At 38.8% G+C, this 72,089-nt stretch overlaps 1 protein-coding gene across 2 annotated transcripts; it reads right to left on the reverse strand.

Moving 5' to 3' along the window:
• Positions 1–11,599: 11,599 nt before the first annotated feature.
• On the reverse strand, positions 11,600–40,294 carry ZMAT3 (zinc finger matrin-type 3). 2 transcript variants are annotated; one of them, XM_039254340.1, is made up of 6 exons: positions 40,113–40,294; positions 36,294–36,620; positions 20,993–21,112; positions 18,486–18,652; positions 18,266–18,366; positions 11,600–14,734 (listed from the first exon to the last, which is right to left on the reverse strand). In XM_039254340.1, the coding sequence occupies exons 2-6, from the start codon at positions 36,561–36,563 to the stop codon at positions 14,526–14,528; spliced, it is 867 nt and encodes a 288-aa protein (XP_039110271.1). In that variant the 5' UTR covers positions 36,564–36,620; positions 40,113–40,294; the 3' UTR covers positions 11,600–14,525. The 2 variants fall into 2 exon arrangements, with proteins under 2 accessions (XP_039110271.1, XP_039110270.1); XM_039254339.1 differs by having other exon boundaries at positions 11,600–14,737.
• Positions 40,295–72,089: the final 31,795 nt, after the last annotated feature.

Here is a 72,089-nt window from a genome sequence, read left to right on the forward strand (position 1 = left end):
TCCTTCTTCTTTGGAGGTAAGCCACTGTCCCTGTGCCCCTGATGCCATTCTCATCCTCTCCCACAAGAGCCGCCGCACCCCCCCCCCCATGAATATCTTCTTCCCTTGTGTGCAAATCTCTAGCTCCCTCTCCTTAGCCTTTAAATGTTTGTGTGCGGAGGAGTTGGGGAAGGGTCCACAGAGAAGCTAAACTGAAGCTGGCCTTGAAGACCAAGTAAGAATTTGCTTATGAAAAGGAGAGTAGCAAGAGATTAGTGGGGGGGTGGGGGGGGCAGCAAGGCTGGGCTCTAAAGCGAAGGAAACAGCTCTAGCTAAGACCCTTGATAGTGCATGGACTGCTTAAGGAGTTGTTCAGGGTGCTCATGCTGTTGAACACGTGGATGACTTCCTCAAGGTGTCTCTGAGGCAAGGTCACCACCTCAAAAGCCTGCAGAACCAGGAAAGGGAAATGAATGAGTCAAGTAAGCGGGTTAGGAAAATCAGGAATGGAGGAGGTCTTGGCCTCAGTTCTCACCTGAAGGCAGAGGCTGAGACAGAGGCCTAAGTACAGGGACTATTTCAGGAGGGGTGCCCAAGGACTGAGCATGAGGAGTCAGGAGGAGGAAAACAAGAAGAGAAAGCCAATATTATTGTGGAAAATAGAAACTCTTGTCCACTGGGGACTCTTCAGGAACTATATAGAATTACTATGTAGAACACACTTCAGAATTACCCTCCTGAGACATAAAAGTGGGGGTGCACTTATCAACTGGCTCTTAATCCTCTTTCCTCAAAAGCTGCCCATAAGGCATTAACCCCTTCATACCTACATGCTTGCACCTGTATCACAGAGATGAGTGACTTCCTGCCTGCCTCGCAGCCCGCAGTAGAAGAGATGTTGTGTGTCTTATTTAACCATGTGTTATGCTCACTGTGCCTGTATTCCCCCAGGATACAGCTTAAAATCATACTCTAGGGAATTAAAACAAATAACCAAAGTTGGAGTTCATTGCTGTGGCAGAATTATTTTAAAAGATATGTCCTGTTTTAGACGGACAAAACTGAAGGGCCAAAGCCTTTCCTGGGGATGAGAGACATGCCTCTGTGTTTGCTTCCCGACTCCCTTTCCTCCAGTGCCAGAGGCTCACCCCATCAGCAGCCTGGGTGATTTTCATTTGCTGAGTGGGAGGCTCTTCTTCCTCTGTTCCCTTCTTCCGCCCCTGCAGGCACACTGATGAATTTTCTGTGTGGAAAATAGGCAAATAGGAACTCTCTGATTGCTGACAGGATAACATCCAGCCAATGGGTCTGTGTTTCCAGCGGGGGCCTTAGGAAATATTCATCGCGTTGTGCAGATGGGTCCTGCCAGAATGCCTATTGCCTAATGTTGCTGTGCATTTCATCAACATACCCTCCTACCAAGTCTGTCTTAGTGGACCGAAGAAAGGGAATGAGCAGCTTCTTATTTCTTTGCGTGTGGTCGCTGTTTTATCACTTGGTAGCTGGCAAGCTTTTGTCTCTGGGCTCAAGGACTTTGCAAAGCCACTACTGGTTAGGAAAACTACGGCCTGTGCTGGATTTCAGGAGAGACCTGTATTCTCCCTCCCAACTGCCCTAGTGCAGGTGGCTGCTGCTTCAGAACTCATGGGCTGATGGGCTGAAGAACGAAAGCCAAGCATGTGAGGAAGGGGTATATTTCCAAAGAAAATCTTGCCATCACGCAATTTTGCCTAAAAATCTTCACTGGTTCCCCAGTGCCAATAATTTCAATTCTATTATAGAATTAAATCAAAGCCTTCTTAAAGCAGAAGCCACAAATCAGCAGCGTAGCACTGAATTTGTCTTGCAGATATGTTTTGTTTGGCCCCAATGTGTTTTAGGAAAATTAGAATTTCCAGGAGACCAAGGTAAAGGGCCTTAATTTAAAAATTTGGAGTTCTGTCCATATTGGTTGGCATTTCTGTTTGAGGTTAAATAAATATTACAAGCAGAGGGCATAGAAATTCCTCTCCATAAATTATAAAACATCATATTTAGAAATACGGAGGAAAAAATGTTTGGAAGGATACGTATTGTGCTAATATCAGTTACCTCTCGGAAGGAAAAAGTGGGATTGGGGAAATGGGGAGTTTAAGGAGTATTTCCCCTCTTCAAAAGTGTTGAATATCAGATAGTGAAAACATATGTAGGCCCACTTATGTGGTTGAACATGAATTTAAGTCATGGAAATAAAGAATTTCCTATCTCTGAGAAAGTTCCTTTAGGTCACATAAATACACTTTGTATTTATGTATTATCTGATACACAGTTAGTGCCTTACAAGTATTTAAGTAAATTAAACTCTGTTGACTAAAAACTAATTGTACTGAAAACAGGACAAAGCATTTGCTCAAGTGTTTTGATATTTGCTGGATTAGAAATTCCATTATAAGGGGCACCGGGGTGGCTCAGTCGGTTAATCATTGGACTTCCACTCAGGTCATGATCTCGCAGTTAGTGGGTTGAGCCACTAACCACTGTCAGCAGTTAGTGCTGACAGCTCAGAGCCTGGAGCCTGCTTCATATTCTGTGTCTCCCTTTCTCACTGTCCCTGCACCACTCATGCTCTGTCTCTCTCTAAAATAAAAATAAACATTAAAAAGTTTAAGAAATTCCATTATAGTATCTACGTGCCTGCCCATTATGGATGAAACTTTCCTTCCTGGAGTGGCATCCCAGCAAAAACCAAGTCACAATACAACGCAGCCATAGTTGTTTTGGTCCAAGCAGTCATTCTAAATCTTGGCTACGTATTAGAATCACCTAAGGAGCTTTTAAAATTCTCTGGAGAACTGGGCACACCTTGAGTAATTAAATCAGGGTCTCTGGGGTACGACCCAGGCGTAAGGTTGGTTTTGTGGGGTTTTTAACTTCCTAGATGATTCCAGTGTGCTGCTAAGTTTGAGACCAACTGCTCCAACTTCAATATGCCTATGATAGACACCTTACACAAAGGAAGACCTTACTAAAGATAAGGTCTAATCCAATGGATCTGGAGTAGGGCCTGGGATGGTGCATTTTTTAGGGTTTATTTATTCTTGAAAGAGTGACAGAGAAGGAGTGTGAGCAGGGGAGGACAGAGAGAGAGGGAAACAGAGAATCCGAAGTAGGCTCCAGGCTTTGAGCTGTCAACACAGAGCCTGACATGGGGCTCAAACCCACATAGTGCAAGATCAAGACCTGAGCCAAACTTGGACGCTTAACCAACTGAGCCACCGAGGTGTCCCTGGGATGGTGCATTTCAAATGAGCTCCAAGGTGATGTTGCTAGGATTTGGTTTCTAAGAGTCTGTCATATATATACCTGTAAAGATATATAAAAGGCATTCACTGTAGGGACGACTGGGTGGCTCAATCAGTTAAGCATCCTACTCTTCTTTTTTTTTTAATATTTTTATTTATTTCTAGGAGAGAGAGAGAGAGCGTGAGCAGGGGAGGGTCAGAGAGAGAGGGAGTCACAGACTGAAACAGGCTCCAGGCTCTGAGCTGGCAGTCAGCACAGAGCCCGACGTGGGGCTCGAACTCACAAACCGCGAGATCATGACCTAAGCGAAAGTCGGACGCTTAACCGACTAAGCCACCCAGGTGCCCCAAGCATCCTACTCTTGATTTCAGCTCAGACAGGTCATGATCGTGGGGTTCATGGGTTCGTGCCTTGCATTGGACTCCTTGCTGACAGCACAGGGCCTGATTGGAATTCTCTGCCTCTATCTCTGCCCCTCCCCTGCTCATGTTCTCTCTCTCTCAAAATAAATAAACTTAAAAAAAAATTCACTCCAGTATTGTTTGTAATAAAGAAATACTGAAAGCAACTTAAGCGTCCCATCAACAGAAGGATGAATTAATTGCAGTATATGTAGATAATAGAACACTATAGAGCACTTAAAATGGATAAACTATGGCTACATGTATCATCATGGATAAATCTCGAGATGTTGAGAAAAAAAGAAAAATACAAAGGTATTTGCACATTTTGATGCCATTTACGTTAATTTTGAAAGCATAAACAACACTGTACTCTTTATGGGTACATATAGTATTAATATAAAGATATACATGAAAATAATAAATACCAGATTCAAGATTGTGCTTTATCTGGGGAGGGACAAAGATTAGAACTGGGGAGAGGTGCACAGTGGGCTTCAGCTGAAGCTTTATTCTCCTAAAAATCAGAGAATATAGCAAAATGCTAGGATTTGATGGTGCTGGGGAGCTCGATGATGAGTACCTGAATGTCCATTTCATTATCTTCTCTACCTTGCATCTATGAAATAATTTCTAATTTTTAAGTTTTTAATTAGCATATACCCATGTTCAGAGCAACATTATTCACAATAGCCTAAAGGTGAAGAAGCTCAAAAAGCCATAGACAGGTGAATATACAAAATGTGGCAAATGCATACACTGGAATATCACTCAGCCTGAAAAGGAAGAAAATGTTAACATATGCTACCACATGAACCTTGACAATATTATGCTAAATAAAATAAACCAGTCACAAAAGGACCAATAGTATGTGATCCAACTAGTATGAGCTACCTAGAATAGTCATGTCATAGAGAAAGAGACTAAAATGGCGGTTGCCATGGGGCTGGAGAGAGGGAGACGTGGGTGTTATTGTTTAATGGGTTATGGAGCTGTGGTGTGAGAATATTTTAAAAAGTTCTGGAAATAGTTGGTGGTGACAATGTATAATAGTGTGAATGTACTCAATGCCACCGAATGGTAGGCTTGAAAATGGTTAAAAATGATAAATTTTATGTTATGTACATTTTACCCCAACATTTTTTAAAGTTTCTAATTTAAAAAATCAAGGAGGGTCACTCAAAGAAGGACCATAAAAGACATTTTGGAAATCAGGCGAGGGAATTCCACATAGTCAAAAAGAGTAAGATCCACATGTGCTGGTAAAGAATGATTGCCAAGGCACACCGATCACCAGAAAAATAAAAATGTGTATGGAAGGCCATCATTCATGTTGCATAGAAGATCTCTGGAAAATACCTAAGAAACTGGTAACCGCCATTTGCTTCTCAGCCGTTTGTTTTTCAGAGGAAAACATGGCAATATGAGTTCATGGGTGAGTTCAGGCCTTATCTATTCAAAAACCTCAACCGATTTTTAAAGAAGATTAATTCTCTAAGTTATCCATGCTACTAAGAGGAATGAAAATAAATAACTGGAAATCACACTTAATACCCCAATTCTGAGTAACTAAAGAGTCTGGGGGCACACAGGTGACAGAATCGGCACCGATTACCCTAGCATGCACTTTTTCTAAATGTTTGAAGTATTTAACAAGGGACTTAAAAATATGTCTACTTCTATATTGCCAGCTTATTGAAGCAGAAAACATTACACTTTCCCCAAAATAAATTATGCGTGGGAAAATTTTTTGTATTTTACAGTTTAGTTTTGTATTGTCAGCACCAATTCCACATATATGGTAACATTTGCTCCTATATATAATTTTAACAATCTTTGATAAGAGATTATTCTAGTTCTCTCCTTCCAATTTGAGGCTCTCATTGATCATTATTTCTATTTAATTTCCATCTTTGTTGTTTACATACCCAAAACTGCATGAATAACAGATTCTTTTCAAGCAATAGATATTTTCAAAAATCATACAAACACACATGTGCATTGTGATTCCCAATCCACCATTTTCCCCATGCTGCATACTTTAGCAGCTCAGGCTGTAAAAAGAATAAACTCCTTGTTATCTCCTAAGTCATGATGTCTGTCCTTACTTTATTTAGGGAATATAAACTCTTCTCCTCTGCTAGGTGGTTTTTAGCCAAAGGTTCTGCTTCCAAGGTAGTGTACCAACCACGTTTAACTGTAAGATTTAGAGAGCCCACAGGGTGGCACTAGATACCTTTGGTCAAAGTCCATAACCCAGTAAGTTATTTCTTAAAAACAGGGATAGAGAAGAGCCTCTGGCATTAGCAAAGATTAAAAATTAAAGCTAGTATGAAAGACATCTTGCTCCTGTCTGGAGGGATGGCTGCCAGCCAAAGTATATCTGAAGCTCTAATTACATACTTAAAGACAACCAAAGTACCAAGCAGATGTTATAGACTCCTATGAGGAAACGTATTTCTTCCAGTGGCAAATATCCATGTTCCTTTGAACATACTTCATTACAACATACATACAACATACTTTTGTACACGTCCTCCTTGTACACTTTTTTCTCTCCATCCATGGATCTCCATAGCTTTCCTCTTACACACATGTATACAGCTGCATCTACACACCATGGAGTGTACTTTCAGGTGCTTTTTTTTTTCTTTTTTTTTTTTTTGGCAAAGCTTCATAATCACATCCCTACTAAATATTTACAGTTCACAACTGTTGCCTGTCTTCATCTTTTTGTAAGGTTTCCACTTTTCAACAGTTTATGAATATCCCACAAGCAGGAATAAAACTTGGTGGATTGAGTTTCAACTGAGATGATGAAAATCTTAAAACTCATCCCAAAATTATCTATTTTTGATCTCTTTACAATTTTATATTAATTTATAACAGACTGGGAAATTTCATTGCTAGTCCTTTACATACAGGCAATTGTAAAGGATAACACCCAGAATTGATCTTGAATAGACTTTCAGCAAATAAGCTTCAGAATTGCCTGAGGAAAGAAAAGCTGAAAAAGCTCTAATGGTTAAAGACTCTCTTTTTTGATGCCCATTATCATAGGTTTCTTTTAAGCTAAAAATCTCTTAAAGATGATTTAATAAAATGTGCTGCCTTGAGTATTTTTACAACACACAGACAGATTCAATGTGATTTATTCACTTCATTCAGAAACATTTTTTTCTGCAGACACAGAATTTTTCCCACGACAGTAAGTGTATGTGTCTTGCATCCTGATTAAACAAACCATGACAGCACCTTCCAGGCCTATAATCTACTTTTGAAAATGAGCATTTAAATTCAAAAGCACATTGCATACAGTAAACCAGAGTACTTAAATGACCATAGCCCAAGAATATATTGTATATATAAGCTAATTATAAGGGCACATTATATGTGAAACACCCAAAAGATTGATGGGTAGATGCCTTTTCATATTGTTTATTTTCAGAAGCAGTGATTATGGTCCCGCTAAGCCCAAAGTTGCTTAGAATTTGAAGGGAAGATAAATTTTAAAATACATCAATAAAACTGAGAACTTGCTCCAGGCTCAGCTAACTCCAGTGATGTATGGAAGAAGGCGTGTGAGCAGCTAGGTCAATTCTACCACAAGCCCAAGTGCTGACAGTACTCTGCATGAGTTCCAGAAGTCTGGCAGATCATGTGCAGACTGTTGAACGGGGAACCTTCAGCCACTGACCGTCAGCATTGAAAATAACGCCTCAGTGCTGACAATGTGCTTTTCCCTGTGATCTCCAACTCATCACCAAACAATTTGCAGACAAGACTCAGAAAATGTTTTATTAAATTGAACACAAAATGCCTGTTATAATAATGTCAAGCTTTTATCAGAAATCAGTACATAAGGGAGGATACACAGCCAAAATGAGCCACCAACATAAGCAGTGTAAATTTTAAATAACCTTTGGATTTCTATATTCAATATGCTAAAGAAAATAAAACCAAAAGAGCAATTTCAATTTCACAATTCACAGTTGTGTAAAACCACAGTTGACTGGTTTTAATCCTGCGACACTTTTGCCATTTTAGAGCCCCAGAGTACACAGATTTCCAAATCAGTGACTGGCACTTAGCCCCAACAGTATACACAGATGTTAAACCCCTATATGACATTTAGGAAAAATCTTAGGAAACAACCCCAATTGCATACAGTTCTGGTTGGCGCTTTTTAGCTATATCCTTTACTAGATCTTGTTCTAGTGAAATAGCAAAAGCAATTTTAAAAGTTGGCCATGCCATTAAGTGAAGGGTTCTAAAGTCTCCCTTGGTTTTTTATAATTTTATTCTCTAATTTTAAAACAATAACTACACTAAAATGCAACCTTAACAGTGAAAGAAAAATCAGTTTTGCTTCTGGATCTAGAGCATACATCCAAGAGAGGCAACTTATTGCCCTAGCAGATACATGGAATGCTTTAGAGCAGAATCAGACATGCTCTAGTAAGGCATTTCAAAGCAGACATACCATACCCAAACTAAATTATGGTCAGCCGAGGATACCACAAGGTGAAGGCGAATTAACACAGAATCAACAAGAAAGTCTTACAAAATGACATACTGATTTACAAAACCACAGAAAGGTGCTCAAGTACCGAAAGAAGGCAAAACAATGACCAGCCGCTCCAAAAGAGTTTTGTTCCCATAAATGCCAGATTTGCAGAGTAGAAATAGACGCTCTATATGCTTTGCCCAAGGATATCACTCATCCTGACACATGGGGTTACTTTTCCTTAAAAAAATATATCATGTAGAGAATATACATTGAATCAGTGATATCGAACATTTATTTTCACTAGTGAGGGGGTCACTTAAGCACTTACATAGAGAAAGTTAGGAGGGAGTCGTGAAGGTTATTTAAATGCAAAAAGAAATCTGATAAAACCTGCATTATTAGTTGGTATTCAACAGTGAAATGAGGTTTTTAGCAATTACATTGGCTTAATGAGGAAATGACCATGAAAAAAAAATCTTTTAAGTCCGAAGAATAGTGAAATGCCTAAAAATGAAAGTCTAACAAGTAAAAGTACATACTTTCATTTTAAGGTCCCCAAAGGAATGTTCAGTTATTTTGGAAGCCATGATTCTTATCATACAAGCACGAGAATATGAATCAGGAATAGTCAAGTTTCAATTCTGACTTATTGGTTCCGTCTTTATGGCCTGGAGCAAGTCACTTAAATTCTTCAGATTTTATCCACAAAAAAATTGGCATAAAAATAAAGGCATATGTCAAAAAAAATTTTTTCTAGACAGTACTAGAGTAAAGCTAAAGATGCTTACTAAGGCTTACAATTTCAGTAACTCATGTACAGTACAATCATTTTTGATCCTGCTACTTATGGCTAGAGGAAGCATGGACAATTACAATTCTCCAGGAATTCAAAGGCTCTAAATAAGTTAATGGTTTCAACTTTCCAAACTACAAAATCTGTTCTTCTCGCATTGTTTAAAACTGCTAGTCATCTATGGGTTTGACTCTTTCCTCCTCTCTACATTCTGGTAGAGCAGGTAAAAGTAATGACAGAGATGTGGTATCATGGAGAAAAGCAGCAATAGATTGAAGTGAGGTATACACTGATTTAATAACCTCCAATTGGTAATTTACAGTTTTTTAAAGAAGCTGCATAGTTCAGCAAAAACACATCATAGAAGACAGGCAAAGAAAAAAAATTCTTATCGTGGAATTTAAAAATGTATGACAACTAAGCATTTAAAGTGACCAAGTCCAGAAAACTTCAGGTTGCAAAGGAGCTGTCCTCCCTCATGCTAAGCACATATAAAAACATAAACCAGAAAGCTAAAGTCCGCAAGAGAATAAAAATGCATGTTATTTGGTTCAGGTTATCAACCTAATACACTGCTTTTTTAAAAATATTAATATTTAAATAATAAACTCTAGTTTATGACACCTATGCTGAAGTGTTTAGGGGAAATGTACTGTCTGAAGTTTACACTGAAATACAGGTTTTAAAAAACTCCATGGATGGATGGATAGAGGGATGGACGGACATGTGGTCATACAAGCCTAGTAAAATGGTGGTGGTAGAACTTACTGGTGCATATATTGTAAAATTTTTTCAACTGTAATGTATGTTTAAAATTTTTCATAATAACATGTTAAGGAAAATGTTAATATTTCTACAATAAAATTAATTTAGCAGTGTGTTTTAAAGACTCAAAGTACCCAGGCAATTTACAATTTTAAATTCATTTAAGTAGGGAATTTGTGTTGTAAAAGGCCTCAACCCTGATTTATGAAGATCTTTTACCATAGAGATGAATTAACACAGTAAGTATTACGGGCAACATAAGTCTCTTCACACATCTCATTTGCAAGTAAATAATTGTCACCTCTCTCCAGGATAGAGATATTGGGAAAAGACCACTGGAATAAAGTTTTTCCAAACAACAGTGTCAAGCCCTTCTCAACCCACCACATTACCATTCACTAAATATAAATACAACACAGATTAAGGTGAAAAATAATCTATGACTATTGCCAGCCTGGGATAACTGATTTATTTTCAGGGTGTATGGTTCCTGATCAATAATGTTAACAATTTTACTCAATATCAAATTGAAATTGCACTAAGCAAAAAAAAAAAAAAAAAGAAAGACATAGAACACAATTCACATGGACCTTTGCTATTCCAAGCTTTTCTGTTTTATGAATTGTGATTAATGGCAATAATGCTATCATCTCTTCTCTCTGTGAAATGCTAAAACTTGCTAAAGGCACTCATATTCTGGGCTTAACGGAGACAGGGTTACATGGGACCGTAAGCCAGTATATTTTTTTGGTAGCTACCCAGAAAGGGAGTTTACAAATGATCCTCCCATTTATAATGGGAAGAAAAGGTCAAACAGCTATCAGTAGAAACGTCGTATGAGAAGCTATTTACATAGCTATTTGTCCATTCGGCTAGATTAATAGTAATAACTGTTATGTATGAAACTCCTGAACAATGATTTGGCTGGTTTAAAAAAAAAAAGAAAAAGAAAAAGAAAGGTTTGCAAGGTGGAATATTTTTCAAGCATTTGTTCAAAAGCCTGCATTAAACCTTTGCCTATATTGACAAAATATTTCTATTTCTAAGGAAGCTTTATTGTCTTAGTATATACCTCACCAAGTTCTTCAGAGAGCACTTCCAGCCTACATCCTGATATTAAGGAAACAAAATAGGTTCCAAATATACCATCTCTAGGCCTCTCTGTAGAGGATACTCCACATAGCAGGTACACGTCTCCCCTGACACAAGTAAGGCTCTTTTTTTTACACAGGTCACTAGACAGTCCTCAAATTGTCGTTGCTCATGGTCCCAGCCAATTCAGGAGTGAAGGAATCCTAAATCCCACCGCTAATCCTTAGAATCTATCTACAGAGGAAGATTTAACCCTATATATACATATGTTTATATATAAACATGAAATATATATTTCTCCTTTTATCTTCTTTGAAAGTGTAGATAGGTAGCTATAAGCAAGCATTATCAGTTCTATAGAACAGCCTTGTAAAATAAGGTAGAAGACTTCATGCTTCCCTTCAGCTTGTTTAAGTCAGAGGAACATAAGGATGATCTCAGACAGTCATGGTTCTGCATTCAATCTCAGGGTTTCAAAAATCCTAAATGGTTTTCTAAGTTTATCAACTAATTATAAGGGGAAACAATGAAAGAGCTGGAGAAGTCACTTTTTCTAAATGAATGGTATAAAATATTATTCATCTTGCAGAATCCAGTGCAATAAGAGACAAGCAGACAAATGTAATAAAAACACATGCACATATTTACAAGTTGCAGTACATAATATACAAAGACAAGACCAACAGAGTATTTTTCTGTTCGGTGTGGCGTCAAAAGGATTACATGGCAACTCAATTTTATAGCTTAACTTTTTGAAAAAAACACTTCAAAGGCATATGCAATCCAATCTTTTAATTGGAACATGGAATTTTTCCTTTACAACTTCTTACCCTCAATATTTTAAGAAGGGTTTCTAATTGTTATCTTCTAACATTGACTTTGAATGACAACTTACACAAAGATATTCACAGAGAAAAGAGACTGATGTTATGAGTTCTTGCAGATGATTACTGAAATCTACTTGTTTGACTAAAGGTTTTCCATTGTTTAGGCCTCTGTCCATCCTTGTACAGAGCATATAAAAAGATACTATCATGACTCTTGGGGAGCACGGGGTGCGAATTCTAAAGCACATTACAGAGCGGGACTGGACTTCACAAAATGAAACCAATGGAGATCACATATCACTGCAGCAGGAACAACAGCCTTTTTCAACAGGGAGAAAAATACTGTCTACAGGGAATGCATGAATATGAGAAACTGTACCATGCAGAGATGTATTTATTTAGGTATTTCCTTTCTGACAACCTCTGTCACCCTTTATTTCACCTATGGAACAGAGGAAAATATTGCAAGGTAACAAGCCCAAAACAACCCACTGTCATAGAGATTTGTGATTTTTTTTTTTTTTTGGATGTGTATGTAACCTCTATAAATGATCATGGAAGTTATCAACTTCCTACAGTTTGGAAATTAAGGAGCAAACTGAGTTATTGTAGGCAATATGGTATCTAAAGTGTCATATAAAACAAACACATAGCTCTTTTTTAGTGCAAAAAAACAGAGCAAGTAAGAAATAACACTATAAATCTAACTTTTTCTTTAAAGAAAATGCATTTATGCATTCATAACATCCATTAAGGGCACTGGGAGACTGGAAACCTGAATATGCAAGGCCAGGAAAAACATCAAGGCCTTTAAGTCCACTGCTTTTTGTATAAATGCAATGAGATTGTTAAATGGGGAGAGTGGAGAAAATCCTTCCTTTAATTTTATTTGTAAAGGATAAATGGAAAGTAGATGAATGCCACTTTTACAAACTGTAAATTCTTAACAATCCTTTACCGTTATCTGAAATAAGGATCGAATGAAATCTTCTCCATGGTATCACATAAATATGTGTGTGTGTGTGTGTGTGTGTGTGTGTGTGTAGACACACACAAAGACATAAAGAGAAAGAGGGAAAACTGAGATTTTTAAATAATTATAGAATCAAGTGGCCAGCACTATTATATTAAAATCTACCAAAAAATTATACTTAGCAGCAAAATGAGTAACCTACTGACCAATAAAATAAGCTCTAAATTGCCCTAAACTAACCAATTATATAAAAGAATTATACTATGAGTCACAGATCTAGATAGAATCTCAATAATGTTATTTCATTCTTCTGTTTTGGAGAGAAAAACATTACTAAATAATTCTATTTTTCAAAAAACCACCACGTCAATAGAAGGGCAGCTTGATACTGAACTAGAGGTTAATCCCAAAACTATATTTTAAATAAGGATCCAGATTGCTCAAAAATTGTTCATAAGTATTAACGGAGAGTAATGATGATGATACTTTCCTTCTCCTCACCTCTTTGCTTACAGAGTTCTCAAGGAAAAAAGGAGTTTCATTTTTAATTAGTAATACAAGCAATCAAATGTGAATTGACCATAGTGCAAAGATACTACTCAATATAAACTTCCTGGTGAGTTTGGCCTTTCAAAAGAAGTATGGATGAGCACCAGTCTTATCCATGTAAATATAGTAAGTACATAAAATACAACTAATGAAAGTTCACAGGGCACTCCATTAGTTAATCTAGTCATAAACTAGAGCTTCTTAGTTTAAAAACAAAAAAACAAATAATAATACTGTTGTAATTATCAGATACCAAAGCCATCCATAATGTATTTCTATTATCTTTAAGGAAGCTGAATTATAAAGAAAGAAATCAAATTTCATGTATTTTACTACTGCAAATGATGATACTAAAATTTGATGAACTTGTTTTAAATTCCTCTCTATTTATGAAAGTATTTTTTCAGGACAGCCAACGAACTGGCAAGGCAGGAAAGAACGTAAATAAAATGTAAGGATCAGTTTATAAAAAAAGCTTGCCAAAACAAATATCATAAGATCAAGACCATCATACAAGTACATGTTATTATCAGTGAATAACTCTAAAACCATCTGAAAAATATTTTTGTAAAAAATAGCATATCTATCTTACACTCACTGGATATTGGAATGGGGGGCCTGGAAAGCCCACAATATGGCTGGGGCATGAAAATGAGCTTATTTTACAAGCTAATTCAACTGGGGCAGGGAAGGAAGGGGGGAAAAAGGAAAAAGGTGGCATTTAAATGAGTGAAATCCACAACTGGAAATGAAATTTCACCATCCGGAAGTCTACAAGCACATTGGAAGTGTATGAATCCAAGAAAATCTGCACTGCAATAATGGGAAGACATGATGAGGGAAAAACATGTCCTGGGAAAGGCCCTAATGTAGTTTATAATAGTATATCCTACTGGCAAGGCATTGCGTTGAGGTGGTTCCAAAGAAGCCTTGGGAAACCAAAATCTCTGCTTACCTGCTTTTACCGTTATCTGAAGGAAGAACTCAAGAAAATTCTTAACAGTACATAAAACTAAAATTGCAATAGAAGGTGAAATTCTCAAATAGTTAAAGCTCTAAGTGATCAGGCTACTCATTGACCAGAATTTGGTCAAAATAAAAAGTTATTTCTCATGGGGTAGGTAGGTCACATGCTCTAAGTAGTTCAACAAACTGACCTGAAAACGCATCATGACCTAAGAAGCACATTCTTTACCTTCCCCAATTTTGACATCTCATGGTACCAATGCAGGTTACATGTATTAACATTAAGCAGAGGAATGTACTTATATCAAAAGGACCACAAAAGCAGGGCATGTTGACAGAAGGCAAAACAACAGGCAGGCAAAGCTGCTCTATCTGAATGTAACAGCCACTATACATATCCCAGATTCTCCATCTCGTTCCTGTACCGCTGTTCAGACACCTTGCTTTTATGTTGCTTGCTCTCTAAATGCTGCCGGAATTCCATCTCTTCGCCAGCCCCGACATTACACATGGAGCAGTAAAACTGGCCACTTGGAGTAACACACATGGCCAGATCACGTGGGATTCTCTGCCGAGAGCGGGGATTGAAGTAAGGACCTGCTAGAGCAAGAGATAAAAGCAGCGTATTCACTTCAAAATATTTACTCAATAAATGATGACAGTCTGATTGATATCACTGTAATTTGTCACTCTAAGTTCAAATTATAAAATTCACGGACTCCCAGCTTTAAAAGAATGCAAAATTCCCAGATTTTTTTAAATTACAATTTTATACAGGTACAATCTAAAAAGCTGAAATCATTCTTCCAACTACTGTCAGGAAGGTTACTGTACAGCCAAATCCAAGCTCTCAATGGCAATGTCTCTAAAAAGTAAATAAAATTTTAAAAAACTGTTTAACATCCAAACATTATATAAAAAGTTTTATAATTATGCTAACTCTTTAATCCAAAACTTCTAAGAATTACCCCAACAAAATACTGAGAATTTTTGCATAGAGATTTGTCAACAAGGACATTATTCCTGATCAGTGTTCATATAAGTTTTTATGGGAGGATGTGGGGAAAGGCGAGATCAAATACATGATTTGAACAATTATGGTAATGAATGCAATGGAAAACCATGCAGTTGCTGTAAGTAATGAAAACTCTTTGATTACATGGAAGTGTAATTAAAAATGCTATTAAGTGAAACAAGAATATCACAAAATATAATCACATTTCTATTTAAAATAAGTATATAGAGAGATGGGAATGACATATACAAAAACGGTGGTGGAATAATTTTTTTCTTCTTTTTACATAATTGACTTTTCTTAACAATGTTAAATTGAATTTATTAGCCTGTGCATTCAAAAAAAGGTCATCTAGGGGCTCCTGGGTGGCTCAGTCAGTTGAGCGTCTGACTCGATTAGGCTCAGGTCATGATCCCAAGGTCATGGGATTAAGGCCTGCATCAGGCTCTCCACTGAGCGTGAAGTGTGCTTGGGATTCTCTCTCTCTGCTCCCCTCCTCACCTTACACTCAGAATCTCTCTCTCTCAAAAAAAAGTTAATCTATAATTATCTGAACAGATTCTTCTTTAGCTCTTAAAATACGCAATGTGACATATTTATAGGTAAACCAAATTATAACTAATGTATTTTTGGTTGGGGAGTTTTTGTTGTTTTTGGTTTTTTTTAGTTTATTTTTGAGAGAGAGACAGAGCGCCAGTGGGTGAGGGGCAGAGAGAGGGAAATACAGAAGCCGAAGCAGGCTCCAGGCTCTGAGCTGTCAGCACAGAGCTCAATGTGGGGCTCGAAGCCACAAACCATGAGATCATGACCTGAGTCAAAGTTGGATGCTTAACCAGTTGTGCCTCCCAGGCGCCCCTTGGGGGGGTGGGATTGTTTGTTTTTGTTGAAATATACCTGACACACTGTGTTACATTAGTTTCAGGTGTACAACATAGTGATTTGACAATTCTTTACATTATGCTATGCCCACCACCAGTGTAGCTACCATCTGTCACCATACAACACTATTACAGTACCATTGAAATTATAGTACAAATATGACTATATTTCCTGTGCTGTGCCTATTATCCTCTGACTTATTCATTCCATGACTGGAAGGCTGAATCTCCCACTCCCCTTCACCATTTTGCCCAAGCCGCCCTCCCTGCCCCTACCAACTATTTGTTCTCTATATTTACTTAGCGTAATACCATCTAGGTCCATCTATGTTGTTGCAAATAGCAAGATCTCATCCTTTTTTATGACTAATATTCCATAAAGTGTGTGTGTGTGCATGCAAATGTGTGTACACACCACAGCTTTATCCATTTATATACCAATGGATACTTGGGTTGCCTTCATATCTTGGCTATTGTAAGTAATGCTGCAATAAACAGAGGGGTGTAATATCCTTTCAAAAAAAGTGTTTTGGGGGGTGCCTGGGTGGCACAGTCAGTTAAGTGTCCAACTTTATTTCAGGTCATGATCTCATGGCTCATGAGTTCAAGCCCCACATCATGCTCTGTGCTGACAACTCAAAGCCTGGAGCCTGCTTCAGATTCTGTCTCCGTCTCTCTCTGCCCCTCCCCCATTCGCACTCTGTCTCTCAAAAATAAACATTAAAAAAATAGTGTTTTTGTTTTCTTTGGGTAAATACTCAGTTATGTAACTGGGTTCTTAAGTGGGACCACTGCTTATTAATTTTCTTCTTTGCTTTTCTATTGTAAGAAATACTTAAGACTTTCTCAAGATATTATTTTCACTGCATCCTACAAAGTGTAATCTATTTTTATTAGTGTTTGATTTTATGAATTTTTAATTTTCATTATGATTTCTTCTTTGATCCATGACTTATTTAGAAGTATTTTTAAATTTCCAAATGGAAATTTAGTCGCATTTTTTTAAATGCATTTTTTGCTACTGACCTCTCACTTAATTGTATTCTGGCTAGCGAACATAGTCTAAACTGCCATCTGTCCTAAAGTTTATTTTATCTATTTTTAAAATTTTTTAAAATATTTATGAGAGAGAGAGACACACAGAGTACAAGCAAGGGAGGGGCAGAGAGAGAGGAAGACACAAAATCTAAAGCAGGCTCCAGCCTCTGAGCCATCAACACAGAGCCTGACGCAGGGTGTGAACTCACGCAGGGTGTGAACTCACGAGCTGTGAGATCATGACCTGAGCCAACGTTGGATGCTTAACCAATGGAGCCACCCAGGAACCCTACTGATATTTACCTAATCTCAGTACAGCTATCTCAACTTCCTTTCAGCTAAATTTTTTATCTAATCTTATAATACTTATCTTTAAACCGGGACTTCAGTAAATTTACACTTACTATAATTACTGACATATATTTGAACTTTTATTAATCATATTACATTGTGCTTTCTATATGTCCCTTTTTTTTCTATGCTTCTCTTGCCTTTCCAACTAACCTTTTTTGGTTTTAGTTTGATTTACTGTCACATGAATTACCTCTGCTGATATGTGTGGAGGCTGTGACGGGGAGAGAATGAAGGACTATTCAGTCCAACTCTCCCTACTGGAGATAATCAGAAAATGCAGACAGCATTCCTCTAAAGTGGCAGTTCTGAACTGAAGGTGTGTATGAGAATCACCGAGGAAGCATTTTCCAACCACACTTATGTCTGGGTCCCACTCTGAATTTACCGATTAAAAATCTCTAAGTCATGGTTCAGGCATGTGTATTTTGTAAAAACTCCCCCAATAAATCTGATTCACCAGCCTCCTTAAAAGCCATTGCTATAATGTTTTTTTATTTTCCCCAACAAATGGAGATTTAACACTGTACAACTTTAAACCAAACAGCCCATTTTTATAATGCATTTTACATTTCTACCTGGCAAACACCAGAAGTATAAAGGCCTATGATCACAGACCTTAAAAAATAAACTATAATTTAAAATCAAAATAAATAATATAATTCATCAAAAAAATAAATAAATAGGACATGAAATAAATGCCAGCTTGAAAAGCCACTAGACAAATTGAACAAAACAATTAGCTAACCGCAAATTCTCAGGGCTATCTATTCCCATTAAAGGAAATAAAACTAATGAAGACCATCTGCAGAATGTAGCCAAGGCATGTGGAAATCCACAGGATACCTGAATTATTCTGTACTGCATACATATTCCTCCGATTAGGCATCATCTTATACTCATTCCCTTCTTTCCGGGTCCGCCGCTGACCCGCCTCTGAGGATTCCCTGGAGAAAAGAAATTGTAAAGGAGTGAGACTTCTCAACAAGGATCGCTTTCAACTCTTTCTCTAAAGACAGTCAGTCTTACACAACACTTTGGCCTCAGAGAAAGTGGCAATACCTACGAGAATGAGTTACTCTGAGCTTCCGCCAACCGCAGCCTCTTGGCATGATTCTTCCCTTGATAGTGAGCCTGAGCCACAGCCGGAGAGCTAAAGGAGGCATCACAGAGCTTACAGTAATCGTTCTCCGTGGCCAGGATCACTCTCCCTCCTGGCTTAAAGGAGCCCATCTGACATCAAAGACACAAGAGACAAAGTTAAAAAATAAAAATGCTAGAGTTGATTCCCTTCTTCCCCTCAAAGGTCCCTCTAAGTGTTGAAAGATAACCAAAGGTTACAGTTTGACCACAAGCATTTGGCTTTGTAAGGAAAGGACATAATTCATTCCAGAAAAAAAGCAACAACAAAAACAGGGAGAAAAAGAAAAAAAATGCTGAGAGATAATTGTGGTTTTGTATTACAATCACCTATGTATCAGACTGGTTAATGGTTTGTTGCTATCTCCATGGAGAAAATTTTTAAAAGAAGTATAGAAGAGTCAGGGCAGCACAAGTAAGGCCTAAAATCACATTATCAGAAAGATAAAGTCCATTCAGAATCCATCAACAAGCATTCAATGAATGCCTATTGCTTTTAGGGCTTGCTTCCTAATGCAGAAGGGATATATAGACATATATTTACAAATGAGCCCTTCTCCCCAAAGACTTTAAAAATTAGCTACAGATATAGCTAGGGAAAAACAACCAACAGATTCAGACAACTGTATTCAGCAGAGAAACCTAACACAGTACCTGGAAGATAGTATCTATTCAATAAACACTGTTGGGTTAACAAAAAAAAGACAAACTAGATTTTGGCTAGAGGAAAATAAAATACATAATAAGGAGTCTGGAAGGCAGTGTATCATGGACCAGCTGAAGGAAACAGTATTGCTTCACCTAGACAGAAAGATTTTCTGGGGACAGGATAGCTGTCTCCAAAAATCACAAAGGGCTATGCTGTGAAAGAAGGCTACAGCTATTTGATCAGGAGTGGGGGACCCAGCTGAAAACGGCCCCTAGATGGAGTGACCCTCATATTCCAGAGGAGCCTTGAGGAGTAAGGGCTCTGAAAACTGCTCAGCCTGAAAATCTGTCTGGGTATTTTCCTGTCTTCTGATTCTGTTTTACCTTCTCTCATTTACCCCACAAACTTGTGAGGATGGAGGTAATAGCTAGTATTGCTATCCACATTAGAAATACTGGAAAACTGATATCCAGACAGGTAAAATTATGCCATGGTGGTTAGGAGTAGGGGTCCAAGGTCAAAAGAAATTCTTGCTCCACCACTTGACAAAACAGGTAATGCCATGGACAAGTTACTTAGCTTACTTGAGCTTCTAATAAATGTCTAGGTGAGACAAATGTCGCTGGCCCACAGGTTACACGCCCAGTAACAAGGCCAATACCTGCAAGTTCTTGGAAGCACTAAATGCAATTGGGCTCCAGGACTAGAATGAGGCAAGATAAGCATTTGTCACGGGCATGAAATTTAAGGGCGCATCAACAAACTCAGCAATCAAGGTAAGTAATATTTTAATTGAACATTTTTACAAATCAAACCTAATACAAAAAATATCAACGTAAACAAAATATCAAAACTTTAAACAAAGAAAGGATCAGGAACAATGAAAGACCAACTCATACTGTAGCCTGAGGCAAAAGGAAAATCAGTAATACCTGCCCCGTCTTTAAGTTGTTGACATTTTGTTTACTACTAATTTTTTCACATTAATTTTGGATTTCTACAATATGACATTAAAATATTTAGCTTGATAACTGAATGTGTTGGCTTCCTCTTAATTCTGTGCCTCAGTCAAGTACATCCCTCAGCTCACCTTGGTCCCAGCCCTGAATGAAGTAACGCATGAAAAGTGCTTAGCAGAGTGCCTGGCATAGTGAATGCTCGATGAGAGTTATTATTATTTATGACCATGTATTCTTCTACGGACGAAGACAGATGAAGGAATACAATTTATATTTCAGAGGCTATTAAAGTACACGATTATCTTGCCTCAAACACATGCTTTATCTACCAAACAGTAAAAGGACTTGGCTCTCAAGTGTGTGTCATTACACTAAAGTCCAGAAAAAGTGTATATAGGCTCTCACCATAGAGGTAAGAAAGGGGTAATCTGAAAAAAACTGACCTTGCTAGAAGGCAAAATACGAAGTCAATGGGATTAACTGTAATAAAGATACAAGTGTTTAAGTACCTCTCTTTTCATTCAGAGCTTAGCCTAGATGTTCAGAGTCATTTAACCCAGAATTTTGAGAAATGCTTAGAGAAAGGTACGTGTAGCAATATGTTTCTTCATCTCATGCATCATAACCAAAGCCAACGAGAAATCTCTAGGGTCACGTATGTTGGCGAGCTTTACATCCAGCACTACAGTTCAAGGACTTCCAAGTACCAAGGAGAACCTTTGGGGAGTACATGCCCAACTGTACGCTGATGGGCTCACGGAGGACAAATTTCATTCATGACCACTTGTGCACAGGACAGCATCCACCCTGACATGCGCGTCTCACCTGTGGAGGGACAGAGGTGGCTGGGGCGGCCACGGGTTCTACCACACTGCTCATTCTGGCAGGAGGAGGACAGCTGTTTGCTGCATAGTAATTTCGGAGCTTCTTACCATGATTCTTACCCTATAAAGAAAATGAAATGAGTAATCCCCATGAAGAAAATTGGTCAAATTGAGTTAATGTACTCTCTAACAACGCAGAAAAAAGGGGGAAACCCCACGCAATGTTACCTACATTTTATTCTTTCAGACATATGCAACAGTGGGGTAAACAGACTACTAGATCTTAAAGTCAAAGAGTCTACTCTTTGGTTCCAATAGAATGATTTTTCCAGGAAAGATGAGGGAACAAAACCGAAAAATATGAATTCCCTATTATTTCTGGAGAAGAATCACATTTTCCAGGGATCTATGTCCTCCCCCAACTTGTTGCCATTAATATGCCACTGCCTAAATATGATTTTTATTATACTGTGATCTAATCTACTTTATAAGTCAGTAATGAAATGGATAATCTAGTTATTTTTACAAAAATAGCACTTACAGAGAATTTTTTTTACTTGCAAAGGACTCTCCTGTGCATTAGCTCATTTTTTGCTCACAAAAACTCCTGTAAGAAGAATTTGTTAATATTCCCCACATATGGCAGCTGAGGAAACCAATCCAGAGAGGGAGGAGGACTTGCCCCCGGCACCTTCAGTGGGGGGGTAAGAAGTGGGGCCATAGCTTGGGGCAGGTCCTCTGAATCGAAACCAAGGAAGGCCCTTTTGACTATATCATGATGGCCTCAGGAGGCACCGTGAACCTTTACTAAAATGCATCTGCCTCTCTCAGCGTGTTTTAAGCTGTTATTCACATGACTGTATTCCCTGAACTGACAGAAACTGATGGGAAGGGTCAGTGGTCAGAAGGCATTCTAAATAAGGATGAAACAATGGGTTACTCTTCAAACCGCACTGTACACTTCAAGCTTATAGGCAGTCATTCACCATCTACTATAGGCGAAGCCCTAGAAATAAAAAGACCTCGCACACACTCAAGAGGAAGGGACAGATATGTGAGCAGGTAATTAAAGTAAGTACATACATTCTACCTTCTGACCACTGGAAAGCCCAGAGGTGCTCTTCATAGTCACGGTAACCTCCAGAGAGTCAAATCCAGTGGTCATATCTGTGGCTTCACCACATTCTAACTCTAGTCAGCATCACACCATTGTTACTCCCTTCTACCATCTTCTGTGACTCCCTCTTACCTCCCCACTTATTTTCTAAACTCTGCAATGTCCAAACCTCCACCATTGGCCTTCTCCATCTACATTATTTTACCCTGTCTCATAGCTTTAAAACAACCAACAAGTTAGTAGCTCCCAAATTATCTAACTCCATCTCTATTTTAGACTGAGTGACTGTGTTCCACCAAAATTCATATGTGGACATCTAATCTGGAGGTGGAGCCTTTGGGAGGTGATTAATCACTGTCCTTATAATAAGAAGCCCAAGAGCTCCCTCACCCTCATTCTGCCACATGAGGATCCAAGGAGAAGTTGGCTGTCTGTAACATGGAAGAGGTCCTTGCCACAACCCAACCATGCTAATACCGTGGTCTCAGACTTTCAAAGCCTCCAGAACTATGAGAAATAAAACTCATTCGGGGCGCCTGGGTGGCTTAGTCATTTAAGCGTCCGACTTTCGCTTAGGTCATGATCTCGCAGTTCGTGGGTTCGAGCCCCGCATCGGGCTCTGTGCTGACTGCCAGTTCAGAGCCTGGAGCCTGTTTCAGAGTCTGTGACTCCCTCTCTCTCTGACCCTCCCCTGCTCGCTCGCACTCTCTCTCTCTCTTTCTCTCTCTCTCTCCTAGAAATAAATAAAAAAAAAAAAAAGAAATAAAACTCATTCTAGCTCCAGGGACTTTGTACTTGCTGTTTCTTTTGACTGGAATGTTCTTCTTTCAGTTCTCTGCATGGCTAGCTCCTTCTTATCTTTCAGATCTTAACTCAAATGGCATCTCACTGAATGCCATTCTCCCCTACTCTGCACACACATACACTCTCTAACATGTTACCTCACTGTCTGGTTTATCCTAGTTCCACTCAGCATGATCTGAAATGACATTGTTTGTGTAATTGGTTTTTTATCTCTTTTTTACTTTCTGGAATGTAGACTCCTTAAAAATAAGGACCTGTCTTGTTTACTCTCTATCCCCAATGTCTAGAACAGCTTCTAGGCACCTGTCTGGTTCAGTCAGTAGAACACGCAACTCTTCATCTCGGGTTCATGAGTTTAAGCCTCACATCAAGGTGCAGAGATTACTTAAAAATAGAATAATAAATAAATAAATCTAGAACAGTTTCTAGCAATAGTAGGCAATCAGTAAAGATTTATTGGATAAATAAACCAATGGAGATAACAAATTACCAGGAGAATACAGAAAAGGAATTTCTTAACTCTGCCTGAATGTGTCAGAGAAGGCTTCCGTGAAAAGGGGACCATCAAGTCATCTTTTAAAATGAGCAAAAGTTTACCAGGCAGGTGAGGAATGAGGGGAAAGAAAATAGTGAACAGAAGAAATACTATAAGCAAAACCCAGCCTGCTGTATTGAGGAGCCAAAGGAGAGATGGTCTTCTGAATCCTCTATAGAAGAGTAGGAGTTGAGATATATAGTGGGCTTAATGGTGAAACAGATCTTGGACTTCAAAGGCAGCAGGAGCCCCTGAAGGACTCTAAGCAAAGTAGTTACATGACTGCATTGCATTTGATAAAAATTAACCTGGAATTAGCATGGGGGATAAATCAGAGTGGATCAGAGCTGGAGTTGGGTAGATAGAAGAAAGCTAAGGACAAAACCCTAAGACAATATAATGTAAGAGTATGGTAAGAATGAGGATCAAGAAAATGAGATTGAGAATGTCTGGCGCATCAAATAAAATGAAAACCAGACAAGTATGGTATTATGGAAGCTAGAATAAGGTGTTTCCAAAGAAGTTAGATACATTATGACCCAGGAACTATACTTCTAGGTATCACCAAACAGAAACATACGTCTAAGGAGATATCTAGAAGAGTATTCCTAGGGGGCACCTGGGTGGCTCAGTCAGTTGGGCGTCCAACTTCAGCTCAGGTCATGATCTCACCGTTTGTGAACTGGAGCCCCAAGCTGGGCTCTGTGCTGACAGCTCAGAGCCTGGAGCCTGTTTCAGCTTCTGTGTCTCCCTCTCTCTCTGCGCCTCCCCCTCTCTCACTCTGTCTCTCAAAAATAAATAAACATTAAAAAAAAATTTTAAGAGTGTTCCTAGAAGGGCTGTTAGTAACACTGAAAAGTAAAAATAATTGAAGTGTCCATCTACAGGATAACACATAAATCATAGTCTGTTCCTGCAATGAAACACTATACAGGAGTAAAAAAAAAAACATTCCAGAGCCATGCAAGGCAATATGAACTATTCTAACAAAAAAGCTGAATGAAAAGAACAAGTTGCAAAAGACGATATGGAAGAATAATTTTTTAATATGGGAGTTAAAAACATGAAAAGCCACTACATTTTACCCACAAAAACAGTATGTAGCAAAAATACAAAAAAAAAAAGAGTAATGGAACAATAAATATCAATTCAGTACAGTAGTTACACCTAGGTGCACAGGAGAGGATACAATTGGGAAGGGATACATGGGGGTTTCAACTGTATAGTTTTCACTCTTTCAGCTTGATGGCAAATATACAGGTTCATTATATTATTTTTGTGCCTTTTTATGTCTTAAGTATTTCATAAAAGTTTAAAACAACACTACAGCAACAAAAAAGAGTTGTTCACCAGGTCAGATGCTACTGTGGGGTTGAGTAATGTCTGGACAGAGAAGTAATGCTTGGATCTAAAATCAGAGGTCAAGAGTAACTTTGTTAGAACCATTTCAGTAGAGAGGTTATGAGGTGACATAGAGTGGCTTGGGGGGAGAATGGGAGATGTGAAAACAGAAATAATTAGTATAGGCAAATATTTAAAAGAGCTCTGTGACAGAAAGTAGACAAATAGGGTAGAGAGTGAGAAGGGGAAGTGGGTCAAGGGAAGATTGGTTTTAAACCTGGGTTTTACTTAGGCTCGTTTGCATGACAAATAGAAGGAAGTCTGTAAGCCCTGAAGAACAGATGGTGCAGGAGCTAAAGCCTGTTCCTGAAGAGGAAGAAGAGGATGAGGCACATAGTACTACAGGAAGGGCCAACATCAGACACTATTCACAATTTTCAAACAATTATACACCTGTAACAAAATGATAATAATAGCAACTAACATTTTTTTAGCATTTATATGATAAGCGGTGTTCTAAATACTTCATAAATGTTATCTCATGTAAACTTCATGAAATCTCCATCAAGTAGGTATAGTTTTTATTCCCATTTTACACAAGGAAATGGAACTCAGGAGAGTTAAAACCTTGCCCAAGAGTTTCCAGACAGCTAGGCAGCAGGTACCTGGGCATGTGTGTCCCCATCTACTCTCTATAAACAATACAGAACAGTAAGAAAAACAAATAAAACTACACAAAAGCCATGCCCTCCACATAACCAAAAGGCACAGAATGCCCAGACTTCAACATAACTTTAAGTAAAAATAGGAAAAACGTGAAATCCCAGTGAGCAATCACTCACACTTCTGCCACAGTCATTCACAGTAAGCAAGAGTCTTTCTGCAGGAAAGAGAGAAGAGGGAGCAGCAAGCATGAAATTGCTCCCAAACTACCACCAAGAAAAATAAACTCACCCTAAATTTGTAAACCCTAAAACATGATCTAGGGGAGCAGAGCACTCACTACTGAACAGGGCTTAAATGTACACATGATCTGAAGTGGCAAAGTGGCTTCTGGAGGAGAAAAAGACAAAAAGGAAGGAAGAAGGCAACTTTTGGCAATGGGAGGTAAAGGGGGGGGGACAAAACAGGAAAAGCTAGCATCCTACAAGACAAAACAACAACAACAAAATTAGAGGACATAAAACCACACACACCCACAGAAACAAACTGAATAACGGAACTTTGCTACAGTTACAGAACAGATTGCCACTGAATGAAGACTCTCATAAACCACCCAAAATCTTCAAATGAATAGATGAAAACCAGTCAGTTCTTTATTTTTGAAAAGTAATCAATTCTATACAAAGTTATTACCAAAGAAATCAACATATCTCAGCAAATGTCTCCTCGCCCCCCCCAAAAAAAAAATGAAACAGAAGAAAACCATTAAGGCAACACTCCAAACTAAATTAAATATATTCACACAAGAATTTGGAAATATGAAAAATCACCTTCAATCAGGAATCCAAGAGGTACAAGGAAAAATGGACAAAACAGTAAGAAATGAGAAGGGTCATTAAACTCAGGGGGAAAAAAAGGAATTTTATCAAAAATGAGAAGGAAATGCATGCCAAAAGAAAACAGACACAAATGAAAATATAGAAAGAGACACTGAAGAAAGACAGAAAAATAGTCAAGAAAATAAAACAGTATAAAGAAAAATATCTTAAAGGGGCAGAGAGGAAGCAATGGAAATAGAGGACAAGAAGGAATACTTTACGTAAAACTGGAGTCCCTGAAAGACAAAAAACAAAACAAATAGAACTAATATTTGAAATTATAACCCAAGAAAATTGTCCAAAAGTAAATGAAGACCTGAATCTACATATTGATAAGGCACATGAGGTTTCTGGGAAAACCAACCTAGAACAATAAGATCTGAAGTATATTTTTTACAAGGTATGAGACTTCAAAGAAAAGGGAAAACAGCCTCGAGCTTTCCAGGCAAAAAGACCAAATAACTTACAAATACATAGGACTTAACTTGGCATCAACAATATATAAAAGAAGGCAGTAGTTGAGAATCTTTTTTTTTTTTTTCAACTTAATGAGAATTTCAACCAAGGATTTTATATATAGCCAACTGTCGCTGTATCAAAGGTCAGGACTAAAGAAAAACATTTTAAACATATACAACCTTGGGAATTCAGTACTTCTAAGTCCTGCTTGACGAATCTGTTGGAGCTTCATTCAACCAAAAATTGGCTGGGAAAACTTCAGCAAAAGGGCTGATGATAAGTATTTCCATAGATATAATTCTAGATCAAAGACTAAATAAAAGGTGGAGAAGAGGATGAAAGATTAATGTTCAAATATTACAGGACACAATGGAAATCATTTAACAAAAGAACAGAAAAAGGAAGAGGAAAGTAGAATAAACTCACTGATTCTGCAAGAGACATTTTAGCTGGAATACCATTAAAAACTGACAAACCACATAGGCACCTGGGTGGTTCAGTCGGTTAAGTGTCCAACTTCAGCTCAGGTCATGATCTCGCGGTTCATGAGTTGGAGCCCTGCATCGGGCTCTGTGCTGATAGCCCCTGTGTCTCCCCCTCTCTCTGCCCCTCCCCCTCCCCCCTCTGCCCCTTCCCTGCTTCCCTCTCCCCTCTCTCTGCCCCTTCCCTTCACATGTATGTTCTCTCTCTTTCTCTCTCTCTCTCTCTCTCTCTCTCTCAAAAATAAAGAAACATTAGGGTGTCTCATTGGAGCACCCGGGTGGCTCAGTTGGTTTGAGCATCCAACTTCAGCTCAAGTCATGATCTCATGGTTCATGGGTTGAAGTCCCATGTTGGGCTCTGTGCTGACAGCTCAGAGCCTGGAGCCTGCTTCAGATTCTGTGTCTTCCTCTCTCTCTCTGCCCCTTCCTTGCTCACAGTCTCTCTCTCTCTCAAAAAATAAACATTAAATTCTTTTAATAAATAAACATTAAAAACAAAAATTTTTTTAACTGACAAACCAGATAATAACACATTAAATAAGTGAACAGGGTAGTAAGATCATTTAAAATGTATAAATAATAGGGTAATGAGAACGGACAATATATGGTAGGATGTGACACTTTCGTAAGTATACATTTTTTGTGTAGTTTCGACTTTTAGAACTGTATTAACATTTCACAAATTTAAAAAAAGAATCAAAGTCAACAGGGATTGAGGAGAACTAGAAATACAAATAGAAACAAACAAACCTAACTGTATATAATAAATGAATAACATAACCATACTGAATGGAGGGGAGGGAAAAAACATTCACATAGTTTTAAAGTATCTCCCCCAGGATACTTATTAAACACAAAAAGAAAAATAGTAACTTTATAAAACAAGAACCTTAGCAGGCAGTGTCTTTGTAACCCAAGTAACATTGTAAAACAATATTTTGACTATATATCATGCTAATGACAAAAAACACAATACACAAATACTATTCTCTGGTTAGTAGGTTTGTTTTTCATGGGGATGTACTTTATCAATCCCCAAACTATATATACTGAGAGAGAAAGTGTGTGTGTGTGTGTGCGCGCGCGCGCGCATTGTGCTTAATGAGTGCCTACGTTTTTTACTATCATAGAAAGAAGTTAAACATTAAGAAAAGCTGGAAAGCTAGAATGAACACTGTCATACTGTACCCAAATTGGAAGTTTCAGTCTGAACTCCATTTTCAACATATGTGCACGTAAGTACACATAAATATGTGTATATATAAATATGTATAACTAGCTTCGTCACTGAGATGATCTAGAAACACTAACTTCCCACTAGCAAAGAGCATACCTTACACTCAGATTTTGGCTTCTAAACACCATTCTCCAATAAAAGGAACCTGGCTCCTTGAAGAAGTGGCTGCCATAGGGAACATAAAAGAAAATCCTAGAATCTTTTGTATTCAGGAATTAAGGAAATTCCATGACAAAAATTAGAGGGATGTGTCAAAAGGACACAGCCACCAGCTTGAAGATTCTCATACTTTTCAAATCTGGGACAATATAAACATCAGGATAAATAATGATAGTAATCCATTATATCCTTAGAATAAAATAAGAATCCATCATCTATGGTGATTGAATGAAAGCAGAAACTTCTTTCTTAAAGTAAAATTCCAACCGATAAATGTAGAAAGAATAATTAAAACAGAAAAATCACCTTTTGCAAACACCACAGTAATGATGAGTGCAGGGAAGAATCATCAAAGGATGTTAAAACTACTCAGTGAAAATACCATAAGAAATGAAATACTCACAGAGGCTCAAAGTATCTCCCCATATGATACTTATTAAACACAAGAAGAAAAACAGTAACTTTATAAAGAAGAACCCTGGCAGACACCACCTTAATCAGTGATCAAAGTCAACAGCACCATTGATGCAAAATATTCACATCATCTCCTTCCCAACATGATGCACTGGGAATGATGTAACATCATATTCTTGTCAAAAAAAACCCCACATAATCTGAATTTAATAATGAGAAAAATCCACCAAACCCAAATTGGGATAGTCTACAAACAACTCTTCAAAAATTGCAAGATTGTAAAAGGCAAAGAAAAAACTCAACCTGTCTAGATTAAAGGAGACATAACAACCCCAGGCAAAATTTCATCCTGAATTGGATCCTGGAACCAGAAAAAGGACACCATCAGACAATTGGTGAAATGTAGTCTATAGATTAGATAATATGTTGTTATCAGTGCTAATTTTCTGATTTTGATAGAGAAGAATTTTATCAAGGAAACAGTATCAAACTATGTATACTATAGTTACATAAACATTCACATTTGGGGAACCTGGATGAGGTACATGCAGGAATTTTTTGGTAGTGTTTTGGGAACTGGTTAGAAGTTAAAAGTTATTCAAACTGAAAAGTTAATAAAATAGGATATAACTTGCCCACAAGTAAATGGCAGAGCTGGGGGTCAATCCTGAGCCACCAGGCTCCACTGTACCCTAGGAAAACTTAACAGTATTAATGACCATCTCAGGTACTAGGAACTATTCTAAATGTCTTACACATACTATTACTAGGGACATCATCATCTCCTTCTTCATGAGGCACAGAGGAGTTGGGATATATTTCCAATGTCATGCATCTAGTAACTAGTGAGACTACAATTTGAAGACTAGTCTGACCCCGAAGTCCATGATTTCATGTTCTTAACTAATAGCCTATAAAACAGATGCTAGCAAAGGAAACAGAAATCAAAAAGACCCTTAAAATTTAAAGACAAAAATGTCAATATGAAAAATTCAATATAGAGTTAGAATTCAATACCTCTTAGAAATAAAGGAATGATTAAAGAGAGAAGAGATAAGCAATATAAAGAATCAAACCAGCTAGTTCAGGCAAGGGGTAACAAAATTACCAGGAAAAGAGACAGAGAAAATACAGAGAAGAATTTTATCAAGGAAACAGTATCAAAGACAATTCCCCAGAGCTCAAGGGAAACAGGATTATGCAAACTCAAAGGGAACTACTAGCGCTCACCAAGGCCAATGAAAAAAGATGCACAACTAAACACATTCATCACTGTGAAATTTCAGATATCAGGGATCAAAAGGAGAGCCTAAAAGCTTCCAGGGGGAAAAAAAAAATCCCAAAATTAAAGTAGGTCATCTACAACGGAATAAGAATCAGAGTAAGATTTCTCTTCAGCAATACTAGATTACAAAAACTAAAAACACACACATACACACACAATGAGGTACAGCCTTTAATGTTCTTAGGAAAAAAATATTTCAACATGAAAATGTCACATATGAAAACATAATACAAATATTTTTAGATATACAAGGGCTCAGGAAAATGTATTTCTTATAACTCCCTCATTTTAAAGAGAGGTATATTGTAACATACATTTATATTTATTCTTTCTTCCTTCAAGTAATGTGAAGAGGTATTCCAATAAAACAAGATTGAATGATAGAAAGAAAACATGTATATTTAGAAAAGAGTAGCCCAAGCCAGAGAGCAATGAAGAGAAATCCAAAATTAACAGCTGTGCAGCAAACCCAGAAGGCAACTGGTTGCAAACGGAACAGGAAGATGGAGGGATCTAGGATAAAGTGCAGATTCCACACAGTGGAAAGTGTAACTGACTGTTTGGAGGGGGAAATGAGGATACGATAAAGACATATTATGTAAGAAAAAGAAGGCACAAGAAGAAAAGCACTGAAGTACTCTGGGACATACAATAAGCTACACAATGAAGTCATGATCCAAATGTGAAACTAGTCCAAATTAGAACAGGAAATCAGTGGGTCTAATAAAGATATATAAAATGGACTGTAAGCAATAAAAAGAAATGTTGAGAAGGTAGCAATTGTTATAAATGCCTAAGACTCTTCTCCCTAGGTTTTTAAAGTGTCAGAAACTCAAGGAAAAACAAAAGGTTATTTCTAAGTTACAATCCACATATGAAACAAACTTAAAAGGGGCATGATTTTGAGCAGTTGCTGCCATTCAAGAAAGGGTCATCCATTTAAACTTCTCTTTTGAGTAGCATGGGATCATGACATTGGAAACAGAGAAGAAAATAGCTCTGCTGTGGACAATATTTCCCTACTCAAAGTAATGCAAAAGCTGAATGTCAATCTTCAACAATTGGCATCAACCTCACAGAGTGCAGAAAATTTAATTTGATTATTGAATAAGCAAAAATGTGATCAACCTTAACAGTGTCAAAGCAAAACTATTGCCAACCCAAGATGAGAGGTTGGAAGAGAGATTGGAGAAGAAAAGGAAGGTAATTACTGCTTTTCATTTTATGCCCTTTGTTCTATATGCATTATTTTGTGTCAAAATTTCTTTAAATGTTTTGTGGAACCTGTTACTAGTGGCAAATGCTACAAAAGATCAAGTGAGAAAGAGCCAGATTTGACCTGTACGATCACAGGTGACCTTGGAAAGGACCGTTTCAGTAGCATATTGGAATGGAAACCAGAATGCAGTGGTGGGCTGGGGAATGAATAGAAAATGAAGACCAGGAGAGGACGATTATACCTGTAAGAACTCTTAGGAGAGAGGAGAAAAGTTGCCCAAAAAAAGGTATTAAAAGCACAGGGAAGGTTGCTGTTGCTATTTTTATTTACATAGAAAAACCTGAGGAGGTTTTTAATTTGATAGAAGAAAAGAAGTGATGACAGGTGATGAAATCCAGTTAGGGCAAGGAATCAGCCTTGTACAGAAGAAGGATTATGTACTCTTCTGAAACAAGAAGAAATGAGGTTTGGGTGGCGGGGGGGGGGGGGGGGGGTGTTCTAGGATGGGGAGGCAGAAAGCTGGTGAGGCACAGCCACCAGCTGGATCATGGAGAACTTCTATCCTCTAGTAAATGCATTTTGACTAATCTCAGTCCACTGCAAGTTCATATGGAAAACAACCAGATGGAGAATTTTGAAAAACATAAAAATTAGCTGAGATTATAGTCACTGATCATGTCATCCAAACTGGTAACCAATGTTAAAATATAAATGCCAAACAGTACTCTACACTTTTGGATAACATGAGTTGCATTCTCTGCATTATCAATCAAGATACTACAATCAGCATCACAATTATAGAACTACTTTTTTTTACCTGCATTGTCTCCCTTTCAAATTAATCTAATTAATAAGTACATTGTTACTTGGCTAGTAAATATTACAAATAGAAATCTATGTTTATGACAAACTTTAGAAACGTACTTTGAGTAACTGAACAGTTATTTTCCAAATGGACATGCAAATCAGCAAATATACTGGTTGATTTTATTTTAAAATGTGGATGCCCTAGCAAAATTTATCCATTTTTGGTTTTAGCTTGTTTTATTTCTGTTAATGACCTTCTATCCAAAGTAGTTCCTCCTCTGGGCATGTCTGCTGCTAAAACAGTATTGTGTTACGCCATGCCAGGCTTGCCCTAAGTGACCTGAAGCCTACAGGCAGATTTTAATAAAATGAAGATGTGTTTTTTCCTCCAAAGGTTTTATTTTAAATTAAGATATAACTGAAGCTATAATTTCGGGACTGTACAAATAGGTAATCTCATTAAAAATAAAACAACTCAGGATATTGTGAAGCAGACAGACTGGGTTAAAAAGCCCTGGGAATAAAACTAAATCTGTGGTGACCACAGACACACATGGGTCATTGCTAAAGCAGCCCCAACTTAGAAACATCAGGATGTCAGGGAAAGAAAGTCTTGAGTTTAAAGGGAAGTATTTATCGAGCAGCTTCCATTGTGTGTCCTGGATTTCTGGAACATGATACAGTTAGACTCGAGCGTGACACTGCCCACACCACACTGAAGGTTGTTTATAATACCCTGGGCAATTTGAAACTTTGCGATTTCAACAATGGCACCAACTGACTAAAACACTTTGAGTAAAGTAATCACCGTGATTTATCGCTTCACACAAATGTCTTTCTAGCTTATAAACAGGCTACCACTGACCCCTTTTATCTCACATATAAGTGAATTTGTGGTCTTGGTATCACTCTGTATTAAAAATTATAAAGTAGGTTTTCAGAAATAAACTTTCCATCACCTCATCAACCACTTTGTTTTATGAGTCTACTTACAATCGTTGTACCTATCCCTGGCTCCTGATAAGCCTTACTCACTGGTCTTAACCTGGTCTCCAGTAGCTCTTTTTTAAAATTTTTTTAATGTTTATGTTTGAAAGACAGAGACAGTGTGAGCAGGGGAGGAGCAGAAGGAGAGGGGGACAGAGGCTCTGTGCTGATGGCAGAGATAGCGATGCGGGGCTAGAACTCACCAACTGACCCGAACCGTGAGATCATGACCCGAGCTGAAATTGGATGCTCAACAGACTGAGCCACCCAGGCGCCCCTTCAGTAGCCTTTCTGAATCACTGCTTACTGATGTGCTGTCTATTAGCCTTTGATGCATCTTTCAGGCTGACATTTCTGTTTCCCTTCTGTGGTAGTTTCACCCACCTCTAAGTTATGTCCATGTTCTAATTGTTTATTATTCTGATCTACTCTTTAATCCACACTCTCTCATCTCAACATCTATCTTGTTAAAATCCAAATTTTACTTCTAAAATTAGCTTTCTTCAGAGTGCCTGGGTGGCTCAGTCCATTGAGTGTCTGACTCTTGATTTCGCTCAGATCACAATCTCACAGTTCATGAGACTGAGCTCCATATCAGACTCTGCGCTGACAGCATAGAGCCTGCTTGGGATTCTCTCTCTCCCTCTCTCTCTCAAAATACATAAACTTAAAATAAATAAATAGATAGATAGATAGATAAAATTAACTTTCTTCTATACTATCCTAGTGAAATTGCTCCATACTTTCACACACTCAGAACACTAACTGCTTTGCCTTGTTTCTCTGTAAAGGGAAAACAAAAACAAAAACAAAACTCCCTCTTTAACAATAACATTGATTTCATTCAAATCTTTGCTTCTAAGCTCTTAGAAACAAACTGTTAAAAAAAACTAAACTTTTAATTTTCTATTAGGTTCTACTTTCTTAATACCCACTTGTTTCTTCTTTATCTTTACCCTAGTTCTTGGCTCCTTAAATTATCTACTATGACAGGGTGTCTTTCTCCAGCTTTTCCACTTAAGAAGTCTGATTATAGAGACATTTACCTAAATTTCACTTCCCTATTCTCATATTTTCTATCATGAAGAGAGCTGAAATTAAGTATAATTACTAATCTTTTCAACTAAAAAGTTCAAAGCACACATGTAGAATCAAAGGGAAAAAAATAAATGCAGATTCTGTTTCTTATCTAGGTGAAGCCTTATAATCCAATGATCTTCTTCAAATTGAATTCTCTCTATGCATAACCACAAGTACCCATCACTGTCTATAGAGACATAAAGTAATATTAAGAGGAAAACAAAGGCAGGAGGTAAAGATATAATCCACACACACACACTAAAATTACACACTGCCCAAGAGTTTTACCTCCTAAAAGCAAACAACTCTACTTTAAAGGGTGCACACACGTAGGTGTTCTCTCAAGTTAATGACTTAAAAATCAAAACTTTAGAACTTAAGCTTGATTTTTCAAATGAGTCTTAGGCTATAAAACTGGACATTCCACAGGAATAAATAAAGAGGAAAGCTAGCACTGAGTCTTGGGTTTGAGAAGCACCATCCTAACTGACTCCCCTCAAACAGTAAAGTAGGCAAAGAAAGACCCTGTATCAAACACTGTGGTGGAGAGTGGTACATGGAGAGACTGGGGGTGGGGTTGGGGAAGGGGAGAATATGTAAAAATAAAACCAGAAAGTGCCTTTATGCACCAATGAGGACATGTGCCAAGATCTGAGATATAATTAACTCAACCCTCTGCACCTGAGGGCAAAACAAACCCAAACAAAGGGAACTCCAGGGAAGCAACATATTCTATCTTCCACCAAATCCATGGGAAAACAATACACCACCAAAATATTTCTGGTATACAATCACAAAGTGACACAGCCATTGATCAGCCTTTAGGATCAAATAAGTCTTCAGGATCAAAATAAAACAAAAAAGATTGATACCTAGAGTAAATAAAAACCTTAAGTTAGAGACAGTTACAGTGGCACGATGGAAGCAATACTTGTGTAAGTCATCTTTCTATCTTATGTCTTATTATTGCAGCTACTCGTCCAGAGAATAAACAGTCAAATCAATGCTGACCCAGAAGACATCCTTTCATTCAGTGGCATTTGGCCTCAATTGCTTCTCAGGTCGCCTTTCTCCAAAAAAGGAAATTACATAATTGTATACGGATAGCAATCTAGAATAAAAAGAAATACCATACCCTCTCTTTCTAGCCAAAAGTTAGCTTTCTCTTTGTTCTTAGTAATAATACCCTTTAAAATTGTCCTTTCTACTAGTTATTCTACAGGGAGGTGAAAGCTTTAAATCTTAGAAATGATTATCAGTTCACACTAATGAGCTAAAAGAAATCACAGTATGCTTCCTATGAAGGCTAAGACTCAATATTTCAATGTTTTATTCTAACAACAGAAAAATACATGTTTCCCTTAGCAGTGACAGGTTATATAAGAAGAGTCAGAGGTCAAAGAGAAAAAGTGGAAGATTCATAGAGATTACTATGCACTGATGCAAATTATTAGCTGGAAGAGAATATTAATAAGGTTAATTCTTCTAAACAATTTGACACTGAATTGAATTTGGTACATTATGTTTCAAATACCTATTCACCTGAGGATCACAGGTTGGTCCACAAGCACAGGTGATGTGCATTTGCCTACAGCTAGTAAGCTATCAAATGCCGCACAGTTTGGTTGAGATCCCATTCTGTGAAAAGTGATGCTCTCTTTTAACGTAGGAACATTATGCTTTTAATCAAACAAACTAATATCTAGTTGTTCACTTGATTATTCCATCTTGATTATTCCAGGCACAATTGGTCATATCTGGGGAGACGACTCTGAAACAGGCAAAGCCCTAAAACCTTCTCTCACTAAATTTCCGGTTTTCTTTTCTTTCCTTACCTGATAATGAGCCTGGGCTTGCTGCGCTGAGTTCAAGGTGACATTGCAGAGTTTGCAATACAGGGGCTTACATAGCTCCTCCAGGGCAGAATCTTGCTCTCCTCCCTTAGGTAACTCCTCTTCCCCTGCCAGAGGCAAGGAAGCCTCCTGCCCAAAAGGCTTCTGTGGCGGAAGCTGCAAGGTTCCTGTAGACCTGGTGGCCACTGACATAGGAGGAGAGGATGAGGGCCGCTTAGGCAGAGGAAGCCCGGCGTGTTGCAAGAGGATCATTGGGTAGGAAAGCCTTGGGCATAGTCCAATGGGCGATGAGAAGTCAGGTCTTCAAATCTGAAGCAAGAGCAAAAAAAAAAAAAAAAAAAAAAAAAAAGCTCACTTAAAAATGTGACCTCAGCTATATGACATGTAAATGACCATACCACCTGACCCCTTCCTCTACTCCTCCAAACCACCTTTGGGATTTCTTTTGCCTCATCTAGCAGACCTCACCTGTCTGTTAATCCACACTGACATTATGCTCTTCCACTGAAAACAGCTTTATAGATTTCGCTTTATTTTGCTTGGCACAGCTCCAACCGCGGTCCCTCTGGCCCATGAACATTAATAGCATTGCATCCATGGCTAATTAAATCTAAAAGTCACATGGCTGAAATGGACATCAAAGGTCACCTAGTCCAGACCCCTTCCCTCAGGCACACTTACACTTAATACTCTTGACGAAAATTATGCATAGACAAAAACACCACAGGCTAAGAACCTTAGCAAATGTCTCCTTTCCATCCAAACTAGTCTTTCCATCCAGATGATGTCAAAAAAGCAAAATAAAGACTATCATGTCTCAGAACCCTTAAAACACTCCTAGAACTAGCTAACCTATCAAGGAAGTCTAGGAGTAACTCAGTTACAGTGTAACGAAAATAAATAAAAGAGTTCCTTCCCATCAAACAGTAATAGTTAAATAGGTAAGTCAATGGTTCTTAGCAGAAGCTGTAGACAGCGTGTAGGCCACATGCAGCTTCAGATGTCCTCTGTTTGGAATATACAGTGTTTTGTTTTGCTTTCACTTTTTAAATTCAATTGCTCATCAGCATTGAAAAATCAAGAGATCCCTGGCTTCTCCTGATAAAAGGATGATCTGGCAACACTTGGCACCTGGTCCTATATGGACAATTAGCTAGTTAGGGCTGAGAGGCACTGTCCCCAGTAGCCAGGCTTGCCTTCCTCAGGCCACCTCCTTCCCCACTTAGCCTGCTATCTGTATCTGTGCTACCTGCCAGCTCCCTGTAGGCCCTTAAGCTTAGGACTCCACTTTGTGTGGCCTTATATTCATGAGTCGCCTAAAAAATCAGAATATTTTCTCTTCCTCTAGCCATAAATTACCTGCATAAAATAATGGATCAAGTAAATGTCCTATGCGGTAATGGATCACACTACCATTGGCCCAATTTAATTACAGTTTCTCATCGGTCTTTCAGCAATTTCCTTTCTCCTTTTTATTAAGTAACTGATAATCTCTATTCCATTTCGCTCAGAAAAATTCCAATATGTTCCAATACTTCTTTAATTTTATACATGACTTCTCCAGCCTCCCACCCAGCTGGTGTTTTCTAACCCTGAGTGTCTCAAAATGAACCACAGTACACGCTCAGAGTTCCCATAATTCTAATTAACCCAAATTAAAATCTTTATTCCAAAACACACAATTCCTTCCACTCTCTCAACACTATGAAAACCTCTTTTCTTGGTCAATAAAATTGGCTATTTTAAACTGCTGAAATTTTCCGGGAGCAACAGAAATGTGTACATTTTCTGATGATAATAGATTTACTAAAATTAACCAAAATCTTAAAAAGTTAAACATCTCTTTTACCACAATTAGTAAGTATACCCATGGAAAGTGCAATCAAGTAATAACTTTTATGCCAAATTCAGGGTCTGGGGGCAGCAGAGGATATCAGTGCAATGGCGAAATAACAGAGCTACGGGCAAAGTACAAAAATTATTAGTCATAATATTCAACAATACTTCTCATTCATCACAATGTTTAAAGAACAATATTATTTTATTATTAAGCAGAAGTATACTGTCCATATCTCTAGGAACACAAAGAAAAGCAATACAGATTCAGAAGTTTTAAAAAGTCAGATTCTCTATAATCATATTATTCCTCTCAATTAAATCAAGCAAGACAGGCATGGGTATTTTAAAAAGGAAAACTAAGAAGACAAAAGCCACTTTTTCAAAAAGTTAACTACCTAATTATAATAATTCACAAAATTAAAAGACTATACATTCCAACTGTACACATACCGCGACCAAACTGCCACAAACAAGCTGCCAGTTCAAAACGGAAAATGGAGGAGAGCGTTGAAACACTGAATAAAGGAAATCAACAATACAAACAAAATCAAATACTACTGACTGCCTAGACATGCCTGGACTTGTTTTATGAAAGCTCACTCCCACTTGAGGAAATTCCACCATGCATCCCCCCCAGTGTTGCCTACAGGTTTCCATCAAAATAAAGGCCAGTCTCAGAGCACAAAGGTCCAAGGGGACCCTCCCAGAGGTGATAAAATCCTGTGCATTACGGAAAAAATTCTCGCCAAGTACAGACTTACCTGTTATCACATTTTATCTTTACAATTTTTAATGAATAGCTAGATATTCCAAAATTATTTCTTGTAATACTTAATCAAAATGATAATGCAACTCCCAAAAAGGATATGTGCATGACAACTACATCAAGTATTACCATATTGGGGGGGGGGGGGAACACCTAGCATAAAATTTAAATCTAAAAGAAATAAATCCAAGTCTTTAGTAAAAGCATGAGTGGTAGGTAGAACATAGAGAAACCCAAAGCATACGCGACTTGGATCCGTTCAACAGTAGTTGAAGAAACTAACTTGATGGCTAATGTAAATAAAATATTCCTCAGATCTTAAAAATCGTTCAGTTTGATGTATTAAGTGGAATGAATGAAGGACTTATGGTAGCTAACGTCCTGGTTTGGAAGGGGTTGAGGGGACAATAAAGAAAGTCAAAGCTTCATGGTGTCGCCTGTTTAAAGAAAAGGAATGATCATGGCATAGTTTTCATGATCGGACTGGGGCCTACTTTTCACATACTGTATTAAAGACAATCACTTTCTCAGATGGAGAAACCTACAGAAAACTGTAAAGGAACAGGTTATTGGCACCTCAGCAAACTAGGGAAATCTGTACAGTAATTGAGAATTCTGGAAATGAGGGGAAAACGGTGAGCATTACTCAGAGGTCATCAGAACGCAGCGAGAAGCAATGATGAGAGAGAGAAATAGAAAAATAATCAGCTGAGGCAAGGTCTATCATACAAGGAAGATTCAGAAGAATGCAGGGATCTGGGGGAGAAGAGGCCTTGGTGAATTGGCGAATGTTTTCCAGTCTCAGCTAAGACGGTTCCTAATGCAAGGGAACCATTTACACATCTGAATCGAAGCTCCATACACTTCAGCATCGCCCACGTATACCTTACATTCCTAATGTGTGCCTGCATACACACGAGCGCGCACACACTCACGCACCTCGATCCCGTAAGGATGCCATCACGAAAGATGGAATCCCCACCGGGCGGGGGCAAGCGCGAGGGCCACGGCAGCAACACGCCTAGATCACCCAAAAGGTACACGTGAAATGCTCAAAAACAAACAGATAAATATCAGCGGCGCAAGCCTGTCACGTGGAGGGCAGGTGGAAAGCCCGCACCCGAAAGGAACCGCTACTCGCCGTCGCTCCGGAGCTCGTCCTAAATGCCCCGCGACTCGCGATCGCCGGCACTTACCGGAACCCTCGGGAAGAGCCAGGAGTCTGGGCGCCGCGTCCACCCGGGGCGCCCGCCGCCGTCTGCCCCGCGCACCCGGCTCGGCCCGGCTCAACTCCGCCTCCCTCGGAGCAACTTTCTCGGCTGGCCCCCGCCAAGCCCCCTCCGCAGCTGAAGGCTGACTGTCAAAACTCAGTCCAGCCGGACCCACTGGGAAACAGCTGCAGGAAGTGACTGCGGAACCGGGAGGCGGCGGAGGAGGAGACTGAAGGCGCCGGCCCGGCGTCGCCACTGCGCATGTGCCAGGCGGGGCAGCCCGGCGGCGGCCGCGGGGTCGGCGGCGGCGGCCGCGGCGGCCGCTCTTGGTGTCTCAACATCCCCGACTGGGCAGAGGCGCGCTGGGCAGGTGCGGGCACTGCGTGCGCAGGAGCCCGGCAGGGGGGATGGGAAACAAGCACCGGGCCGAAAGCGGGTGCCTCACCCAGCGGGCAGGTCCTAAGAGCTGTTCGTCACAAACACCCTGGAAAGTTGATCCAGAGCAGAAGCTTTGGGCAGAGCTTTCGCCAACTTTCATCTCATGTCGCTGAGATCCAAACCTTTTCATTCCAGCCGCGCCCTCGGTCCGCTGGTTGCCGCCTGAGGTCCTGCCAGATTGTCCAGGATGCTTTGAAGCGCTGTGACAGAACCTTTACACCGCGCCTCTCCCCAGGATGGAAGAAGAGCGCGGCGCGGCTGGCGGTTCAGAGGTGTCCAGTCAGACAAGAGCGCGTGTGCGCTCCGATGCGCGCACACACACACACACACACACACACACACACCCTCTCTTCTATGCTACCATGGGCAAGAGATATAGAAGACTTTCTCCTGACCTCTGGATCCCTATCTGCAGAGTAGAAAAGACCAGGAAGAAGTTATCTAATGCTAAAATGTCACATCATCACACAGGCAACTTTGACACCTGTTAGCTTGACTTAGAGAGATGAGCTGAGGAATTTCCAGCTCCAAACGTCTATTAATTGGTAAATTATTCCATAAGAAGATTTGCAGGGCCAGGGTGGCAAAACATGCATCAATTTTTTATTTTCACCATTTTTAAGTGTACAGTTCAGTGTCATTAAGTATATTCACACATTCGTGCTTATTTTTTAAGCATTAATTAAAATGTCAAGGAGATCTAAGTATAGCAAGATACGTCCTCATTGTAGGCAACTACCAAGGAAATTAAGGCTGCTTCTTTGACTGAAACATGCCATCCAATACCACCACCAACAAACCAGATTGACTGTTTTCCAGAAATGACTCCGTAAATACAATGACCGTTTAGCAATCATATCACACAGCTAGTATACACAAGCCATTGGGGGAGAGTAATCTATCATGCCTAGATAGAAAACAGAATTTTTCTGAATTGATCCTCCAACTGTTTATGTACACATACTTTATGTGTCAAAATTTTACAGGGACACGTTGTTTTTAAAATAATAAATGCTGCTGAAATCTACTTTCCAGCCCTTTTTCTGCATGCTCCTTAGTCGTGTCACAGTCCACTCTCTAGCTAGGACTGCAACTGGGCTTCTGCTAATCTTTCTGGCCTGACCCTCCCACCAGTCTCCTGAATAATGAACAAAATAAAGCCGCTCACATTTACTTGTTTACTTGTGGATGGGCCCCATCCATGGCACTTAGCATCCTGTTCCCGTAATTTAGCTCTATCTACATCTTGAGTATCCCTGCATTTATAAATCCTACCTATCCTTAAGAGCCTCTTCGTCAATGAGCTCCATAGCACTTTCTCTGCACACCTTGCTGACACACTTAATATTTATTGCCTCATATTATAGTTACTTAAAGAAGTGACTAATCTCACCTATAAATCCCTTAAGAATAGAAAGGATAGGTATCTTGGAGTTTTCAAGTGGTATATCTCCTTCTTGCATGCAGTTTTGTATGTCAAGACAAAAATCTGAAATATTAACTGAGGTGTCTCATCCTCCAGCTCTGTACACACACATGCATTTCCACATCCTCTACCGCTGGTCTCGAACTCTTCCCATACAGCCAGGGCACTTCCTTCCCTGCCTCAGGAAGAAAGAAGAAGCAAATTTTAGATGTTTGTTTAGTAGATTTCAAGCTCATGATGTGACAATAGTCATATAAGTCAAAGGTTTGGGCTTGCAATAGCTGTACTTCATGAGTTTTAGCTTCTCAAGAGCTGAAAGAAAAAGGGACATTAGGCCATGATGTATTCGTTTTGCTGTAAATGCAGACAACTTCCAAATCCCAATGGCTAATTGCCACAAAGGTTTGTTTCTTGTTTGTATTAATAACATGCTGTGGATCGACCCTGAGTCTTCTTGCTCCAGGTCCCAGGCTGAAGAAGCAGCCCCTATTTGGGACTTGACAATTCTCATGGCATATGGGAAGAGCCAGAAAGGTGGTGGAAATACATAAGGCCTCTTAAAGCCGCTTCTTCAATGTGTCATGATATGTCCAGTCAAATCCTATTGGCCAAAACCTTTCATAGAGTCAAAGCCCAAGACAGTGGAGAAGAAATCTATAACTTCTATAGGCAAATCACATGTGAATGGTCATGGAGTATAATCTTACAGGGCAGTGATTGGTGGTGGTTTAATTATAAACAATAATGCAATCTGTCACAAACAAAGAAGAGCCAACTTTCTCATCCTTGAGGTACTGGTGTGTATCTCCAAGAAGGGACTTGTGTCTCCTCTTCACAGTCAAGATTAGCCTGAAAGAAACTATGGAGTTAAAAAATAACAGAACCCCTAGATATGTTTCTAAGATCTGAAGACAGAAAAGATCTGAGTTCTATTGCTAGGACAGGGATAAGGAAAGCAAACAGGATCCTGGGGTTTTTCTTTAATAAGCCAACAGAGAGTAGCATGTTAGCATGAAGTATTTGGGTATGAAGAGTGAGAGAAAAGTCCTCAAACTTGTTCTTTAGTATCTATGGCAATAAAGGCCCTTCAAAGAGGCTGAGGGAACTATAAAGGGTTGAATGGCCTAAAGGTCAAGATTAAGGACAGAGCTGAGTGCATAGATCAGTGATCCAAAAGCAATGGAAATGTGGACATCAGTTTCTGAGGTCAAAGGCTAGGGTGTTTGCATCTGAAATCAGATATCTCCCCTTACCCCCCTACCTCTGCACCCCCACCCCAAAGAATTTAGTGGCTACCCTGAGAAGAACAAGGGGAGTCAAATCATTTAAAAGTGATTAAATTTTAACCAGAAATTATTTGGGGACAGATGAGATTTGTGGGTAACAGAAGTACAGGTGGAATTGGCCAAATTAAGTTTTCTGGCCTCAGAAATCTAAGCCAGGAGTCTTCATGTTATACCCAAAATCAGAAAAAAGAGATTCCTCTCTATGGACTGATGCAATCTGTCAGGGTCAGACCCTCTTTGGAATATAAACTTCCATCATCCTTTGAGACCACATCCTTTACTCTCATGCCCAGGCCATGACACATTACATCTTCCAGATCTACTTCCTTCTTTAAATCATCAGAGAAAGCTTCCAAAATTATTGTCTCTGACACTAACCTCTACTTTTCAACACAATCCATCCTATGTAATCAAAGCAGTACAACAAAACTCAAATCAAGCAAAATAATCTCTCAGGAATTTTAATAACACTTTAACATTTTTTACTTAAAAATAAAACGTGAAGAAATAGTGGGAAAATGGCAACATCACTGGAATGAGTTTTTAACCTCCCTAAATTTCCCTGATTAAAAAAGTAGACAAAGTAGCAGCCCAAAAGTTTTTAGACAACTGCTACCATAAAGTACCCCCACCACCCCAAAACGTAAGTAACATTGGTGGAGACAAACCACCAATAGCTACAGAGCTGCATGGTATCAGCAAGAGAAAGCAGGGACACCAGACAGACTAGGAACACCAATCTAGCTGACAAGGATGCACCAGAAAGCTCTGTGGGCCATTTCGAGGACAGCAGCTGAAATGAAGAAGAGTCATGCACGGTGTGAGAGCAGGTGCATGCAATGGGTACGTGATGAGTTCGGAAGGGACTGGAGCACATCAGGGCCCATAAACTCTCAGAGCTAACTCACCCTAACTCCATTCCTCAACTGAGTAGAAAGTGCTGGGAATAGAATCCAAATGCTGCAGGTGACAGAAATAGGAGAAAGGAGATCCAGAATTGAAGAGGGGAAAGTCAGGAGACCTCAGAAAGTAAGCCAGCTCTGGTGACCGCTACATGAGGAAAAGGGAAGAGTGATCTCTGAAGTTGGACATTGAAAAGGTATCTTAAACCACCCATCCTCCAGCTCCTGATCAAACCTGTAGATTGAACTGCCAGCTAGCAAGACATGACAGAGGGCAGAGAAACATGTTAAACTGCACTATGGTGATGCACTCAGTAAAATCCAGACATAGAACAAATGACCTGATTTCTTCAAGATTAAATTACACAGTGAAATGGGGACAGGTAAAGAAGGCAGGGGGTGGGGGCTGGCTAAAAGTCTTTAACCTGCAGATTAACATCTCCCTCCAGGAGGAAGAAATCTCTATAGAACTAGGAGCATCAGAGGGCAAGGGAAGACTGATACTCCAGCTCAAGCGGTCAGGAAGAGAGAGCAAATTCTTCTTCCTCCATCTTTTTCTTCTATTCAATCCTCAATAGAGTGAGTAATGCCTACCCACATTGGGGAAGGCAATTCACTTTACTCAGTCTACTGATTCCAATGCTGACCAGGAACACCCTCAGAAACACCCTAAAGTAATGTCTACTAGATACAGAGACATCTCATGATCCAGTCAAGTTGACACATAAAATAAACAATCACAGGGTGCCTGGGTGGCTCAGTCAATTGAACGTCCAACTTCAGCTAAGGTCATGATATCATGGTTTGTGAGTTCTAGCCCCATGTTGGGCTCTGAGCTGGCAGCACAGCTAGAGCCTGCTTCAGATTCTGTTTCTCCCTCTCTCTCTGCCCCTTCCCCACTCATACTCTGTCTGTCTCTGTCTCTCAAAAAATGGATAAATGTTTAAAAAAATTAAAAAGTAAATAATCACATTATGTAAGATAAAGAATGCTATTTTAAGCTACTAAATTTGGTTAATTTGTTAAGCAAAGATAACTAATATAAACCTCCTCCATTAAAAAAATTTAACTACATATATTACTTCAATAAAAATAAAAATACATGTCTCACTAAATTCTACTCCTGAAATCATTATTACACTATATGTTAACTAACTTGGATTTAAATTAAACTTTAAAAATAAATAAATAATAAAACAGAATTTACTTCAACCAGAGTGGGCCAAATGTCCACCCTGAATCCAACATCTCTGGCCAGAAAGAGGGGATATTGCTGGAAGTACTAGTCACTTCAACTGTCAATTGGTGATGATTATAGTGAAGACATTAGTGCCAAAGGAAAGAACTGGAAGAAACCTAGGTAATTGTGTCAGTAGTGACACCCATTTTCTAAGTGACTGTGGGTAAGTCACTTAATAGCTTTGAGTATCATCTTCCTTATATACATAACAAATGCTTTGGATTAGATATCTGAGCTCATATCCAAACATCAAATTTTATGAGTCTATACATGTATGTGATAAAAATGTAGAATTCCTTTCAGTTTATCTGTTAGCTTTTTTTTTTTTTTAAGAGAGAGAGCATGCGCAGGGGAGAGGGTCAGAAAGAGAGGGAGAGAGAGAGAGAATCCTAAGCAGGTTCCATACTCAGATTAGAGCCCAACACAGAGCTCAATCCCACAACCCCAGGATCATGACCTGAGCCAAAATCAAGAGTTGGAGGTTCAACCAGCTGAGCCACCCAGGTGTCCCTATCTGTTAGCTTTTTTAAAAATCTATCAAATAGCACCATCTTCCATTAGTATTTTTCAAGCTATTGAAGAATGGCAGGCACACCTGATGATGTCCCAGTGAACCATTCCAGTACGAGTGTTCTTTAATATCAGTCAGTGTGGCTCACAAGTTGCATCTGAAAGGAGAGTGCACTCAAAGTTGATGGTACTATTTGTGGTTTGCTATAACTGTCAGATTAATTCTTACTTTCAAGTAGGACAACTCCACCCTCCCTTTGCTTAACAAGCAGGGGTCTGGAAAACAATCACCACAAGTAAGAAAAACATATCCATAGTATGAATAGTAAAAAGCCTGCTATAGATGAATCTAGGGGAAGGGAAGGGAAAATAAGATAAAAAGAGAGAGGGAGGCAAACCTGTAAGAGACTCTTCAATACAGAGAACAAACTAGGGTTGCTGGAGGAGTATTGGATGGGGGGTTGGGCTAAATGGGTGATAGGCATGAAGGAGGGCACTTGTGATGAGCACTGGGTGCTATATCTAAGTGATGAATCACAAAAATCTACTTCTTAAATCATTACTCCCTTAAATGTTAACTGACTTGGATTTAAATAAAATTCAGAAATTAAAAAAAAGTTGACTAGCTTCCAAGAAGGTTGCTATTACACTAGAGGATTTTATAACCTCATTCATGTATTTATTTAGCAAATATCAATCAAAGTCTGCTATGTTTCAGACACTGTTCCAAGTGCTGGGGACACAGCAGAGAAGAAGGCAAACAAGATCCCTCAGTTCTTGGTGCTTATACACTAATTAAAAAGATAAACAATAAATGTCTAATAAAGTCAGGGATAAAATAATATCAAAAAGCCATGGTGCTATGAAGAAAATGTGGCTTTAAATAAGTGACTAGAGAATGCCTAACAGAAGAAATCTGAGAGAGGAGTCAATAGGGAAGATATTTCTAAGAAGGTGAAGGTTGAACATAGACCTAGATAAGGAGCTGCCGCTTGAAGATTTAAAAGAAAAGCATTCATCTGAAGGCAAGAACTCTGAGGCAGGAATTAGCATGATGTGGTAGAGAAATAGAAAAAGTTCAATACGAATTAAAAGGAGAATAAAAGAGGGGCACCTGAGTGGCTCAGTCAGCTGAGCATTTGACTCTTTTTTTTTTTTTAATGTTTTATTTATTTCTAGGAGAGAGAGAGACAGCATGAGCAGGGGAGGGTCAGAGAGAGAGGGAGTCACAGACTGAAACAGGCTCCAGGCTCCGAGCTGGCAGTCAGCACAGAGCCCGACGTGGGGCCCGAACCCACGAACCGTGAGGTCATGACCTAAGCGAAAGTCGGACACTTAACCGACTAAGCCACCCAGGCGCCCCTTGAGCATTTGACTCTTGATTTTAGCTCTTGGCTTCCTGAGTTTGAACCCCATGTCACGGCTGCACTGGTAGCATGGAGCCTGCCTAGGATTCTCCCTCTCCCTCCCTCTCTGCCCCTCCCCCATGTGCTGTCTCCTGTCTCTCTCAAAATAAATAAACTTAAAAAAGATTAAATAAAAAAATAAAAGGAGAGTGACAGAAAATGACTTTGAAAAAGAGTCAGGGCCAGATATTGGAAACCACAGAAAGAATTTGAGTTTTATTTTAAGTACAATGAGAAGGTTCAATTCTTTTGAACAGAGACTCACATGACCTGATTCTTGTTTTATGATCACTTTATTAATTGTGTGAAAAATGGTCTAGGAGTGCCTGGCTACCTCAGTTGGTAGAGCATGTGACTCTTGATCTCAGGGTTGTAGCTCAAGCCCCACACTGGGCGTAGAGATAAGTTAAAAAATAAAAAAATTTAAGGGGCACCTGGGTGCCTCAGTCAGTTGAGCATCTGACTTCGGCTCAAGTTATGATCTCATGGTTTGTGGGTTTGAGCTCCTTGTTGGGCTTTGCGCTGATAGTGCAGAGCCTGCTTCAGATTCTTTGTCTTCCTCTCTCTCTGCTCCTCTGCCCGCTTTTAAAAATAGATACAACATTAAAAAATCAAAATTAACAAACATTAAAAAATGTTTAATGTATTACTTTTTTAGAGACAGAGAAAGACAGAGTGCAAGAAGGGGAGGAGCAGAGAGAGAGGGGGAGACACAGAATCTGAAGCAAGCTCCAGGCTTTGAGCTGTCAGCACAGAGCTCTATGAAGGGTTTAAACTCATGAGCCATGAGATCATGACCTGAGCCGAAGTCAGATGTTTAGTTGACTGAGCCACCCAGGAACCCCACAAAAAAAAAATTTTTAATAGCCTGCCACATTAGATTGATTACAGAAATAGGATATTAGTTTAACATTAGAAAACCAATTATGTAATTAAACCTGTTAGCAAATTAAAAGACAAAATCCATGATAATTTCAATGAAATTGAAAAGCATTTGATTAAAAGTGCAAGCTCTATTTATGATTTTAAAAATTAGGGGTGCCTGGGTGGCTTGGTCGGTTAAGCATCCGACTTTTGCTTAGGTCATGATCTTGCGGTTCGTGGGTTCGAGCCCTGCGTCGGGCTCTGTGCTGACTGCCAGCTCAGAGCCTGGAGCCTATTTCAGAGTCTGTGACTCCCTCTCTCTCTGACCCTCCCCTGCTCACACTGTCTCTCTCTCTCTCTCTCTCTCCTAGAAATAAATAAAAATATTTAAAAAAAAATATATATATATATATATAAATTAGCACTTCCACTTTCTAGTCTGGCATGTAAGAAGCTTGGAAGTCACCATTTCATACTAACAAAAAACAGAAGAAACTGTAAACTCAACAACTCTCCTCTGAGAGTTGAAGATAAATGTGGTCAAGGGTAAATCAGTGTCCCTAAAGTTAGGCAGACCAACAAGAGAATACAGAGAATCACAACCCAGTGGACAAAAACCCGTAATCAGAAACCTCCTTGGGAACTAACTAGTGACTGGAGTGGGCAAAGCTTAATTGTAATTGACAAATTACTGGAGGTTCAATATAGACCATTCTGAGAGTTAAAAACTCCAGGCGGACCTAGTTACAGGGTGGGGCAGAGGGGCACATTTTTGTATGTTTTAGCTCCTAGAGTTTCACCAGGTTCTTAAAGTGAGTATCAGAGAAAAATCCCCTTGCACTTCCAGCAACGGAAAGGAAAAAAGAACTGTTTTGAAATATGCAGGAGCATCATGTTCTTCTTAACAAAATCTGCCCTCAGGAGAAACTATTTAAGTAGAGACTAACCTGCTAGGGTCTTAAGAAAGCCTAACTGGCCTGGGAGAAGAAAGTTACCCAACTCCAGCTGACTCTAGCCAACTTGTCCCACCTAAGGAGTGCAAGGAAGTGAGCGGGACTAAGAAGTATGTGTGAAGTTCACAGTCAAGAGGCACAGGCCCACTAAAAGGCTAAGACCTACTCATAGGACTGTAGAAACTTCCCCCGCACACACACATCTACCACCACGTTTCTAAAGGCCTATTTATAGCAGTTCCTTCTGCTCAGTATATCATGTCCAGATACCAGAGGAAAAAATAACAAGGCATACTAAAAGGCAAAAAACACAATTTGAAGAGAAAGAGCAGGCATCAGAACCAGACTCAGATATGACAGGATGTTGGGATTATCAGACTGGGAATTTAGAACAACCATGATAAGAATGCTAAGGGCTCTAATGGATGAAGTAGATAGCATGCAAGAATGCAACAACAGTTGGACAATATAAGCAGAGAGATGGAAATTCTAAGAACCAAAAAGAAATGCTAGAGATCAAAAACACCGTAACAGAAAAGAAGAATGCCTTTATGTGTTTATTAGTTAACTGGACATACCAAAGAAAAGACTGTCTGAGCTTGAGAGTATCTCAACTTAAACCTCCAAAACTAAAATGCAAAGAGAAAAAAGATTGAGGAAAAAAAAAATGGAACAGAATGTCCAAGAATTGTGGAACAACTACAGAAGATGTAACATTCTCATAAAATAATGCAGATCTAATAAGTCTCATCCAACCCAATGAGAAACTTGAAGGCAGAGATTACCCAACAGAAGTAGTCAGGAAAAAAAATCAGACCTCAGTACCCCCACGTACCTAGTCATAGGATAAAGAGTGCGTCTCTGTCTCAAATGCTGCATTAGATTCTAAAGGTGCTACAGTGGAGGCTGTCGGCTAACCGCACACCTCACAAATGAATGACAGCTTCTTCCTTGGGAGATCTAAGTGGCACACTTCCAAGGCTGCCACAGTCCATGCCTTGCACCAAAATAGATCCACTATTTCACACTCATTTAGGAAGCAGCCTCTCTTCTTTTGCTAAGTGAGAAGATTAGTAGAAGGAGGTTAGTAGGAAAAACTATAGCCCCATTCTTGTAAATGATCTTTAGACCATGATGGGCACTCACCCTCTAACTTCCTCCATTCTCCCTCACCCTCAGCTGTCATCCCTGCAGGTCTTCACAGCTTACCATTGTGTGATCTACCACCTTCATTACTGAGGGGTCTGAGCCCCAGGCAACCGTTTGTGTTTCAGGCTGTGGTTACTGTACTTATCCAGTCATAGATCCAATTTGGCAAGAGAGAACCAAGAACCACCCAAATGGATCACTTGAGTTCCACATTGTTCTTCCTACATTGTTCCCCATGATATAACAGTATCCTACTGATCAGGTACAATTACCCCTGCCAAGATGATGACTTCTCTTCTCACCTGCAGATTCCTAGGTGAAAGATGTCTAAATTACATAGGCAACAGCCATATCTTGCAGTTCCATGAGATTATAGCTGTGTCCCCTGGAAAATGCACCCCTTTTAGGAACCAGGGCCTCTATCCCACAGTGGCAAGGGGATTTCAGGGACAGGAAGTGCGATTTCCTCCAATGGATTATTATGAATAATGATAAGTGAGGCTTAGTCCTATCTCAATCCCTTGGCCCTCAATTCCTGGTCCCATGTATACTTCTTATTGGGAACACAGTGTCCAATGGAGGTCTCTAAATCATATGTACATTCAGCATCGGGCAAGATGATGTTTCAGTCTCACAAAATACTGCATTTTGAACATTGAGTGTCTATTCCCATGAGGACCTTCCAGAATGAAAGAAGCCCCATATAGTCAACTTGCCACCAATTGGTTGGTTGGCCCATCAAGGAATAAAATGGTATCACGAGCTCAGCATTGGTTGTTCTCTGTTGCTTGGCAGTTTGGATATTCAAAGGCAATAACATCTAACAGCTTTGGTAAGTAGAGTTATCAGGCCCGTAAGAAGACTCCATCTCTCTGCTGCAATGATAATTTCATTTGTGTCATCATGCCAGTTTCAAATGACTGATGAGAAATGTTGGCCAGCACACCCAACTATATTCAGGGCTTCTAAAGTGAATGCTTTCTTGCGGGTGTAATTCAAAAATTTTCAAACTTCATAACTACCCTCATTACATCCATCCACATCTCTCTACTCCTGACTTTCTTTTCTCTGAACTTCCAGTGTTTTTTCTTTCCAGGATAGTGTACCATCCCAGTCACCACTACCCATGAGCCTGTGCATATTCTTTCCTTGGATAGAACAGTATTTTCAAGGGACACCTGGGGGGCTCAGTTGGTTAAGAATCCAACTCTTGATTTTGGCTCAGGTCATGATCTCACAGTCAAGAGATCAAGCCCCATGTCCAGTTCTATACTGGGTGCAGAGCCTGCTTAAAATTCTCTCTTCCTCTCCCTCTGCCCCACCCTTGGTCGTACTGACTCTCATAAATAAATAAATAAATAAATAGTCCCGTCAGGCATTGTCTCCTTCTTTGTACTGAGGGATGTAAGATGCAGCCATTTGTCTTTACTTTGATGAAGTTTCTTGGGATGCCCCTGACAATTAGGTCCCTAAAATTTTTACTACTGTGAATCACAATAGGGATCCCGGAGTGTATATGTGTTATGAAGACCTTCAGCATGTTCACCACTTCTAAGTCATCCTGGTCAATCAGCCTAATGCCACTGATGCAACAGCTGAATGTGAAGTTATGTGGGATGCTAGATGATTTGAATTTCTATTGACTACATTACAACAGGGAACAGAAGAATTAATTAGTATAGCCCTGAGCCCTGAAGTAATGTTTTGTTAGATATTTCATATGAACACAAATGTTCACAATCCTCTTTCCTCACAGGGATGAAAAAGAACTTATTCTCCAAAGAAATGGCCACAAATAATGTATATGAAGCTATATTCATCTGTTCTGGCAAAAATACTACACCCAGCATGACTGCTGAAGTCAGACTACTGCTTGAAGTGTAGTTATTTTCCAGAATAAATCTATTTTCTGCAGAGGCCAAACTGGTGGATTAAATGGAGACCTACAGGATCATCATGTTTGCATTCTTTAGATATTTAAGTGAGGAGCTAATCTCTGCTGTCTTTCCTAGGATGCAACAGTGTCTTCAGTTTACTCTTCTGGCTGGAGATAAGGGTGGGACATTTAAAAGCTTTCCACTTGCTTTTCCCCAGTATGATAGATCTTACCTCACAAACCAAGGACCCAGTATGGTGCTATGACATACATAGTCATAAGGGTAACACATAACCAAGATTGTCATTCCCAATTTAGCAATATAAAAATGAACACCAGGTAGGTCTGCAGTCTAATGGGCACACGGGAGGCCAGACTTTGACCTGGCACTCTTGTGCCCTTACTATAATAGGGGATGTTACAGATTGAATGGGTTCCCCCAAAATTCATATGTTGAAGCCCTAACTTCTAGGATGGCTATATTTGGAGATGGGTCCTGAAGGAAATAATTAAGGTTAAATGAAGTCATAAGGGTCTTACTACCTGTGGTGTCCAGTGGTCTTCACAATGTTTGAATAGTCCCTTTGCCTCAATGAATAGTCACCTTAGTAAATGGCCATAGATCTCTTTAGGCAAAGACTGAGACTATGATAAGAGGATATACTTTCTGTTGTGTTTCAGCGTCCTTCCTGTTGGGATCTGGCCATTTTTTCAGTCAGTAGATCCTGGACCTGAAAATTGACTCATGTCTGGACAAGAGATTCTCCTTTTTTTCCCCACTGAGATACAATTCAAAAGTAGCATAAAATTCATTGTTTAAACCATTTGAGTGTACGATTAAGTGATTTTATCATATTCACAATGCTGTACCACTATTACCACTATCTAATTCCAAAATATTTTCAAACCTCTAAAAAGAAACCCTGTACCCATTAAGCAGTAGGAACTATTCTCCACCACCCACCAACTCCACCAGCCCTGAGAACCCCTAATCTACTTTCTATCTCTATGAATTTGCCTATTGTAGACTTTTCATATAAATAGAATCATATAATATGTCACCTTTGATCATTACTTTTTAGTGGAAGACAACTCAGCCTCATGTTCATCCATTGCCAGTCTCTTTTGATTACATGTATTAAACAACACCCTCACTGTCAGCTCATCTATTTTGTCCCTAGGGATGCTGTGCTCTATTAACCATCTCCGCAATTCTTTGTAGCTCAAGCCTGCTACTATGAATTCAATGTTCTCCCCCCTCACCCCCAGCCACATGTTGAAAGCCTTAAAACCCAAAGTGATGGTATTTGGTGGAGCCTTTGGGAGGTAATTAGGTTTAGATGAAGTCATGAAAGAGAGCCCGTATGATGGGATTAATGTCCTTTTAAGAAGAAAGGGGGACCAGAGCCTCCTCTCTCTTCCATGGGAAGATGCAGCAAAAAGCCTGACTGCAAACCAGAAAGAGGGTCCTCACCAGAAACCACACCCATACAGCACCCTGATTGCTGACTTCTAGGCTCCAGAAGCATGAGAAAGAAATTTCTGTTGTTTAAGCCAACCAGTGTATGGTGTTTGTTACAGGGACACAAACTGAGCAAGACAGCTGCCATTCCAGCCTCTCTGGATATTACAATAATTTGAACTCCCTGGCTTCTAGCAGATAATCATTACCCCCTGGGCTCTATAGCTTTGAGGTCCTATTGTTCCCATTGCTACCATGAGCCAAGCTATGTGACAACCACTCCTATCATCAGTCACAGCCTACAAAGGAGAGCCACTGCTGATCTTATTAGTGATGCTCCTCTCACCTGTACATTTATGATGGCCTTGGTAAATAATGTGGCCCTCTGGGTCTCGGACTGTAAGTCCCAGTTGGGTTTTCTAGCAGCATATAATATGAACGTTTTGGCATGCCTAATCTGTAAACCTTTCAATCCCTTCCTCCACCATTAGCCATGGTAATTCAGACATTTCAATTTCATTCAGCATGGGCCCTGGCCTTCTTCAAGCTTCTTGGAGTCACCCTAGCAATCTATACCTTATCCAGTCTTAAATTTTAGCCCTTTTTTTTTTTTTGAGTAGGCTTCAAGCCCAATGTAGAGCCCAATGCAGAGCTTGAACTCATGACCTTGAGATCAAGACCTGAGTTGAGATCAAGAATCAGATGCTTAACTGACTGAGCCATCCAGATGTCCCTTACATTTTAGCCATTTTGATCATGAAATTTCCCTGGGTTCTGACACTACATGTTGACTAATTCCTACAGTTCCTTTGTGGTATGATCTCTTTCTTCCCATGTCAAGTCTAATATGTCATTGCACTGGCTACACTATGATTTAATCTTCATTAATGGCATGAAAGCCAGGAGAGTAAGCAAGGGCAGATCTTGAGGGAACCTATTGCCTTGCAGAGAAGAGGCATGGGGAATAAGATATGGGGGTACTAATTTTTTTTTAAGATTTTATTTTTAAGTAATCTCTACACCAATGTGAAGCTCAAACTCACAACCCTGACATCAGGAGTTGCATGCTCTACCAGCTGAGCCAGCCAGATACCCTGAGTACTAGCTTTTAATAGGGAGGGCCAAATGTGCTGGCTCTGAGGATGCTGGGGAGTCTAGGGATTCAAGCTCTTTGAGGTTGTCCACACAAATGTCCTCATCCCATATTGTCAGGAACCCAAGCTTCCCAACCACAGCCTCAACCTTAGCACAGCAGTCCTGCCTTAGCTGAGTGGCCAGTTCATCTTTGTAGCTTAGTGATTCAAACTTTTTTTTTTTTTGGTGATTCAAACTTTTAAGTCCCAACTTTGGTTTTTATCAACCTCTGCTCTGTTAATTTAGGAAACAAAGGACTGTAGGAGTTACCAAGGAGGCTCTATGACCTTCACACTTAGTTTTCAATTTTTTGTTAAATGCCCTCAACATTCCATTATCCCTCAGTTGTTGGGGCACCAATGCAACTTAATAACAGCCGCCAGTTGCATGTCTTTGCATGCACTGTCCACCCATCACCTGGCAACTTTCAAAAAACCTGAATTATTGCACCATGGAAGATGCTCTCCTCCACCAGAACATTTTCCCAAATCACCACTGGAAGAAGTTTTAACAATTTGGTTGCCATCTTGTACATAAACTATCTTTGCCTCATATGCCCCCTGGAATGGGGCTGCTATTGTCAGCCAATTGGTGAATGAACTAATCCCCAGTCTTCACAGCTGGTGCCCTACTGCATTACTTCAGGTGCTTGAGTAGGTAGACACCAAGGCAATATCAGGAGCGCAAGAGGTTTATTAGAGGTTGATGTCTGCGAAATTTAAAGGGAATGAAGCAGGACTAGGCAGGAAAACTTTCAAAAAACAATGCAGATCGGACAGTCTTAACCAGCTCAATGTGGAGTGCCAGGATAAAAACTGCTGGCAGAACTCTTGCATCCTACTTCAAAACATGTATATTTGTATGTAGAAACAATGTTTTAGTTAGTTGCTGCCCAGGGAGAAGTGAGTAACCACATGTCTAAATGGACAAAATCCTATGGCAGTGAATGCACTGATTTTATAAAATTCAATTAAAGCAAGCTTCTATCAAACACGTTTTTAATTTCTTGTCAATTTTCTCTTCTCTCCTGAGGTAACAATATTTTGGAGACCCCAGAATCCAATAAATATGTGAGTAAAGATTCATAAGATGTTTATTTGTATGTTTGTTTGTTTGTTTGTTTTTACTGCATCACAAGCTATGAAGGGAACTCATCAAAGGGAGACACTCAAAATGTAGTCACAAAGATAATAGGGTGCAAGCAGAAATTCAGGCTAATGTCAGGCATTCTATGGGAACACATCACTGCCGACATAGGAAAGAGTGACGGGCTCCTTAATCCAGGGTCAGTACCCTTTACAATCTTGGAATTACTTGTCAAAACACATTTTAAATGAAGAAAGTGAGATTTTATCATTAAATCTATAATTTTTATCAGATGTAAATTTAAAAGTCTCAAATGGTTCATGTTCCTCAAGATCAATTTCCCTCACATGCCCTCAAAAATCATTTTTCATTGAAGCACTGTTATTGTTTTTTTTTTTATTTTGGAAAGTTCACAGCCTATTATTTTTACCATCCTGTTAAACATGCTAAGTAAAGAGGCAAATTTTTTCAGATGAAATGTTCTCAGTAAATGATGCAGGATTAGTTAATAAATTCAGGTGATAAGTACTCCTACAGCTTTATATTTTATGCCCATTTTTTTTCAGTTGTTACTCTGTTCACTTAAAATTCACATACGTTTTGAAAATATTTTTGTTTACCCTTGGCAAATAAAGATGACTTCACAAATATCCTCATTGTCAACAATAGTAAAGAAAAACAAATGAAAAGCTATACCAATAATTTGTCTTTAACATACTATTGTTATATTTGTTTGAGTACATGTTTTGAGCATATCAGACTATGTCTTTTGATCGTATAGTTCAAGAAGTTCCATTGTTTCAGCTCGAATACTAGTTTTTGAGGCAAAACATTTTGACCAAATCTGTAATACCAAACCTTCACCAGATTTTCTCCTATTCAGTAGCTTCCTTGTCCACAAGAATTCTGGAACTGATTTTAATTTTGTTTTTCTTTACCATTTTTAGTGATATTTTTCTTCAGTTTTTAAAAGCCACTGAAAGACGGGTGGTCTTATGTACTCAGAATTTATTCCTGTAAGTCATACTAAGGTTCAAGCTATTTTGTATCTCCATAATAGTACGACTCCTGCTTAGAGATGCTTCTGTGGCAGAGACATACACTACTCACCAAATATGCCTGTGCTTCTCCTCATTTCCTGATATACTTGCAGGTAGATAAGCCTATGTGACTAGCTTTGGGCCAGAGTCAAATGAGAAACAGTTATTGTACTGTAAAGCCCCTAAGATTAATTTGCTATCAAACAAAACCTAGCATCTGAGTATATTCTACCTTTTTTGATTAACTGCTGCTTCTTACCATTGCTGACTCACTATTATGATTAGGGTAATGCTAACTCTTTTTTTTTTCTGCCAACAAGGGAGTCTTTAAGGAAAATGCCATTTCCTCACAAGCTTTGATCATTTCCATTATTTTCTCTATTTGAGTATGAACAGTTTACATATTCATAGATTTTAAGCTTAATCATCAAAATTTTCATTTCTTGGGCAGAAGACATGAACAGACACTTCCCCAAAGAGGACATCCAGATGGCCAACAGACACATGTAACAATGCTCAGGGTCCCTCCTCATCAGGGAAATACAAATCAAAACCACACTGAGATACCACCTCACACCGGTCAGAGTGGCTAAAATAAACAAATCAAGAGACCATTGATGCTGGTGAGGATGTGGAGAAATGGGCTCCCTCCTTACACTGTTGGTGGGAATGTAAACTGGTGCAGCCCCTCTGGAAAACAGTGTGGCGGTTCCTCAAAAAATTAACAATAGAACCCCCCTATGACCCAGCAGTAGCACTGCTAGGAATTTACCCAAGGGATACAGGAGTGCTGATGCATAGGGGCACATGGACCCCAATGTTCATAGCAGAACTCTCAACAATAGCCAAAACATGGAAAGAGTCTAAGTGTCCATCAATTGATGATTGATTCAAGAAGATGTGGTTTATCTAAACAATGAAATACTACATGGCAATAAAAAAGAATGAAATCTGGCCATGTGTAGCAATATGGATGGAACTTGAGGGTGTTATGCTGAGCAAAGTAAGTCAGGCAGAGAAGGACAGATACCATATGTTTGCACATATAGGAGGATTAGGAGGAACTTAATGGAGGACCATGGGGGAGAAGAAGGGGAAAAATAGTAGGGGAGAGGGAGAGAGGCAAACCATGAGAGACTCTTGAATGCTGAAAACAAACTGAGGGCTGATGGGGGTGGGGACGAGGCGAAGGGGGGTGATGGGCATGGAGGAGGGCACTTGCTGGGATGAGCACTGGGTGTTACATGGAAACCAACTTGACAATAAACTATTTAAGAAAAGAAAAGAAAACTTTTCATTTGTTGCCGCCAACGTGTGGCCCTAATTGAAAATACAATGTTGGGGCACCTGGGTGGCTCAGTCAGTTGAGTGTCCGACTTTGGCTCAGGTCATGAGCTCATGGTTCGTGCATTCAGGCTCCATGTCAGACTCTGTGTTGACAACTCAGAGCCTTGGAGCCTACTTCAGATTCTGTATCTCTCTCTCTCTGCTCCTTCCCTACTCACACTCTCTCTCTCTCAAAGAAATATAAACAAATAAACATAAATAATTTTTAAAAAGAAAATACAATTTTAAATATTACATTTTTAAAAAGACAAAGAGGAATTACAGTAATCTTAAAGCAGAATTTCAGGTGTATTTGTATTAAAAGGGAATTAACTCACTGCCATGGGAAGTAACATTAAGTGTTACATTTGGTTATGGGAAATTGTGTTAGGAAGTTGAGCTGATTTGTAACAAAATTGTTTTCTATAATTAAAATCATAAATAAATAAATACACAAATACATGTAAGAGTTTGAAAAGAAGCCACCTTGTACTTCAAAATACTTAATGTATGGACTTCCACAGGCTGACTGAGAAATCACATGGCCCAGTTCTAAGCACTACAAAGAGAAAGGGGCAGAGGTGGATAACAGAGAGAATGTGAATTCATAGCCATTATGCACCCAACTGGGAGGAAGGAAGGGCAAACTAAACCAGATTTCTTCAATGATACCAAAGTTCAAATTTCCCAGTAAATCCTGGTATATAAAAGTATTAAAATGTGCAAAAACTGAACACATGTAAAACAAAATTGGTAAAATACACACACACACACACACACACACACACACATATAACAAGGCAACTGCTGATTGTTTTCGTAGATTTTTGTGACAAAATTTTTAATAAAAAATTTTCACAATTTTTTCTCTATAATATTTACATAAATGTAATGCTTCAGAAAGATGGGACATGTTAATTCTTTGTTTTTAAGTGTTTCCAGCACACTGATATGTATAGTTTTAGGGATAAAATTACCCCAGTTTGAGAAGTATCACTCTAGTTTTTCTAAAAATTATCCTTGTATTATACTCTTGAATATTTTGAGTCTTGGCTGATTGTATAGATTTCTCATTTCAGTGCTTTCACTTAGTGATACTTGGTTTTTATGCCATTAGTTTATATTAAAGGGTGTCTTAGTTCGAGTTGCTATAACTGGGTGACTTAAACAACAGAAATGTATTTCTCACAGTTCTTGAGACTGAGATATCGAAGATCCAGGTGGAAGCAGATTCTGTGTGTGTTGAGAGCCTTCTTCCCAGTAGGTGGATGACCATCTTCCTGCTGTATTCTCACTTGGTTAAAGTGGGGGAGCTCTCTGGACTCTTCTTATAGGGCATAGTTTCCATCATGAGAAGCCCACCCCTACCATCTCATCTAAACCTAATTAGCTCTTCAAGGCCCCACTTCCTAATATCATCATGTTGGTGGTTAGGATTTCAACATATGAATTTTGGGAGGACACAATCATTCAGTTCCCAATAAGAGGTAACATAAAAACCATTCATATGTAACTCATACTAGAGCTCTTTTAGATTGTTGAGATCATCTTTAATAATTTCATATAATGTCCCCTTTATGTAATTCCATGAAATAAATTTCTTTTATATCTCAGTCTGGGGATGCTCAGGAACAAATGTCTCCCACAAACTTCTTTGTTTCTTAAATTAATAACACTAAATCATTTAATTTGATCATTGTGGTGCCATCCACCAAGATAGCTCCAATGATCCCCATCTCCTGATACTCACATTCTTGGGTAGTTTTATCCCACAGTGTAATAGGACTTGTCTATGTCACCAACAGAATACCATAGAAATAATAGTATGTCATTTCCAAGACTAATCATTAAAAGCAATATAGCTCTTACCTTCTCTCTTAAATCACTCACTCTGGAATATCCAGCTGTCATGTTGTAAGGGCACCCAGACAGCCCTGTGGAGAGAGATGGGTACCACCAGTGTAGAGCCCAATGCAGGGCTGAAACTCATGAACTGTGAGATCATGACCTGAGCCGAAACCAAGAATCAGATGATTAACCGATGGAGCGACCCAGGTGCCCTGATGGTGTGGGTTTGTTTTTTTTTAATATTCTTAATCATACCATTTTCTCATTTCCCCTAGCATTTATATGTTTCTATTTGGTTTTGTCTTATTAAATGTTCCCTGTGCATGAAACCACTGACTGCAGCAACCTCAGTTCCTAAGGGAGTATTGAAAGACGTTGAGGGAGGTGGCAAAGCAGTACACAGATCTCAAGGCAGGGGAATGTCTGAGGGACAAGAACACACATACTTTTAATACACTCTGTTTCATAACACTAACCACAGAAGCAAAAGCTTAACCAACTTGCATCCCAGGGCATCCCCTCCCCAACCTGGTTGAGTTCCATTATTCCAGAGCAATAGACTGGTTCCTACCTTTGGACCTTGGAGACAATACAAGAAATTATCCAATCCTTTTGCTCACTTAACATTATCTATAGTCTAAAGAGTATTATCAGATAATATATGCACAGTTTCAAATGCATAGAATTGCTATGCATAATTAATCAAATTCCATTAAAAGTGGTCTAAATTCATGGCAGGCTTTTACATATTGTGTCATCTTCTAATTACTAGATACAAAAATATCATTACTATGAGAGAAGCATCTCATTATTTTTTAAATAGTTTTAAAAGGGACCCCTCAAAATAACAGGGAACTAAGTAAATGGGTTTTTTTGATAGATTATAGGAGCCAGAAAGAAAAAAAATAGAAAAGAAAGAGTGAAGTGCTTGAATCTTCTTTCCCATAATTCAAGCTCCTGGGAAAAGTTCTTAACCATGATAGACTCTTAATCTGACACATAACTCTTTATTTTCTTTATAAGGTCAAGTGGTTCCATGCTGCTATCTCCAAATGAAGTAAAATTGCCTCACTTTTAAAGGTAAAATTCTTTCTATTCTCAGATAATCTGAAGAGTGTATTCACTAAGTCTAATATCCTATTTATGAGCCGATAATAAGACCAATTTTCATAAACCACTCCAGAAAATCAGTAATTACTTCATAAAAAAAGAGCTCCAGTTTCTTCAAGTCATGCAAGTAGATGGTTACAGCCTCCAGCTTATCAGTGAGGAGTCAGGATATTCAGCGTCCCCTGTGGTTCTGAATGTTTCAACCTGCCTCCAGGACTGTCCTGTGCCTTCCATTCCATTTTATCTCAAGGGAGCGCTGGGCTGTCTGTGATAAGCTTCAGAGTGTGAACTCACATCTTCCCCAACACTGGAGATGGTATCCTTTTACTAACAGAAACACATGCTCAGACTTAGTATAACCAGCTTTCTGAATCAGGGGAGGAAGTCTGAAACTCTTCTGGTACCTCCTCGTAGATGGACATAAGAGAAGAATGGCAACCAATTAACCTTTCTTATTTCTCCAACAGCTCTTCCACTACTGAACCCTCCCTCTTCAGGAATTGTTTTATAGCCAAGGTTTGCATTCCTTTCAAATCTGGAGAATAGGGGTGCCTGGCTGGCTTAGTCGGTTAAGCGACCGACTTCGGCTCAGGTCATGATCTCATGGTTCGTGGGTTCAAGCTCCATGTCGGGCTCTGTGCTGACAGCTCAGAGCCTGGAACCTGCTTCAGATTCTGTGTCTGCCTCTCTCTCTGACCCTCCCCTGCTCTCTCTGTCTCTCTCAGAAATAATTTTTTTAAATGTTTTTTTTTTATTTATTTCTAGGAGAGAGAGAGAGACAGCGTGAGCAGGGGAGGGTCAGAGAGAGAGGGAGTCACCGACTCTGAAACAGGCTCCAGGCTCTGAGCTGGCAGTCAGCACAGAGCCCGACGCGGGGCTCAAACCCACGAACCGCGAGATCATGACCTAAGCGAAAGTCGGTCGCTTAACCGACTAAGCCACCCAGGGTCCCCTCTCAGAAATAATTTGTTTTAAATACATTAAAAATTTAAAAAAAAAACAAATCTGGAGAATAAATCAAGTTCAGTAAATGGTAAGAAAAATCACTGCATCTTGGAGATGGAAAGGACCAAAAAAAAAAATGTCTAAACTAATTGCTTGAATTTCTGAAAAGAGGAAAGGGGGGAGCCAGAGTGGCCTATGTGTCTTAACTAATGTCAAACCACCACTCACAACAGGAGCCAGGATTAGAATTCTAGGTCTCCTGGCACCAACTTAGTTTCTCCCATGTAGGAATTCATGATGTTAATGGTACAACTGAAGAGAGAATTGGGGAAAAGAATGAAGAAGAAATATTCTAATAAAGCATTCCCATTGTAATTTGGTACTCTCAGAGGAAACTCTGAGGGGCCCTAAGCCTGGAAGGGCAGGAAGTCCTCCTTCTGGAATCTCTTCGATCACAGCAAGTGCTGGCTTCAAAAACAACTTAATTTTCATGGATGGACCTTGAGGGTGTTATGCTGAGCGAAGTAAGTCAGGCAGAGAAGGACAAATATCATATGTTTGCACGTATAGGAGGATTAGGAGGAACTTAACGGAGGACCATGGGGGAGAAGAAAAGGGGAAATAGTGGGGGAAAGGGAGAGAGGCAAACCATGAGAGACTCTTGAATGCTGACAAAAACTGAGGACTGATGGATGGGGGGGGAGGGGAGATGGGCACGGAGAGGGGCACTTGTGGGGATGAGCACTGGGTGTTATATGGAAACCAACTTGACAATAAACCATTTGTAAAAAAAACTTAATTTTACACTTGCCTTGAAAGTCTTGTAGTGATGTCAATGCAGACCTATCCAGCCAACATTTCCTTCAGGGCCACAGGTTTTCTAGAACTGAAATAAAAACCAAAACAGTATTTTCCTTTGCACAGGATACAAAAGAAAGGAGAGGGGATGGAGGGAGAAATAGAAAATGACATTACCATAGCTATATGACCATTAAAAATCATCATTATACACTTTTAAAGAGCACTATCATTTATGATACTTTCCCACTTTTTTCAAATTTTAATTATGGCTTAAATTTTAAAATGAATTATGAAGGGAGTACGCCTCAAAAACCAACAGAGCAATATGTTAATTTAAAACATTACAAGTAATATATACAAAAGGCCAACAGGTACACGAAAAGATGTTCAATATACCAGTCATTAGAGAAATGCAAATTAAAACCACAGTGATATATCACCTGACAGCTGTTAGAATGGCCATCATTTAAAGACAAGAGATAACAAATGTTGATGTGGATGTAGAGAAAAAGGGAACATTGTGCACTGTTGGTGGGGTTATAAACTGGTGCAGCCACTATGGAAAACAATATGGAGGATAATTAAAAACTAAAACTAGAACTACCATATGATCCAGTAGTTACACTTCTGAGAATATATCCAAAGGAAACAAAAACACTAACTCAAAAAGACATCTGCACCCTCATGTTCATAGCAGCATTATTTATAATAGCCAAGACCTGGAAACAGCCTAAGTGCCCATTAATAGATGAATAAAGAAATTGTACACACATACACAACACACACACACACACACACACACACACACACACACACACACACACTGGAATGCTACTTAGCCATAAAAAATAATGAGGAAATCCTACTGTTGGGAACAACATGGATGGGAGTTGAAGGTATCATTCTTTTTTTTTTTTTTTAATGTTTATTTATTTTTGAGAGAGAGAGAGAGACAGAGACAGAGACAGAGACAGAGAGTGAGCAGGGAAGGGTCAGAGAGAAAGGGAGACACAGAATCCAAAGCAGGCTCCAGGCTCTGAGCTGTCAGCACAGAGCCCAATGTGAGGCTCAAACCCACAAACTCTGAGATCATGACCTCAGCTGAAGTCAGACACTTAATGGACTGAGTCATCCAGGCACCCGTGAAGGCCTCATTCTAAGTGAAATAAATCAGAAAGAGAAAGACAGATAGCTGATAATCTCACTTATGTGTGCAATCTAAAAAGTATTCATAGAAAAAAGATCAGACTTGTGGTTCCCAGAGGCAGGGTGAGGGAGAGGTGAATGAAGGAAGGTGGTCAAAAGGTACAAACCTGTAGTTATTAGTTAAATTTAAGTACTAGGGATGTAATGTACGACATTATGACTATAGCTAACACTAATGTATGATATATAGAAAAGTTGTTAAGAGAGTAAATCCTAAGGGCTCTTACAAAAAGGAGAAAATTTCTCCCTTTTTTTCTTCTTTCTTTTCTTTTTATTGCATCTATATGGGAAAAGGGATGTTAGCTGAACCAACTACAATCATTTCACAATATATGAAAATCAAACCATTTTGCTATATACCTTAAACTTATACAGCGATATGTATCAGTTATTTTTCAATGAAATGGAAAAATTACAACATCAATTTTATTACACTAGGTGGCAGCAAATAATTAGGAGGGATAAATAAAACATTTGAGTCTCATAAATATTGAGACCCTGGATTGAATAGAGAGATGATATTTGAGAAAGAAAAATAAAACTTCTACATGACTCCTGAACATTCTTATTTTTTTTAAATAAATTTTATTTATTTATTTTGAGAGAGTGAGAGAGAGAGCATGAGCAGGGGAGGGGCAGAGAGAAAGGGAGAGAGAATCTCAACCAGGCTCCACATTCAGTGTGTAGCCCGACGCAGGACTCAATCGCAGGACTCTGAGATCATGACCTGAGCAAAAATCAAGAGTCAGAGGCTTAACCAACTGAGCCACCCAGGCGCCCCCTGAACTCTTTAATATTTACCATTTATGTATTCCTTCATTCAACAAACATTAACAAATTACTTAACAGACACTTTAACTTTTACAAAGTGCAATGTGAGTACTTCATGCTGATTTTATAATCCTCAAACAGCACATGAGGACTTGATTTGTTGCTCTTGTATAGGTAAGAACTATGTTTTAATCTTTGAATACTCTGTGTCTACTATATAACTGATACATAGTAGGTTCAGATTTCACATTCAGTTACTTGCTAGCTTCCAATCCAATCACAGGATGAGAGTTCATACCTCTGTAGCTTTGCATATCATGCTCTATATCCGGAGTTATGTCCAACTCCCCCCAAACATACCTCACTATTATCTTTTTCAGATCAGCTTCAACAACCATCATAAGCAAAGTAGAGCTCCCTCTTCTCTGTTCCCACAGAGTTCTGAGAATGCCTGTAATTGTGAAGAGTTCTGTGTTATATTTGACTGTCTCCTCCACCAGACTCTGAGTGGTGTGTTTATATAGCCACTATCCAGCACAATCTCTTTCACAAAGAGGTCCTCTCTAAAGTTTGTTGAGAGATTTAGGTGTGCTACAGGAAATCAAGCCTCTGTCTTAGAGGTCTGGTAATAACTTACAAATGTAGATACCAATAGTTTATAATGTGATGTGGTAACATATGGATAAGACATGTGAAAGTGGCCAATAAGCTAGAAGGCCCTCCAAGACAGTTTCAAGGTTCATGATAATACATTGTTATATAATATTAATACTAAAGAGAAATATGAGGTCAAGGAGGAGAAGCAGAAAAGGACAAGAAGAATGAAAATAAGGAGAAGGAGAGAGGAGGGGAAGCAGAAGAAGAGGAAATAGACAGGCACAGAGCACTGTGCTAGGCACTAATCTAAGGATCTTATTTCATTAAACCTTTATCCCCCTAGGGTAGATACTATTAATATTCCCATTTTTTTAAAAAAGACTCTTAAAATTTGGGAAACTTACTCAAAAGTCATAGAGAGTAGGTGAAGAGATCTCCGATGATTCCATCAACCTTTAGCTTTGTCTAGAAACCACTGTCATACTAATTCAACACTCAATCTAATATGCAAACAATATGTAGGTTATCTTAACATAATCATATAACTTCTTGGCTTATCCATCACATGGCTTAGGTAAAACAGTGCAAAATCATCATTGAGGGGGCGCCTGGGTGGCTTAGTCAGTTAAGCATCCGACTTTCACTTAGATCATGATCTCGCAGTTCATGGGTTCGAGCCCCACGTCGGGCTCTGTGCTGACTGCCAGCTCAGAGCCTGGAGCCTATTTCAGAGTCTGTGTCTCCCTCTCTCTCCGACCCTCCCCTGCTCACGCTCTCTCTCTCTCTCTCTCTCTCTCTCCTAGAAATAAATAAAATTTTAAAAAAATCACCATTGAGTACTTCTAACTTATGCTGCAATAAAAATCTTCGCCAAAATGGTGTGGATTATGGAAATTCAGTGTGATGATCATTGATAAAATCATGAACAAAACAAACAAAAACTTCCAGAATATATTCATAGATCTCTTTCTCTTATAGGATATTCAACCTTTTATATCAACTTTACTTTTCTTGAACCCTATAGCAGACATTTGCCGTTTGTTTGCTTCCTTTCCTCGCATTTGACTCCCAAAATCTGTATCCCTTTCCATTTCTTTGGCTTTTTGTCAACTATCCTGACTGGCTCCAAAAAAAGAAAAAAGAAACTTAAAGGAAATAGATGCAATGCAGTTTTCTATACATCAATAATGAATCAGCAGAAAGAGAAATCAAGGAATTAATTGCTTTAACAACTGCTTAAAAAAAAAATAAGGTATCCAGGAATAAACCTAGGTAAAAATCCTGTGCTCTGAAAACTATAAAACACTGATAAAGAAATTGAAGATGACACAAAGAAATGGAAAAACATTCCCTGCTCATGGATTGTAAGAACAAATATTGTTAAAATATCTATATTATCCAAAGCAAACTATATTTAATGCAATCCCTATCAAAATACCACCAGAAAGGGCATCTGGGTGGCTCAGTCCATTAAGTATCCAACCTCACCTCAGGTCATGATTTCACGGTTCATGGGCTCAAGCCCCGCATTGGGCTCTGTGTTGATTTGTGCTGACAGCTCAGAGCCTGGAGTCTGCCTCAGACTCTGTGTCTCCCTCTCTCTTTGGCCCTCCCTGCTTATGCTCTATTTCTCTCTCTCTCAAAAATAAATAAACATTAAAAAAAGTACCACCAACATTTTTCACAGAGCTAGAACAAATTATCCTAAAATTTGCATGGAACCGCAAAAGACCCTGAATAGCCAAAGCAATTTCGAAAAAGAAAAGCAAAGCTGGAGGCATCACAATTCTAGACCTCAAGTTATATTACAAAGGTGTAGTAATCAAGACAGTATGGTACTGACACAAAAATAGACACATAGATCAGTAGAACAGAACAGGAAAAGCAGAAATGAATCCACAACTATATGGTCAATTAATCTTTGACAAAGCAGGGAAAAATATCCAGGGGAAAAAAAGTCTCTTCAACAAGTGGTGTAGGGAAAACTGGATGGTGACATGCAAAAGAATGAAACTGGACCACTTTCTTACATCATACCAAAATCAATTCAAAATGGATTAAGGACCTAAATGTGAGACAGGAAACCATTAAAATCCTAGAGGAGAACACAGGCAGTAACCTCTTTGACACTGGCTGTAGCAACATCTTACTGAAGATGTCTCCTGAAGCAAGGGAAACAAAAGCAAAAGTAAACCATTGGCACCTCATCAAAATAAAAAGTTTATACACAATGAAGGGAACAATTAGCAAAACTAAAGGGTGCCTGGGTGGCTCAGTTTGGCTCAAGTGATGATCACATATTTCCTGAGTTCAAGCCCCGCGTCAGGCTCAGTGCTGACAGCATGGAACCTGCTTGGGATTCTCTCTCCCTTTCTCTCTGCCCCTCCCCTGGCCATGGTCTCTCTAAATAAATAAATAACAAACTTCACACACACACAAAATAAAAACTAAAGGCAGCCTTTGTAATGGGAGAGGATATTTGCAAATGACATACTAGATAAAGGGTTGGTATCCAAAATATTTAAAGAACTCATAAAACTCAACACCCCAAAAATGAATAACCCAGTTAAGAAATAGGCAAAAGACATAAATAGACATTTTTCCAAAGAAGACATCCAAATGGCCAACAGATACATGAAAAGATGCTCAACATCACTCATCATCAGGGAAACACAAATCTAAACCACAATGAGCTGCCATCTCACACCTGTAAGAATGGCTAAAATTAATAACAGAGGAAACAACAGTGGCTTACTGGTACAGCCACTCTGGAAAACAGTATGGAGGTTCCTCAAACAATTAAAAATAGAACTACCCTATGATCCAGCAATTGCATTGTTAAGTATTTACCCAAAGAATACAAAAAATGCTAAATCAAAGAGATACATGCATCCTGATGTTTATAGCAACATATAGCAAGTTATCAACAATAGCCAAATTATGGAGAGATCCCAAATGTCCATTAATTGATGAATGAGTAAAGAAGAGGTAGCATGTATGTGTGTGTGTGTGTGTGTGTGTGCACGTGCATATATACATATACACACACAATGGAATATTATTCAGCTATAAAAAAGAGTGAAATTTTTCATTGTTGCCATTTGCAACAATGTGGATGGAACTGGAGAGTATTGTGCTAAGCAAAATAAATCACAGAAGACAAATACTATGATTTCACTGATATGTGGAATTTAAGAAACAAAACAAATGAGCAAAGGGAAAAAGGAGAGAGAGAGAGAGACAAAACAAGAAACAAACTTTTCATTATAGAGAACAAAATGATGGTTACGAGGTGGGAGTGGGGTAGGGGAGGGAGATGGGTGAAATAGGTGATGGGGATTAAGGAGAGCACATGTCGGGGCGCCTGGGTGGCTTAGTCGGTTAAGTGTCCAACTTTCGCTTAGGTCATGATCTCGCAGTTCGTGGGTTCCAGCCCCGCGTCAGGCTCTGTGCTGACTGCCAGCTCAGAGCCTGGAGCTTATTTCAGAGTCTGTGTCTCCCTCTCTCTCTGACCCTCCCCTGCTCACGTTGTCTCTCTCTCTCTCCTAGAAATAAATAAAAATATTAAAAAAAAAAAAAGCAGAGCACATGTCATGATGAGCACTGAGTGATGTATGTAAGTGTTGAATCACTAAATTCTACACCTGAAACTAATATCACACTCTATGTTAGCCAACTGGAATTTAAACAAAAACTTAGGGGGAAAGGAAAAGAAAATTTACGATAAACAAAAATTTATTAATGTGCTGTGAAATTACAAATGATAAGCATTTATGAAACAAGAACAGGAGTCTATAAAAAGGAACATTTGGAGGCAAGATATGTTACTTATCTATCGCTGCATGAAAAATTACTCTAAAACTTAGCAACTTGCAACAAACATTTACTATCTCACACAGTTTCTGTAGGTCAAGAATCTGGGAGCAGTTTAGCTGGATAGCTGGCTCAGACTCTCTCATGAGATTGCAGCCAAGCAGTCAGCTGGGATTACAATTTTCTGAGAACTTGACAAGGACTAGAAAGTCCTCTTTGAGATGGCTCACTACCTAGCTATTGGCAGGAGACCTCCATTTCTCACTGCATGAAACTTTCCATAACACGACGTATGTTCTTATAACATGACAAGTAGATTCTCCCAGAACAAGTAATCCAGAGAAACAACAATAAGTAAGCCACAGTGTCTTTATGACCTGGTATCCAAAAGTCATACACTATCACTTGTACTTTTTTTTATTCATTAAAAGCAAGTCACTAGGTCCAGCCCATACTTACAGGTAGTGTTATTAGGCTCTGTTTTTGATGGGAGCATCCAAGAATTTGTGGACATACTGTAAATCACCACACAAGAAGAAAAATATCTCCAGGAAATTAAAATATGATCAAAGTATGACCATAGAATTCAATAGAAACATTAAAGGGTAGAGTTGAGAAAAGTTAATAAAATGTCAGAGATGATTATCATAAGAAAAGTGGTAAGAAAAATAGTGCTTTAATCCAGAAGTTCAAATTCCCAACTAGTTGGAATTTCAGGAAGAGAAAACAAAGAAAACAAAAGGGAGAAAATAATTAAAGAAAACATTTCCCTTGACTCAAAGGATACAAATCTTCAACTTTGTGAAAGAGATTCCCAGTGCCTAGTACAAAGTGTAAAAAATGATCCAAACCAAAGCATGATAACACTAGAAATAAAGAGATCATAAAAGCTTCTAGAATATTATTGGTTTTTTTAATGACGAGTTTCCAAGCACCACCCATCTGGTATTCAAATTCAATATGTTTGCAGTGGGGACTAAAAATCTTTATATCTATAAAGTTCCCCAAGCACCTTTAAAAATGAGCCAAGCTTAGAAATAATTGGTTTAAAGAGCTCAGAGGAGAATGAGATAAACATCTTCATATTTAAGGATTTCCTTTCCTAAAATTGTTGGATATATTTTTCTGATATTATGCTATAAATTAATCCACTTTTTTAATGAGTGGCAGAATTTTCCTAATTTGATAGAATAGTGTGGAGGGAGGAGAAAAAAATTTAAAGCACGTCTTAAACTAAATTTTAGTTCCATGTAACATTCTTAATACACAGGGAATGGTAACCTGTTCTTTAATAGCACTAAAGGAAGAATAAAAGGAAATGACTTAAACTACAGTAAAATAGCCTTAGGGTAAGGAAGCTTCCTGACATTGAGATTTGTTAAACACTAACATAGGTTTCTAGGGATGTTATAAAAATTTCACCTTGGAGAGTTTTTAGAAAACATTTCCATCTGTCTGAGTTTAGAGAATAAGCCTAAAGGAAGGAAGATGGTTAGAAAGAATTAATACATTCATTTATACACTAAGTTCTTACTGAGCTACTGCTAAGTGCCTGGCACTGTGCTAGGTGTTGGGTATTTCAAGACAGCATTTTTCAAATTTATTTGATTATATAATACTTCTTGAATATGGTATGTGAATATATCTCCATCAAGAAGAACTTCTAACATACAATAGTTATTTTTATTAAAAGGAAACAGAAAAAATTTTCACAGATTAATTGCTGCAAGAAACCAAAAAATATTTATTAATAAAATTTATCAAAGGGTACCTGGGTGGCTCAGTCAGTTAAGCATTGACTCTTGATCTCAGCTCAGGTTTTGATCTCACAGCCATGATACAAACCCCCACACTGGGCTCCACACTGGGTATGGAACCTACCTAAAAGAAATAAAACAAAAACAAAATTTATCAAGCTCAGTATAATAGTTTTCATCTCATATTTTTGTTATAAAATATGATACACATTTAAAAATTATATTTATACACATTTAAATGAAACAATCAGCTATATTTTTTAGAACTTACAGTTCATCAAGGCATTCAGATAAAAATAAATATACAAATCTTTTCTATATTGAGTTAAAAAAAGAAATGAGGGGGTTTGAGTAGAAGTCTATTCCTTAGAGCAATAAAAAAGATGAAATATCTATCAATAAGATTACAGGAAATATACAAGCTCTGGTGGTAGTTTACTAAAATATATCAAAGGACACTAGAATAAACAAATAAGTCCAGGACAGAAGACTCAGTATTATAAAGATTTCAGTTCCTCTGAAATTAATCTATAGATTTAGTGCAATTCTAAATAGATTCCTATGTGTATGATTGGTAGGTGAGTTAGAATACCATAGACAACTGTTTATAAATTCCTATCAAGAAGAATAAAGCTTTAAAATGAAAACAGCACATTGACCAAAGAAGTTTAATTCCTCTCCCTCCAAATTCCCATCAAAAAATGACATTAAATGGATTCTTCAAAATATAAATAAGCTCCTTCTCTTGAAAGACTCACCTAATTAGGTAGACTCACCAGGATAATTTCTTTGATAAACTCAAAGTCAATTGATTAGCAACTTATTCATGAGAATAATATCCCATTATATGTACTAGTATAAAGGTATATGTACTCAGTAGAAAGGTATTATGCAAGTCATGTACATCAAGGAGAGGAAATCTTGAGGGCCATCTTAGAATTATGCTAGCAAATCCAACCAAAACTTCATTTCAAGTTTGAGGCAAACTGGTTCTCAACTCTGGTATCACATTAGAA

Source organism: Hyaena hyaena, unplaced genomic scaffold (assembly GCF_003009895.1).
Source record: "Hyaena hyaena isolate Hyena2069 unplaced genomic scaffold, ASM300989v1 scaffold_477, whole genome shotgun sequence".
NCBI lineage: Eukaryota > Metazoa > Chordata > Mammalia > Carnivora > Hyaenidae > Hyaena > Hyaena hyaena.

Coding starts and splice junctions, on each gene's coding strand:
- ZMAT3 (XM_039254339.1), bottom strand. CDS start 36,563: ATGATCCTCTTGCAACACGCCGGGCTTCCTCTGCCTAAGCGGCCCTCA. Junction 21,113..36,293: donor AAGCCCAGGCTCATTATCAG/GTAAGGAAAGAA, acceptor TTTTCTTTATAG/GGTAAGAATCATGGTAAGAA. Junction 18,653..20,992: donor CCACCTCTGTCCCTCCACAG/GTGAGACGCGCA, acceptor CTTTGATGTCAG/ATGGGCTCCTTTAAGCCAGG.